We start from the raw sequence: 72,089 nt of genomic DNA, 5'->3' as shown, positions 1-72,089 counted from the left end.
TGGAATTATCTGTTTCTCCCTAAGTAAATTCCTATTGCAGAAGAAATATTTTGACAGCAAAAATCCCCACAGTAGGGATGAATGAGTATCTATGAACATAGAAGCTTGCAAAAATAAATCTGTCAAATTATTCACCAGCTCACACAACAGAGTCAGTAACTGAATATGGTTTTCTTAAATTCCCTATTGGATTTTTAAGGAAAAATATCAGTTCCAGCATATAATGCATATAAGTAGTTGTTCTTAAAGCAATCTGCATAAATTACTTGTAAGGTAGCTAGAGAAAACATAGGACTTCTTTGCAATGCCAAGTTACTTCCAACAAACAACTGCAGTTTGTACCTGCGCAACAAAAACTGCAATAATACACAAAAGTAGTATTTTAACTGCATAGGTTAGATTACTTTAGCAAAATGTTAAGTTCATGCAAATTCCATTTATCACTTTTGAATAGATTCATACTGCCATGGCAAAACATTACAGAAATAAATAGTTATTTAGAAATGTCATGAATTGTAGAGACCAAATAGCAGAATACAATAATAAAAATAGAGTTTAATAGAGGATGATGTGATTTCTATTCAAATTCTAAAGACAGTTCCCATAAGGACTTAATGAACTACTGAAATATTATTGCCATCTTAATGGAGTTTCAGCTACATGCGTGGTCAACAGTGCCAAGGACATGTGTGTGCCTAGAGCTCTTAACACACTGTTGTTCTCTTATCAGCTCAGGGCAGGATTGTAGAGGCCTATATTGTAGATGCTTTCCACTCATCTATTTGAGCATAGAGTCAAGAGCACACAAGTACCAAATGTACATTGCACCCAGTCAGTATCTGTTCCCACCACTGAAGGAGTCAAGAGACTGAGCTGAGATATAGTTGTTTACACCCTGTACATCTAGATTTAAGTAAAATGAGTCCTATGGTATTGTACATCTTCCATGTGTGATTTGCTGGCGAAGGAGGAGACAAGCAATGGCAACAGGCCTGTTCATGGTCCTGCTCCTTACTGCTGGGCTCTCCTCCGTTACTTTTCTTTGGTTGTGTGAAGGAGTCATTGCCCTCAGTGACTTTACCATCAGACCAAGGGGAAAAGACCTCAAAAGCTGAGTACATAAAGTGGATCCTGATTCCATACAGTCACCTAAAAAAAGGTACGATTCTCAGTTATGCTAAGCACCAACAGCTCCATGTGCCTCCAGAAGAGTGCGGAAGTATCCAGCTGTGGAAATTTTGTCCTAAATCCTGCTGGTCTGTGGAATGAAGAAAAAAATATTTTTTTTAGCCTGTTTATAATGTTTAATACACTAATTACATCATCTGTCTTCCAAGAAATAGATAGCTACTTCTCATACTGCCAGTTTTACCTAAAGAAAGCTATTAGCACTATCACTTTAATAAGCTCGTATCTCAGAAAAAAAAAAATCTGCCTTCTTTTTTTTTTTCCAAGTTAAACTGAAGACTGTTAGTTTGCAGTATCCTGCCAGCCTCTGGGCCTTCCTCAGCAGTTCTTATTTATTTTCCCCATTGACTTCAGTGGGAGTTTTGGGCTGTTCTAAATTAACTATAAACATTCAGGAAAAAGACCTAGACAGCATTGTGTGTGGCTCAAATGAAGCCATCTGCTCAATGTGCAGCCGTAAGTTAAACATGAAAATAAAACCACCAACAACAAATCCAGAGTGTTTTAGGAAGTATTAAGAGATGGAACAGAAGACACTTTATAGAAGACATTTATCATATGGTCCTATAAATCAATAGTCACCCTTCAGTTTTGATCTTGCTTACTGTCTGTCAGCACTTCTCACAAAACAAAGCAGAAATACAATAAAGTGAAAGGACTTACAGGCAAGTGATCAGAGGCCAGGAAATAATTCCACGTGTGGAGAGATTAGGTCTGTATATGAGGTAAATGTGTATGACGTGACACGATAGAATCAGAATATCATTATAGCGTAAAGCCTATCAGCCAGTTACTCCTTATTACTAGGTTACAATACAAGATCAAGGAGACACCCTAAGAAATAAAAAGAACACATTTAAGATGGCTGGCAATGTTTCTATATTGTACAGCCATTCTTTGGATGGCCAGGTCAGAAAGTACTGTTGAAGTAAATTCTTTTTAAAAATCAAAGGTGATTTAGAAATGCATATAAACATTAACCCTTCCTACTAATCTGTTACAATAAAAGCTGGGTAAGGAACCAACCAACCCTCACTTTCTAAGGACTCAAACCCTTCGTACCTGCCCACCAGCAGGGTGCCAGGCAGGCATTTGCCATATCCAAAGAACAGGGGATTTTAATTCCTCTTTGAAGAACAGATCTGTCCTAAAAGAGCAATTGGTGCAGTATGATTATTATAATAACCAGCACACATGGGCAGTGAGGACAATTGTCTGGTAGGACTATGTACAGTCTGGCTCTTTTTAAACTGGGTAAGTTCCCCTTCACTCTGGAGAGAAAATCTGTCAGTGAGGTTGGGCATTCTGCTAGATCCAAGCAGGTCTTGAAAACTGTTAAGCATCTTGATTGGACATCCCTAAACTTTACTCTAAACAACCTGTAGTAAGCTTTCCTGCAGTTGAAAAAAATTCTACCAGCATTATCAATGTAAGAGGCGTTCCTCTAAAGGAAGTCCTGTCTAGGCAATGTTTGTACTCCCCCCCATTCAAACATCCTTTCCATCAGAGATTCTATGTCACAGAAACCATTATAGCTTCAGTTAAACCAGCTGAAGGTGACCACTGCTGCTAAGTGGCCTTGTTCTTGCACTAATGCATTTGGAGGTCACCTCAGGAGATTTCCATATCACTAACATACAGGTTGTATTCATGTGGAAAGAGCTTATCGGCAGCTGGACTACATATGTATTTCTGTGTGTGCACGAGCATATCCTGTGAGTAAATGCTGCAAACAGCCTATGGTTGGTTTATGTGCTTCAGGAGGCCTTACTTCTTAATTTGCTTTCTGATGTCTGTATCAGGTAACTAAAATTCAGCCATGACATGATAATATGAGAAATTACTCCCAGAACATATATATTTTTCCTTCTTTTCCTTCTTGAATTATGTTTTTAGTATGCATTTTTCTTCTAAATCTTATTTTAGGAATTAAATAAGGGTATCACATAAAGAAATATACCCACTATATTACGTATGAAGATGTTTTAATTCCATGTTTTGCAGCTCCGTCAGAAAGTGTTCTAAAAGGATTTTTTATTTATTCATTTCTGCATTCCTGCAAATACAGCGGTCTCACTTTCACTGATTCTGTGCAAACATACTTGCTTCATCAGGAGTTAAAAGCTGTCCATATGCCTATTGCCTTGTACCCGAAGTCTGGCTGAGTAGCGAAGTGCACAAGAAAAAAACAATATATTGAAATATCTGTTTCACAGCCATGAACATCTGTCTGCTCTTCAAAAGTAACATAGTGTAATCTGGATATATATTCCCAGAGTGGAACTTTGGTAATTCAGATTAGAAGCAATTCTTGATGTTTTAAGGAGCCTGTTTATTACAAAAACAATTACACAACCCACCAGCACAGTACACAGAAAGGGAGAAGTAGAAGTTTATTTAGCAAGAAGCCTCCTGGCAGATGCCAGCACAACTGGGGCAGCTAAATTGGCTTCTATCAGTAACTCTTTCAGCCAGCTTGTAAAAAAATCTTCTGGGTCTAAGTCCTCTGTATATTCAGGCATACCAACCACCCCGACATTTAATGTGTGGCTTAAGCATACTCGTTCATCCACTTTTTTCCCCAAAGCTTTTTTATCTTTCATGACTGCTCTTCATTATTGCTTTATCTCCTTTATAGGGAGTTTTGAGATTAGAAAATATTTTTAATTTCAGTCCTGTTTCCCATGAAGTTCAGTCACTTTTGAATAATGTATTGAATAATCTTTGTATTCCTTGGGCTAAAATGTTGGGCACCAGCGTCGATGTATATCCAGGTTTATAATATAAGAATTGTGAGTTTAACATTTTTGCATGTGGACAGGAATGCCTTGAGCTTCCTGACTTGGAATAAGGTCTCTAACTTACCTCATACTTCCTTTTGTCCCTTTCTCCATACCCAACAGTGACAGGCACAAATCACTACCTTGTATTCTGGCCTAGTTTCATTCAAATTGGTATATTACCCGTGGATGGTTTATTTCATGCTCATTGTCTGCTAAGCTTCATAGACAGGGAGAAAGCTTTGCTCTAAACTCTTATTTTTTTAACTCCACTGATCCTATTTCTAAGTAAATTTAAGCCATAATATTTACAGAATAATGTAAATGTAGATCAGGTTGCATTTTCACAAACACTGTAAAGTCTAAAGAGCATGCATCTTAAAGGCAGTGCCTTCAAAAGAAGCCCAACTTGCATCAGCAATTAAAAATAAGAATTTTAAGATATCCATTTATTCCCTTATTAATATACATTGTCTGTTTCAATGCTGGTATATCCTCATGAGCAGCCTTTTGATTTAACATTGTTACTAATTAAGCTACTATTAAAAAATACATGAAAACTCAGCTGTTTGACTCAGGTTTTCTTAAACTATCTTTTTTGATTTGCTTAAAGTTAATGACATGATAAATATTTGGCAGTTGGGAAAGTAATAATTTCTTACACAGAATGCCAAAGCTTGCTCAGTTACAATTGCAAACAACCTATTAGTCTTAAGTGCAGTCACAGAGTTGCAACTGAGAAGGGTTTTGAACTGTACATAATTTTCTGCAAGGTAATTTTCCCACTCTTAAGAAGCATGAAATGGCAACTTGTTTACTGAACATTTAAAAAAATGTATTGAATCAAAGTTCTTTTGAATCTGTATTCATCCATAAACTAGCCCTTTATTTTGTAGCCATACTGACCAGATGTGCTTTCAGTCATATCAAATTGGGCGTGGCCATTCACTGTCCTAGACAACCAGACATCTCATTTAGCATGGCTTGTCTTCTCATCATAGGTAAAAACATTGAAAATAATGATTAATACCATTTGATATGTTTAACTTTAAAATTAAGCAGGATAAATTAACTTCTGTTCTTAAGAATTTGCAACTGTAATCTTCTAATGTCTTAATTTTCTTCTGCTTGATGCATTTTTTCAAGATGCCCCTTTCAACCTCAGGTAATCTATATTACAAAAATACTGTTTTACAAACAGTAGGAAAAAACCTATCCCATGAGAGCCCACCCAAGATTAAGGGTCTCACTGAAATCTGTGAATACATTAAATAGTATTTTTCCTATCTCAGTGACCCAAACAAAGCCTATGCCTCAAGGAGGTCACAAAGCTGAGGCTGACAGAGAACACAGGACACAGAAGACACCCAAAGAAGCAATTCATTGGGACTTTTCATCCTTCTTCCCTCTTATGATCAAGGGATGGAGAGGGCTGACCTGCTTCTCACTGCAGTTAATGGGTGGGCTCCTGCGGTCTTTGCCAGCGAAGTGGCTCTACGACAAAAGTGGGAGGAAGTGAAGGAAGACAGTTTGGCTGCCATCGGTACCATGGAAGTGGACACAGCAAAGAAAAAGAGTGAGACAGGGCTGTGTGGGGACAAAGAGATAATATTTAAACAGTCCATAGTAGGTAAAGGGGAGCAAACAACAGCCACAAAAATTAAAAGGAAAAGAGCCTGATTAGGAAAGAAGGAACATAGTAGTTGAAGTAAAGTTGTGCTTATATTTTCAGTGATGTTTAGATGTAATGCAACTCAAACAAAAACAGAAAAGTCTGAGCATGGGTAAACATAGGCAAGTAGAACCAGTCTAAAAATCAAGTAAATAATTACAATTTAAAAACAACCACACAGAAAATGCAATAGCAGAATAAATACAATGCTTTTGGCTATTTTCTCTGAGCAGCACTGCTGATTTATTTTCAGTCAGAATAACTTCAAAAACGGAAACTCTTTCCTCCACAATACAACAATTAGATGTATTTATTTCTTGAGTAAGCAAAGACCTGGTGACTTAGAAAAAATAGCAAAGAAGTAAATGAGACTCCTAAGTACAACCTAACATGCTTAATTTGGCAGAAAGTTTAAATCTGAATCTATCAAGTTTATATTTTATAAATTATCTTTATGCAAGCATTCCACTCCAGGTTGCAGCTCTGTCACAATTTAAATAGAGTTCAACCTGATTATAAAAAAAAAAGGTGATATAGAAAATGGTTCTGGTGATTTAGCAAGTCATTGACTTCCCTTGAAGCCAGCACAAAAGTAAGGCCACAAGTAAATGGAAGGAGGTACTGAGCTCTTCTGTTTTTTCATAGTATAAAGCAAGTAAGCAAGCAACACAGACTTCTGAGACGACAGCCTAGCTTAACACAGGGTCATATTCCTTGCTGGCTTTCATGTAAGTGATAAGAGCTTAATTGCACTTATTGATACAATTATACCTCTAAGCTCAAATGCATGGAAAGTAATTTTGTCACTTCACTGGACTTTGGTCATGCTCATTTTGGCTGAGCTAGGTTCAGTACTACCTCATGAGCAGGTGTCTGCATTATGAATCTGTCTCTCTGGAGATCTTGGCTTTGGTCCTTCTCCAGGTACAAAAACTCAAAAATCCCAGTTTAACTGTAAATAGCACCATATTGTGCTGTAACAGTGTGTAAACATATCTCACTTCATGAGTGCATTTACAACGCAAGTAGTTAGGAGATAAAGCAAACCAGGGATTGCAAAGGCTAAATGGAGTTAAACTGTGCAAAGCCTTGCAAGCAGCAGTTGAAGGCAATGTTTTGATCTATGGGGCATTAATTGGAAAGAGCAACTTGATTTCAAGTCAGCTGAAATTTTAAAATACCCTGAAAGATTAGATCCATTGCCCTAAAAAGAATTTAAAAACAAACAAAGAATACACCAATCAACAGATATTTGCACTGTTGCGGGGTAGAGGTTCTCACTCTGTTTCAGTGGGCCAGTGTCATGGGAGGCTACCTATTAAAACATTTATTTTTCAGGATCTCTGAAAACTTATAATATGAAAGTATGTAAATAAAAACTGTACAGATAATTTCAGTTAGAATAAAGTACACATTTGGAGTTAAATTTCTGTTGGGTTTAGCTCGTTTGCTGTCCTAAAATGTTAATAAAACATCTGCATGACTGCTGTGGGCTCCTGGAGCAGAATGGATAATGGTCAGCTATCTGAAAGGCAAAAAGAATTGCCACTGAAGGAAAACACCACAGATGATACCAGAGACCTCTGCACTGGCAAGTCAAATAATAGCCAAAACCAAAAATAAAATTAAATAAATAAGATTGTGTGTGGTAAGTTTAAGAATATTTGAAGGCAACTATGGTTGAATAGCACAGAGAATATTACAAAACAACAAACACTGCATCTTTTGAAGAGAATGAAAATTAGGTGGGAAAGGAGGACCAGGATCATCAAGGAATAATGAGGACCAAATTATGGTAATTCCTAAAACTACAGATGAAGATTATTAGACAAATAAAATCTGCACTTATCAGTACACTGTCAGAAAAATTGGTAAAGAAGTCATATGAAATAAAAAGAGGCTATGGTCAAAGACAGTTGAAGAGTCTTTTTAAAAAAACGTAAGAGTATGATCCTTTTAGCAAACACAAGCCTCAGTGTTCTAGCCTTAGAGAAAGTCCTAAGTGACTGAGGCATCTATGGTCAAATATTAAATTTTTCTGTATTATTGAAGCTGCCACCACCACCCACACATCCTCCCCCTGCCCCCCCCCCCCAAAAAAAAAAAATAAAAGGAAAAAAAAGAACATCCCTGACTGTTTTTGCCCTTGCAGTGGAAAGAACTGTTTTATTGTAGCACAGGAAATTTGTTTCAGACATATGAAACAGCTGTACAGGCATAAAGCATTTTATAAGGTCCTATGGATACATATCTACGTTGCATACAAATCTATTCAGTGTATATTTTTTAAATACTAAAAACTGACCGATGACTCTTAGTACAGTATCTGTATCCACCTCTAACAGGTTAGGCCCACTCTCATTTTAGAAGTGCTGTGAAGGCTAACAGTGGGACTCAGCATCCTAATTTGGCTACGTGAGGAGGCGTTAGAGAGCTACGCCTAATCACCACTTGGTTCCACACATCCATCTCGCCTCGCAGGCCTCCCCATCTATCTTATCCCGGCAGCCACACAGATGAGAGAGGGAAAAGTCCCTTGACAGCTAAGTTGTCCCTCTTGCACATGCACAGGATTAGCCTCTCTGCCAATTTAGCTATTATCTGTCTAATCCTCCTTTTTGAATAATCTCCTTCATGCCATGTATCTAAGTCCTAACCGAGCCACCTAATCAGGGTAAGGCCATAACTAGTTCACTCAGAAGATCCAGTTGGAAGCTCTGCAACTGGGAATGAATCTTGGTCGAAAAGATACCCAACTTTCCATGGGTTAGCAGATAGCGAGTGGAGCCAAGGGGGTGAGGCGTTCCTTTATAAAGGCAGGTGTTAGGTTTGAGTCCTGTGCCAGGGCTTAGCAGGGATGTGAGGCAACAGGCAAAGTTTAGGGAGACTTGCGGCAGGTAAACACGGAATAGGCAGGAATCAAAAAAGTCTATGGGGAGGTTGAGGAGTGGAAGGCCAGAAAAGCAGGAGGAAGGCAAGAGAGGGGCTTAGACAGTTAACATTCACATTTGCATTGAGTTGTGGTATTAAATCCACAATGAGATTAGTGACTAGACGAAAAAATCTGCCTTTACCTATGTATCATGTGCCTTAGTCTTAAAGTGTTAAAGCATTAGAGTGCATTCAGTGCTGAAAGCAGGTAGTGTTTATGGGTGGTCACCTTGAGGTCCTGATGGGTGCTGCTCTTGGCATTTTTGATCAAAATGCATATACCCAAATGATGTTGAGGCCTTTCACTCTGAAGAAAAATACAAAACCATAGGCTTTACTTCAGTTCAAGCTGCTGAAAAAATCCAGTGACTTTGTAAGACACTTCTATTCCAGCACACCTGCCTCCCCACGAGAACTCAGAAGTACAATAGTTTGCCCCCTCCCCTATCAAGATAGTTTTATCATTAAAATTTCCTCATATCGCGGGACATCTGTGGGACTCCTTATGTTTTCGAGCACAGAAGTTCTTTCTGAAAATGGAGCACAGCCCTTTGCACTCCTTTGACCAAATCCTGACAGCTAAGGTCCAGCAGTGTACATGAACAAGCTACATTTTTGTTACATAAAATAAAGGCTGCCATACTTTTTATTGGACTAGGATATCAGTTAGAGTCCTAAGAGTAGTTACAATAGAATCAAGTTACAATGTCAGTGTGATAAAAGGTATCACATCATTACTCTGTCCTTTTTACCTTATTCACAGATAGAAGTTTCCTGGATTTCTGTCAAAAGAATTAGTCTTTTAAGAATAGAAAAGACCAATGTCATCTTTATACAGTTTGGGAATTCATCTTGAGTAGCCCAGAGATTAACAATATCAGCGATAATTGAGTCAAAGGCGTCTACGGAGTACACTAACAACAAAATAGACCATGGAACAAAAGATGGGTAATTCAACAGCGCACAACTGCTGAATAATCATTTTAACCTTACCAAGGGTCGGGATTGCAAATAAAATAAATAAAAAATGAACGGGTTTAAAGAAAGGAGGAGGGAAAGAATAACAATGTACTCCGAGGAACTAGGTAATTTTGAAGAAAAATGTGTGCAGAACAGAAGTTGTACAGCTGTTAACAGGAAAGAAAAATCAATTTTACACCATATAAAGGGATACATTTACATCATTATGATTATGTTGGGAAGGGATTAGAATTTCACTTTCTTCAAAGCATTCTTGCAATGTGTCATATGACTCTTCCTTATCTGATGATCACGATGATGCATAAAGAATAGCACCTCTCAAGCATCTCTTTATTCAGTTACAGACCACCTTGTCTCCCTGAGCTCCCTGACTGCCAGATCCCATGTCTTTGTTTTCCATAGGTAAACTTAATTAAACCAGCAGAAGTGGGAGTTATAATGGTTCACAGTGGTAGTAACTAAAAGGGAAAAAAAAAGAGTGGGGGAGGAGAGTAGAAAATGCGCGTGTTTCAGGAGCTCAATAGCATTAGATAGGCAGGTCAATCCTAAAATTGGCATAAGCAAGTGATACAGAATAAAGCAAAACCCAGCCAGCTGAATCCAGATGTTGGTGGCATAGGAAGACACAAGTCATCATTGTAGAAAATGCAAGTATTTCAGAAATGGCGTTAAACAATTATTTGCTCTTTCTTGAAATACCGTTTTAAAATCATATTGATTTGAGTGCAGGTACAAAATATGGTTGCACATGTGCAAGAACAGGGCTGTCCAATACCCATAAGTAAATCCATTCTATCTGCCCAGACTGGAACACTTTAATTTCATCCAATTTCAACCTTTTTAATTTCCATCCATGTTTCCCCAGAAGGGAATAGCAGCAGCATGAATCATGCCTCCAAAGCAAACTAATTCAGACCCAGGGAGACACAGAGGTGGCAGGTGTGAGCCTCTCTCCACATCCTAATCCCCACTTCTCAGGTGTGTATATGATGGCTTTAGTACAAAAACTCAGCCACTGCACTTGCTGAGGAAGACTCCACAGGAACAAGTTTGTTGCTTTAGCAATTACAACTGCTATTTTAACTCTATCTGGCACCATATAAAAGCAAACGCAACTACAGGCTCAGTTATAGGCCACTCTGCACGGGAAGAAGGTCTGTGGGAGTGTAAAGCCATACTGTCCACCAACAGCATTTCCTGATTAGTACAAATACTGTCAGAAAGTCAGAAATCAGCCTGGAGGCAGTTAGCTGCAATGAACCATGTATTAAAAGAAATGCCTTCACCTCCTCCCCAAGCGTAGGCAATGTCAACTAATGGGGAATTATATTCCTTACCATTTCTACCTCTTTGCTACCTCAGATCTCCATTACTACTATTTTCTCTATGACAGGTGTTAGCCTTCCTCCTTTCCTTCTTACCCTACCTGATGCAGACACTGGGAGTTGCAGGAGCTCAAAATGGTGCAGAAACAGGCCTTGCGTTCTGGCTGAATTGTACCCTGGCTGAATGAATGAGGAGAGAGAGCATCTGCTAGAGCTGGCGGTGGACTAAGAAAGCTACGGTGTTGTGCACATGCAGAAGGTCACAAGGCTCTGTTTCAACTACAGCTTTGTGGCAGACCTGTGTCGTCCCAACTCTCTTCCCCACCTCAGATTTTAAGCTCAGGAAAGCTAAGTTTTATTTGAATAAAAGCTCACAACATGCTTTTAAATAGGAAAATATCCTTAAAAGAGCTAGAGAAAACAAAATAGAGTGTTGCATTCAATTGTCTCTGCCTATAGCAACCTTGTAGGTGGGTCATTCATTCCAGCCAGTTCACTCACTAACTGAGAAGCAGAAAGCTCTGCTAAGTTTCCCCACACCCCTTTTACATTTTTTCCATTGCCTCTGAGGCATGGCTGTCTGCTTCCCAGTTCTTCCTACAGCCTTTTAGTCTCTTAAAGAAGCAAGCTGAGCACATCTGCAATGACTCTGCTGGACTCCACTGGTCTGCCCGTCCTCAGTCTCTCCCTGAATCTGTTCAGCAACACTTCAAGAATTTCCCCCAGCAGGTCCACCCCGCTTCTTCAAGGAAAATAAAGCCAAATTACAACAAACCCATCAAATACACAGTTTGCCATGGTTACAGCAACAGCTAAGCCTTGCAGTAGGGCTGGAAGGCCATTTTTGTGAGACCAAAACATAGGCAATGGGTCCTGAAGTGCTGCTGATAGTCCTGGATAAGTGCTTTGTTTAGCTGAGATGCACTTTATATCTTCAGAATAAGCCCGTGTAATTTGTTATTGTACTACTGTAACTTGCAATAGGCCAACATTTATAGCAGTCAGTGGAGCAATTAGAGCTTTAAAGTTTGACACTGAGGAAAAACCAGGGCTGATAATTACAAATGAGTGATTTTTCAGAGTGTGAAATACTGAATAAAAGTAACAAGTTGTAAGGTTTGTCTTAAGGCATATAAACAAAATCAAGCAGTTAAAACCAATGAAACCAACCTTCCTTCCTTCCTTCCTTCCTTCCTTCCTTCCTTCCTTCCTTCCTTCCTTCCTTCCTTCCTTCCTTCCTTCCTTCCTTCCTTCCTTCCTTCCTTCCTTCCTTCCTTCCTTCCTTCCTTCCTTCCTTCCTTCCTTCCTTCCTTCCTTCCTTCCTTCCTTCCTTCCTTCCTTCCTTCCTTCCTTCCTTCCTTCCTTCCTTCCTTCCTTCCTTCCTTCCTTCCTTCCTTCCTTCCTTCCTTCCTTCCTTCCTTCCTTCCTTCCTTCCTTCCTTCCTTCCTTCCTTCCTTCCTTCCTTCCTTCCTTCCTTCCTTCCTTCCTTCCTTCCTTCCTTCCTTCCTTCCTTCCTTCCTTCCTTCCTTCCTTCCTTCCTTCCTTCCTTCCTTCCTTCCTTCCTTCCTTCCTTCCTTCCTTCCTTCCTTCCTTCCTTCCTTCCTTCCTTCCTTCCTTCCTTCCTTCCTTCCTTCCTTCCTTCCTTCCTTCCTTCCTTCCTTCCTTCCTTCCTTCCTTCCTTCCTTCCTTCCTTCCTTCCTTCCTTCCTTCCTTCCTTCCTTCCTTCCTTCCTTCCTTCCTTCCTTCCTTCCTTCCTTCCTTCCTTCCTTCCTTCCTTCCTTCCTTCCTTCCTTCCTTCCTTCCTTCCTTCCTTCCTTCCTTCCTTCCTTCCTTCCTTCCTTCCTTCCTTCCTTCCTTCCTTCCTTCCTTCCTTCCTTCCTTCCTTCCTTCCTTCTCTTCTCTTCTCTTCTCTTCTCTTCTCTTCTCTTCTCTTCTCTTCTCTTCTCTTCTTCTGTCTCTTCCCATGCATCCTTCTTGCCTTCTGCTTACTTAATTATGCACTTTATGCTAGTTATTGCCTCCACTTTTGCTATAACTTTAAACAACCTTTTCTGATCATTTTGATAGCAAGGATTTAATAAGCAACTAAAATCTCAGAATCATACTGGGAGAAAAGAATACCCTCAAGGTTCTTGCATATTAATCACAAAAAAACTCCTGGAGGAATATATAATGTGGATACATCACTCCAGGAGAAATATGAACTTCAGACTTGGGCACAAGCTAGTGGGAGTTTGGTTTCAGAGCAGAGGATCACCTATGGAATACAAGGTCATTTTAGTGGCTGTACACCTAGAGGTGTACACTGAAAGGAAAAATGGAGAAGAACCTACTCTGTTCAGCCAAAGGTAAGAATATAAAAGACTACAGTATCTGATGTTTGAACAATTAAAACCAGCAATGTGATGGTGTGTGTTATTTCTCTGAATGCTTTCACTTATGCTACAGCTAGCTATTCAGTAATACATCCTGTGAATAGAAAAGTACAACTTGCCAGGGTACAAAATAACATGGAAAGAAGCTAGTTATTCGAATAACGATAGTAAATGTCAAAAATAAGCTGAGAAAAGCTTATCTCAAGTTAATGAACTGGCATATAGATGAGTTAGAAACAAAACACGAAAAATCCATATCGAAATCACTGGCAGAGCTTCAGCTCTATTGTAACGCTGTAATCATGAAAACAATAGCACATCAGTTTGAAGTGCTCAGGAGAATAGTCGTATCTCTGTCTTGCAGTGGAGCAACAGGGGCTTTTTTCTGTTTTCTGACACCCTGTTAAGGCCTTGCTGTTCTACTGGGTGCTTTGTTCAGCAATCAGGTATGGTGTGGCTCAAGGATCCCAAGCCAGTGGGCAAGTTCTAACCTTTGCAGACCATGAATGGCATGTCAGCACAGATTCCCTAGCTGTGGCATGATTTTGGCAGCTAAAATCTGCTTTTGGTGGTTATTTAATTAGCCAAGGTTTTCCTTTGTGACTCAAGACAACTAAAAAAAAGGCAATTTATTTGAATCATTTGAGTGAAACTTTAACATTCTCCATAAAAATCAATGCTAAGAAATCTGTACCAATATCTCAAGCCTCCAAAGACTCAACCCCAGCAGCAGTCAGGAGGTTTGACTGGCAGTCACCTCCTGAGAAACTGCAGAAGAACGCTTAATGCTCCGGCAGGCAGAATCGCATTGCTATCACAAAAACAGAAGCCTGAAGAGCAGATGACTCTGAGGTATTGGCATAACAATCTTTCAATTCCATATTATTTTAGTGTAGTGTTTTTAGGTTCTGGGTTTTGTTTTCATTTGAATAGTCATTACAATGACTTGAAGTAGGCTTTAAATCTTGAAGGATTTTTCTCTGAAAGGGGAGCAATGTCTTTACATTTTGCAAGATAGGTTCCTCAAGAGGAGATTGCACTTGAAGTGGAAACTGAGAAGAGTGGTCTCACTGGACTACAGGCAGAGCCAAAGAAGATTTCTGGGTATTTTTGCCATGTACTATCCTCTCAAAAGAATATATAGTGGAGGTATATAATTTTAAGAACACGGTAGAATGTTTAGCCCATTTAAAATGCAGCTAATCGACCTTCTTAGAAGAAATATTTAAATGTTTTAACAATGGGAATGAGAAATGCAGACTAAATGCTGAAGCTATTGTAATTCCCAAGGCAAATCTGCCAAATTGTATGCATTTCAGGTTTTGAGAGTGGGGTTTTTTTTAAGTTGTAGTTCTGAATCCAACAGCCTGTGTTCAGGGTAGTGAATTGGTAAATTAAACTGTCTATTGACATTTTTTAGGCAAAAATGGAAGATAAATTGATTTTCTTAGATGCTGGTATTCTGTAAGATTGAATATCCCCAAAGAGTTTTCAAATGGAGCCTGTTGTCTTACTAATTTGCACACCATGCTTTTTTTTTTTCTTGATTAAAACCTTAGTAAGGAACTGCTCAAACCTTGGGAGTTGCTAGGCATAACTGTAGGCCAGCATGTGCCAAATATGCCACAGCACGAAGTCTTTAGCTGTCATCCAGCATACTGTGTGTAAGCAATTGGCAAGCCTCTTCTCCCTCTGCCTCCCAGGACTTCTGTTATTGAACTGCTACATAGTGTATCTTAGCCTAATTGAACTCATTACTTAAGGGACTACTCTGTCTACACAAGTATTCAGGAAATATTATTCCCGAATAACCGTGTGTGTTCTTATGCTGGAACAAGAATGGGCTAGATAACATACCTAGATAAAATAATGAATAAGCAGGTCCTAAAAAATGTTCTGCCAGTTTCACTGAATCTAGAGAAATCCTTTATAATACCTTCAAGGAGTGATTCTCTTGAGACACACGGAAGCCCAGCTTCCCAGGAGCATGAGATGTGAACTATGAACCATGTAAGATGAGTCAAATTCCTAATGGCAAGAGGCAAAGACACTGGAAGGAGTGGTCTGATAAGGAATTTATTCCAATGACTTTAACAGTACAGTTACGCAAATGCGTGATAGAAAATTACTCCACCTAAAAGCACATTTCCCTCCTCAGGACAGAAATGTTTGCCCTCGCAGGCCTTGCCAGTCTCCTTGAACTGATTGGGGTCAGGGCAGGAGGCCAGGGATTGCACTGTCAGCCAGCAACACCTTCACAGGCAGTTTTGGCATGGGCTGAGGGACATGCTCTCATGCAATGCCCAGGCAGGATTTGGTAGCCAAGGGCCAATCCCAATACTCACTTTTGATGTAACTGTCCTTTTTCAAGAGAGTGAAAGGGTTTGAAATGGTATGGATGCAACTTCTGCCAGGCCAGGTGGCCTCTAGAATGGGCTCAGGTCTGTTACATACAGTAGTCTAGATATACCGTGATTATAGCATGTTTACTCCAGTATGTACAGTGACTTGTAACAGAAGACATGCACTTAAAAATTTATGGTTTAATAAAAGAGAAGACAAGTTTCTTGCTCTGGTGAAAAAGGGATGATATAGTGACTATGGCCATTTGATTTTGCTCATACCAGTGTAAATAAGGAATGATTCTGTAGAAATTAGAACAATATCTGTGCTGGGTAAAACAGATTAGAATGAGGCCTTTTATAGCCATGATTAACAGGATGTGCTAAGGGTCATTTTTGTTCTTGTTTTGAAGCCCTGTGATAAGCTTTAGGAATACTAAAATATTCAATTTTTTTCTAAGACCATGGAGTAGGGATAGGCTGGAAATGTGCTTGGGATATTCATCCTCACTAACATTGTCTAGATGATCCTTCTGGTTTCAGGGGTTCCTGCACCTTAACAACTAAACTTGTCAAATCAGAAGAAGCATTTCCTGAGCCGATGAGAAAGTCTAACAGGAAGCTGCACCCAGGGGCACACTGCTTGGCTTCCCCAAGCTGCTCTTATTGACTTCAGAGAAGTGAATCCTTGTGAAAAAAATAAAGCTCATGATTATTAGGGAAATATGTGGTGTTAGTTGTGTAGAAGCACGTGTCTAGTTTTTTATTACGTATATTTTTAAAATCTGGTGCTAATATCTCAAATTCTTATGTTTTCTGTTGTCTTTTTTCTGGTACTGTGCCCGTGTTTGTGCTTAACACTGCTATTGTCATGATACCTATATTGGTTGCTTTTCGTGTGGTATATGATCCTTTTATTTTTCTCCCATTTAGCACTGGAGATATAAAGGCAGAAAGAAAAATCTACTCATTGTACTGACTTGAGCTTTACTTCCGTCTCAGCATTTTCTGTGAGTAGTTCCATTGAAATAACAGTGAAATTTGGTTATTCCTTATTACAATTTGCTTGTTGCATAGAAAACATTAGCCACTAAGTAAATGTAACCTAGATGCAGGTTTTGGGGAAAACTAATATGCTGTTATTTTTTAAAAATGTAGAAAACCAAGATCAGCCTCGTAGAGTCTCTAGGTATAAAGGAACAAAGAGTGGAACTAGTTATACATATAACAGGCACAAAGTTGAAGCTAATAAACTTGAATGCATCAATTTGTGAGTAATCCCACTTGGACAATCATTTTGAAATTCTCCCAAGTTTCAGGGAGCTGGATTTTGCTATATTGTGCAGTGCCTTCTACTCATAGTCCCAACGAGACAAATTAATTGGAATTAGGTGGAGATGTGAGTAGGGACAATATGACCTCGCCCCAAAAATAACAAAGAAATTAATCTCAACATAATACAAGGACAGACATGTGCACTGGGCAAATTTAACACTACCTTAAAAGAAACACGTGAAGAACATGACCACATAAAGGAAGACAATGAAACCAAAGAAATGAGCATAGCAGCACTACTTTGCAGAACAAACACTGGAAAACTGCTTCATGAAGATAGAAGGGGTTGGGGAAGAGGAAATATGTAGGCTGCAGAGGCTACCAGCCTCATTTAATCTACCTTCTATGAGGCTGGAGTTGCAGCTATTGTAACAGGATGCTTGATAACATATTTCAAAAATTTCCTTTCAGTGAGTAATACTGATTGGCACATGTCATTAATTTACTTGAGTAAACTGTGGAGTACTGGGCTGCCTGGTGTAAGGGAAGGTACCACAGTCTGGCCCAGGCTGTTGCCAAATGTTGGAACAGATGTCACATTCTATGACACAAGATACACAGGCAACTGATTGAAGATTTAACCGAATTTTCTCTTAAGCAATTTTCCAAAATGAACAGGGAACTTGATTCTGCTACCCATTGGATGCATTAGCTAATGTCTTAATATAAATCCCATTGGTTTCAGCAAACCTGTTTGGAACGGGATGATGGCAGATTAAAACCTAGGTGAAGGACTATATTCTGACTGTGAAGTGAACCAGAAAGTTTTGTTGGGAAGAGTAATTTAAGAGAAAATGAGTGGAAGAAAAGGCAAGTCCCAATCAAGTTTGACCTACAAAACGCTTACCTGTAAAGGTGCATTCCCCTGTCTGAGGTATCTGTTTATAACTGTTCTAACTAGGAATGCTTAAAAAAGCAAAACCCCAAGCCAAACCTCCTTTATCAGCCACATTATTCAGACTACAAAGTGATAGAAACCAAATGGAAGTGTGCCCACACCTCCCAATGACCGCACCCTTTTATGTGCATATTTTATTTGCTGTACACAACAGGTAATGGTATAGGAATTCCAGCATAGGTGTTCACTTACACCCTCCACGAACAGCCTATCTTAAATACACTATGAACGTTAGTATGCCTATAGGTCCCATATGAAGCGTGCGTTGTAGCAGAACAAGTGCCAAGTGTTTGACAAAATTGACTGAGCTACAACTGTGAATTGTCACACAAGAAAGTCGACACCTAGAGACGTTGGCTGGTAACCAGAATGGGGCAGTGGAGAGACGTCAATAATTCCCAGAGGGAAAAGAAAGAGATTCTTTAGACTAGATTCACCCACCGTTACTCATACCTTTACTCCATGGCATGCCTAAAGTGAAGTCAGTGAGACTACCATCACTAAGGACACCTTAAACAAAGCTAAACTAAAAACCTTCCTTATATTCAAATGAAAAAGACAAGAATATCAATAGAATTAATTGAGCTAATATATTTAGTACATGAACAGTTGCTAAAGAGGTTGCATAACATAGTACTGTAAATCAGATAACTCTTACCTGTAAAAAAATATTAAATATCATTTGCCAATCTGGGAAACAAATTACTTTCTGTTCAACGTCCAAATGATAGCAAGCATTACCTTTATAATTATTTATTTATTTAAACATACTTATATACAGTGAGTGACTCATCCTGATATAATAGTTTGTTTCAACATAATCTAAGTAAAACTTTAATGATTTAGCAAAGGTTTTTAACACATTCGAGACTTAGAAACTTTCCTCGTAAGCCTTCATAAATATAATCATAGTGACAATATGTCTTTTGTTGTCATGATTTCCAGTTTTTGTGTCTTTACTGAGGGCCAACACCATTTAACGATGTTTTAGTTGCATCTAAAATGGGTAATGCTTGAGCAAAGTATGCAACACAGTTTGAAATTAATTCTAAGCAGCTAGAGAAATTTAAAACGTGCATGTTTATAGATACATGTATATTATATATTCGTGTATAATAATATATACACACAAATTTATTTTCATTTTTAGCTTTAATAGCAAAAAGTACAGTAGAATTCCACTGATAGCAAGATTTGATTCTAGATTATCCATAGAAAATCGGTGCACTTTTTCTGAAAATCAATACAGGCTCAAAACAAAATGTGATACCAGATAATTCTCTGCCATGGTCTAAAACCAGTAATCAATTTGAACACCTAAATTATTGAATTAAACCCTACAGTAATCAAACAGATACTTGATAATGAAATATCTCCCTTGGAAAATGTTACTGAGTAAAATTTTGTATCAATCCCAAGCAGGTGAGTGTACAACATTTAGACTAAGGCCGCTCAGTCCTGACTGGAGCCTGTAGGTACTACTGGAGTACAAATAATAAATAATAGCACATGTATTGTAAAGTCTCTAAAATCAGTGATAATACCAAGCATTTTCCATCTTTGAAACACTGTACAAACATAAAACTATTCCTCACAACACCCCTGTGAGGTAGGTACAAAAGTATTACCCCATCTTTACTGATGGGGCAACTCATCCCAATACTACAAGGTGCTAGCTGACTCTGCAAAGGGGAGTTCACTCCCTGATTCTGAGGCCCCAGAAGTACGTAATTCTCAAGCAGAATCAGAGTCTAATTAGCGACTTGCCCACATCCCTAAAATATGTCAGTGGCGCAGCCCGAAGCTGTTGGCTTTCACATTTGTCACTTTGTCAATTGATTGAGACATTCTCCCTTCTGAAAAAATAAAATACTATACATTGGTGCTTCGACATGCACAAACATGTATTTTTCTTTTCATGAACCTGCTGATACCTTTAATATCTGCAAAGGGAAGGCATTTCCCTGTGAGTGCCTACCTTGTGTAGCAGAGCTGTAGCAAGATTCTCACGTTCTACTTTTATGTGTAAAAGTTACAGGTTCTTTTACTCACTTATGTGAAGGACTGATTCTTCATATGATGACACCAAATTCTATGTTAAGGGGCACAGTCATCCTTTTTTTTAGATTCAGCTTTCAGGATCTCCTCTAAAACTGGGATAATCCTGTGGTATGTACTAAAATATATGTATTCTCTTTTCCCTCTTTTTAAAAATAAAGTCCAGAATGCTTTTGCCTAGACATATTTTTAATATACTATATAGCTAGCCATTGTTTTGATGACATGTGAAGTAAAGCAAGACATCTGAACCTGGAAGCACTCCCTCTTGCACTGGTATAAATCTGGAGTATCTCCACTGAAGCCCATGGAGTTTCCAGTGGTGTAAAAGCAGGCGCAGTGAAGTTAGGATCAGGACTTCCATCCTCCTGACCATCTGTGGCTGCCCTATACCGGCAATGCTAACAAACTTCATGCCTTCATCTAGAGGAAAGAGTGAGGGCGACATGTTTGTTAGCAAATCCTGTGAGCTACACACACATACCTGATCACATCACTGATGACTTCATCATTCATTATGTTAGTGTTACACATAGGTGTAAAAAACAGGCAGCTTTTTTGAATTCTGCAGAATTAGAGAAAAGGAAAAAAATAAAACACAGTATCTTCCAAATGACAGATTACATGCAGAGAAGTAAATTAAAGGCAACACAAATCCAGCGCAAATGCAGCTTTAGAAAAAACAAAGTTTTTGCCAAAATAGAAAGGACAAAATAGGTAAAGGAACGAATAATACACTGAGAGCTAATACATAAAAAAAAAAAAAAGGGCAAAAATGTAGTTATGTCAATCATTTGTCATGCATGCTCTCTTTCTAATAACTCATGGAAAAAATATAAGTGAAGCATTTGAAAGCCTTGCTGGAATTGTCACATTGTAAAACAACCCTCCTCTCAAAAAATCATAACTGGCAATTTTTCTGATTATATAGAGTTCCTACTTGGCTCTATTTTTAAACACCTGTAATTCAGCAGACTTTGACCATTTTTATGTGTGTAGCACATTTTATTATTTAATGTCTTCCTATAATAAAAAAAATAACCCATACATATTTAAAAATAGACACCATTCTGCTTTCACCTCTTTTTGGGAGGAGGGGAAGGCAGGTAATTTTCCTCTTGTGTTTTGAACAGAACCATAACTATCACTGCTCCGTTGATTTCCTTCTCCTTTGCATATCGTGTTTTCTCTCAGCAAGGCTCAGGGCTGTGCGTGCAGGAACACAAGCACAAACCTATTGTTGTTGTTGAGTCACCAGAGGAAACTCGTACCTTCTTTGGGTAGGTCTTATAAAACAGAGTATCTTCATAACAAGGCCACTGAAAGATGATTAATATAGCTTTTTCTCTTTTATTTATCTTTTGTCCGTTTTAAATGCAGCAGGCATTCATCACCGGATTATAACAGCTTGAAGGTTACTCAAACATACAGCTTTTTTGCAGGAGATACTTAATCACATGCCTAAGCTTAAGAATGTAAATACTTTCATTTAAATCAATGTGAAAAAATAATTTGGTTAAAGTTAGACATGTTTTGATAAATTAGGGTCTTGGAAAAAAACAAAAGAAAGCAAGCCATGGGTTTAAGCGTACAGGTTATGTCATTTGGAATGAATGGATGCGAGTTGTCAATTTTTTTTCTTTTTTTTTTTTTTTTTCTGTATTTAAGAATTTGAACTGCTCCTGATAAATTTGTTCCCAAATTTTACCATGCAGTGTATTGTGAATATTAGGCAGATGTTTAAACAATATGAAAAGGAGGCTTTTTTGGTAGACAGTACATGATAGGTGTTCAGAAAGCAGTCAATTTGAAACAGTAGTCCTTCGAAAGGCTATTTTCCCCCCTCCAAAATGTCTTTTTTTTGTTCTACTGTCTTGCGAGAAATGCTCTTACGATTTATTTTCATTGGAAAAGAGACTTTAATAATTCTACCCCTTTGCACTGTTAATATATATTAGAATAGCATTTGAATATAAGGTGTCGACCTTATTCCAATTTTCAGAAGTGACGATTAGAAGTCATTGACACCAATCTACCACAAGTGACCTTAGTCTCATATCTTGCTCTGTTATTAGAATAATCAAGGAACGCAATTCAGAAATAATATTACATCCTGCATTTTATTCAATTCCATATGACAAAAATAGTAACCTAGACTAAGACATCCATTTCAATCAGTAGATGTGTCAAGCCAACAAGATTTAATAATAAAAAATATTGGATCTAGGTAACAATTCCCAGCTGGTTCAGGGAGGCTCCTAGCCCTACATGGTATCGCAGTATAAAAATAGTGTCTCTCTTCACCATGCAGAGAGGAATGACCTAACCCTGAATACAAAATGGGGTCAGTCTTACTGTACCATCATCAACCATCTTATTTACAACACTTTACATCTTTTTTCTTTTTTTCCTTTTTCATTTTTTCTTCTCTTTTTTTTTTCCTCTTTTTTTTTTAAGTTATACACATCCTTTAGGGAATAGAGATAACACTACGTGGTACCAAATACTAACAAAAAAAAAGTCACACCAAAAATGACACAGATAAATAAAAACATTCAATTGCTGAAATACAGCAACATTAAGCCACCTCAGTTTTCTTTTTTTTTCAATGCTTGGAAACACCCCTACCCACCCACACACTGTGTCAAAATAAAGATGTTGTACTGTAGAGGTGTTACAGATATATAATTTTGCTTATATATAGATATATATCTATATATCTCTATCTCATCACTGTAGAAAACGGAGCTGTAGAGTTCATTGTTCATTTCCAATAGAAACAAACAGCTAATAAGTCTTTGAACCTCTTTTCACTCCATTACATGATGGCAGAAATAGTCCATCCACTTACAGTAATGGTTTTTGTGGTGTAAGAAAGATTGTCCTATTTTTCAGTCTCAACTGAGAAGACCTCACTGTCTGATTCGCTCTTCAGGGGCATAAAACTCCTTGCGCTGTTACCCAGCTACCCATAATGTCCCTCAAGCAATTCTGCTGGACGGAAGTTCATAGTGTCAACTCCACCATGCTTGTAATGCACAAAAATGAGGTAGTACACAAAACGGTTACTGTTCAAGTTTTGATTAAGCCCCAGTCTCCTCAGCATCCCCAGCCTAGCTTATGAGTGGAACCATTCCCTTCATTTACTCGGTGTAATTTAAACAATGCAATCAACATAAAATTATATTCGATTAATCAGAGTACATTGTGCTTTGGAGCAAACCGAGAAGATAATCAGCAAGAGTTGGAAATAAATACAGAATATTTCTATGTCACTACTGCTCACGCTGCCCAAAAGTTATTCTTTTGTTCCCATGTTATTAGGCAGTCGACATCTTTCTTGTGGGTATGTGTGAAAGAGACAGAAGAGATTACAGTAGAAGTAAACCTACACAATGTCCTCCTTCCTCTATCCTAGGCTTGTATTAATATCACACTCCTAAGATAAATGTATCAGAGTTCTGTTGGGGGTGGTCACGCTTTTAAGTGGGCTTTGTAGAAAAGTTAAATGAATCATTTCCATTTAAGAAATGGCAGGCCCCATATTTCCTAAGGATCTGACAGTTCTCTGCGGCTTTTCTGCTTAGTTAATAGAGATCTCTCATTGTTTGACCTTAAAACAAAACAAGAAACTGCAACAGGGTTCTCCTCCTTATTCCTTAAGTCAAAGTACTATTAATAAAATAGTTTACATCTTTGTTCAGTTTCAAATTATAGACAAACCTCCCTAATACAAAATACTAAAAGTGCAATAGTATAAATTAAGAGTTTGCAACCACATTATACAAACATTACCTTTTTATTGTACAGCTTTGATAACATGGAGTATTTACTCACAACTGTTTATAATGTTGTGAATAATTTATGGTGCTAAGGTTTGTCTGTAACTTGTTTTCCAATCATTGAGCTAAAGTCCACACTACATTTTTTTTTTCATTTAATAGAACAACTGTCCACATAGCAGCTACAAATATTTAAATTAAAAAAGGTTTGTTACTGACAGGTACTTGCACATGAAAAGCATGCTATCTTTCCCAATAAAACTTCACAATTTTGCCTGCATTGAAATAAACCACTTATTTATAGTAAAACAAAACTTGCTTTAAAAAAAAAAAAAAAGAAAAATCACATAGCCAGATGTATTTTGCAGTACAAAAGCTTCATTTAAGTTTGGGGCTAGTATATTGTCTGTTACCCGCATAATCTTAACATTATAAATACTACAGACAAGGATACTGTAATAATACACAGCATTGGGGTACTAAATCACTTATTTAAGATTAAGATTCCTAAAAACATAGTCCAAGTTGCTAACTAATTTGAACAAAACCATCAAATAAGTGTGACAGAATGCCGTAATGAAGCCCCCCTTTCACAGGTGATAGTAAGTTTTGTAAGAAGCAAAGTGGACGTAGACTAGCCTCTTTCTGTTTCTAATGAAGTTATCCCATGATTTGTTTGTTTGCTTGTTTTCTGTTAAATTAAAAGGTTTCAGAGTTCTCAGTAACAGTCAAACTCACTGTTGAAAGAAGTACCATGCAGATCTTGCAAGACAACTTTTCAGCAGCCACAAAGTTATGTATTTCTGCTATGGGTAAAACCTTAAAGGGAACCTATGCATTTAGGTCAGGAAACTAATGCTTAGCTTCAAAAGCTGTACATGGAACAGGACAAGTGTTGTGTCGAGTAGCGGTCCAACAGTTATTCGGAATGAATGCTTTTAATTTATGCCAATCTCTTTATTATCCTCAATAAACCTGGTGAATGGACGACTGGCTCCCGTTTCGGAACTTGCTTTGTCCAGACCGACAATGGGAGGACTGCTGCCCGTGCGAGCTTTGTCCATGCCACCGGTAAGGTTACTTAGAGGCGGGATGGCGCCTCCGCCTAGACTTACTGGGAGCTGGGGAATGCCTCCGTTCTGTATGACAGAAATCTCATTGTTCTTCATAGCAAGTCCATTAGTGATAGCTGCAGCGTATTGGTTCCAAAAATTGGGGTCAACGTTCATGGCCCGAGCTGCCAAATCCTTCTGGAACATCTCAGAGAACTTGAGCGCGTCGCCACCAAGCAGAGCCATGGGGTTTTCAACGGAAAGGCGGCGGCCGCGGCGTGCGGGGGCATTATTCCACATGTGAGTTCCCATGTGAACCTGCGGAGCAAAGAGGGACAAGAAGCACCCCCACGTTAGCGCGCTCTGGTGAGGCAGCTGGTCTGAAATTCTGTTACTTACAGTATCACTTGCTTTTTTAAAAAAAAGCCTTACAATTCGCATTGAAAACAAATCAGTTCCAGTTAAGACACAGTTCTAAGGCCTGATCAACCTATACAAAGAAAACTCAGCTCCATAGTAATTTTTCGTGTGCATTTGATTCTTCTAAGTGAAAACAAATGCAGTGCCACGAGAATAAAGAGCCCATATCCTCTTAGGTTAGACAATTTTACGCGCAAGCTGGAAGTCCTCACAGGCTGAAGATTACCAAGGGCGTTACTTGTACTAGGAGATGGGTGTTTTCTCCTGCCCTTCCCCTTTTTATATCTTGTTTATTTTCATAGTATTTTATCTCATGTCAGAGGCATTGATTATTTCGCTAAATTTAGTATTTTAAAAAGGGACATTTAAAAATGTATTCCCCAGGCTGTGTCCTGATGGTTAACCAGACTGCGGGAATAAGAGGTGTCAGTCCTGCAGTAACCCGCTGTAAATCAGTGGGAAACAGCTTTCTAGTCTTTAATGGCTGCAAAACAGAACAGAAAATGGAAATTTGAGAGGCACTCAAGGAGCTGAGCAAGCTCTGCGTTTCTGGTTTATGGTGAGGTTATTTTGCACCGATGGTCCACAAGAACTGCCAGAACACATCCAAGAGCTGACTGCACGTGCCATCATGTCTGTCAGGAGAACTACAATGTGCATGCACGTACACCTGGAACCAGTTTTAAAGTTCGCATCATTGCACAGCCGCTTTCCATTCCCTATCTTCAACACAGTGGAAGCGTAACAACCACCACTATACAGCAAGCTCCCTTCTCTCCTGTCTTTGGGACAAACACTTAGCACTAGGACCTGCTGAGTTCAAGCACAGTGCCTTAAACCCCTCCCCGAGACTTTACAGTTTTATTTGTCATCTTACCTTAAGATTCCCCTTTGTGGTAAAAGCTCTACCACAGATTGTGCAACCAAATGGTTTTTCACCAGTATGGGTGCGCTCGTGTATCTGCAGTGCACTTGCTGAGGAGAAGGTCTTCCCGCACGACTGACAGTTGTGCTGCTTGGGAGTCCGGCGAGGGGGGGGTGCCAGCATAGGGGTGATCCCCGGACTCATCACTGTCTGTGGTGCAGCAGGAACCTGGATTCCAGCTGGAAGCGAGGGAACCTCACCCAAAGAGATCGGCTTGCTGTGACCATTCACTTCCATTTTGATCATGGTAGGCGCTGTACTGGTGACCAGGCTAGGAGTACTTTGGCTGGGACCTAGAGTAAAGTTGGGTTCAAATAACTGAGAAGGCAGCTCTTTTAATTTGTGCGTCAGTAAGTGCTGTTTTAAATTACCCATAGTGGAACACCCACGACTGCAGACTGTACAAACAAATGGACGTTCTTTAGTATGGCTGCGGTAGTGAATTTCCAATGCACTCTTACAAGCAAAAGGCTTGCCACAGATATTACAAACAGTACTTTTAAACTTACCACGTTCTCTGTTCAGGAACAGCAGGCTAAAAGGAGCCTCCTCTTTGATGACCGGCCTTCCTGGGTTGGTGGATGTCAGATCTAATGCGCCTCCATTTTCAGTTGCAGGTGGTGGACTGTCTGGTTTTTCTGTCTTTAATTGTATTTCTTGTGGCTCTTCCTGGTTACTGAGACCTGGGGACTTTGATCTGAAACTTTCACTATTGCTATTTACAGGAGACAAAGCTTGCATGGAGGAAGAAGACTCTGACATTGCAGGGCTGCCTGCACTCTGGCTTTCGAGATCACCAACAGCTGATGAAGAGTCATTGCTCAAATGGTCACTTTCCCCTGATCCATTTTCTATGGATTTTAAACTGGTCAGCTGCTGACAGTTCATGACAGAATCAATCATTTTCATTTGATTCTCCAAAGCAGCAATACTGGAGATCACAGAAGGTGGCGAAGAAGGACATGACCCAGAGTAAGAGATAAGGGGTTTGGATGAGTCACTCGCTGTGTCCTTTAGCTCCGGGTCCTCTTCCATGGAATTTTCATCAATGTCATCGTCGAAGTTGCTCAGCGTGTCGACATTCTTCTCATCGTAGGAAAGCTCTGAGTCCATGGCATCCTGGAAGCCCTCTGGTAGCGGAGTGTTTGGAATTTGCCCGCCCATATGCATACGAATGTGCTGCTGAAGAACAACCGCATTTGTAAATTTCTTCTGACAAATGGGACACGAGTGCTGTACTCTAAGTGGTGGCTTCGCTCGATGAACTCCAAAATGTGTTTTTAGATTGCCTTTCGTAGTAAAGGCACGTCCACAAATTTTGCATTTAAATGGTCTTTCTCCTGTATGCGTTCTGTAATGCATCTTGAGAGCGCTCTGACAACTAAGCACACGGTGACAAATGACGCATTGATTTGGATCTGTCATCTTCTTATCAATGTTCTCCACTAGCTGTTGTAGTTTTGAGGTTTCTGATGTTTGCATAGAGTCTAGCAGACCACCGAATGGAAACTTTGCCTTAAACTGGTCAGACACTGCTGGAAGCACAGGGTTTGGGAGGCTTGTTGCAACACTGCTGTCTGTAACAGCAGTAGGAATTGAAGACGTGGAAGCTGTGGAAACTTGCCCACCTGCAGAAAGGTCCCCGAGCCGCGTGCTCGTGGGAGGCAGAGTGACAGCTTCTGCCTTGGTTAGAGATGGGCCACTCTGAATGGGCTGCGGGGATTCAGCAGACACTGGAACGCCCGACTCAGAAGTGTTGAGGCTCGGGGACAGAGAAGTGCATTCGCTGGAGGCAGGAGAAGGCCTCTGGGGTGACCTGCTCATAGGAGTGATACTTGGAGAATCTCCATAACTGTTCACACCAGGTATAGTGGGGGGCAGCTGGAGCCCGATGGAAGTCGGGACGGTCGGTAAAACAGGTTTGCTGTCTAACCACGTTGTGACCGGCTTTTCAGGGGGCAGCGACATCCCATATGGGATTCCAGAGCAGGTGGGCACATTATCGAGGTATTCTGGAACAGGATAAGGGTTCATCTGAATATGAGGGTATTTCTCTTTATGCCTCTGAAAATGAACTTTCAGGTTGCCCTTTGTGGAAAAGCGGTTTCCGCATATGTTACATTTAAAAGGTCTTTCGCCTGTATGCGAGCGGAGGTGAATTTGTAAAGCACTGTCACTTCCAAAGACCTTGGCACAAAATCGGCATTTATGCTTAAAAAATGGATCCTCAGAGCTTGACTTGGGTTCAAACACTGACACATTTGGTGGCTTTCCTTTGCGGTGCTTCATAAGGGCAGACAGAGGATCTAGCGCGTTAGCCGTTGCAGCGATGCTAACCAGCGGATTGGGGAAGATCACACTATTTGATGAAGTCTGAGGTAGAAGTGGGTTTGGCAGGCTGGACACTGAGGTGAGGCTTCCATGTCCTATTGAAGGTGGAGTCGAAGCATTCTGGGGCTGTGAAGCACTGTTAGGAGCATTTGACACGGAAACGGGAGTTATGGACGTAATCGTGTTTGAGGAGGAAGGTACACTTGATTCAGGTGGGGCAGAAGAGCCACCGCTGGATATATTGGGCGTACTTGCTCCAGATGTAGGTCTTGAGATGTGCTGAGAGCCATCGAAGGCAGCGGCCTGACCACTAGTGGCCTGCCCCACGATGGCGGGAGGAATGACTGCGGTGAGCTGGACGGCAGCGCTGGTGGCAAACCCCTGCAGCTGGTTAGATGCCTGCCCAGGACCACCCTGGGCAGCCACAACCGGGTTGAGGGATGGCCGTAGTGGCTGGCGGTTCATCATTGCTACTTGACTGCGGATCTGCTCGATTAGCTGGAGCTGGTGAATCTGCTGCTGCTGCAAGGCCATGAGCTGTTCCAGGATCATGGGGATGGCCACGGCCGTCACCCCGCTGCTGATGCTCGCGGAGGCAGTGGTCCGTGCGCTCTGTGAGAACTGAGCGACTGCCACTTTAGTGCTTAGCAGAGTCTCTAGCGTGACATTGGTGTTTGGCATGTTATAGGTTGTCATGGAAGATGGTTCAGGGATCTGAGGTAGAGGAGTAGCTGTGTTTGAGGTGCCTTGATTCTGGAAACTTTTCTCTGCAGAAGTTTCTACCTCCATTGGCTCTTCTTCCTTTTCCGTGGTTTTTATCTCAGAGCTGTCATTGTTTTCTGCCTGGACGCCTTCTTCAGCAGCTTCACTCTCTGCCTGGTCACTGGGAGAGCTAGCGGGCGAGGGCTCGGGGAACTCCTCAGCGGGGGGTGGAGCTGCTTCATCTTCATTCACGATCAGCACCAGGGGGTTTTTAGTGCAGCTCTTCTTGTGCTCCAGGAAATCCGTCCACTTGAAGAACTCAGCGCAGCATTTCTCACAAACGTTGGTTTCTTCGCTTCCACTCCGGCTCTCGTTCCCGCTGTCACCATCATCTGCTCCTTCTCCTGGGACTGCTAGAAAATCAAAAGATTGTATCAGCCAATGACTTGCAAGACAACTCTCCCTACATTTAAAAATTTTGCACATAAGTAAAATCAATATTTTTTATTTTGTACAAATTGCCCCACTTCAACATTTCTGAGGTCCCAGCGTGTGTATTCTATGACTCTTTCTACCTAGCTAATCATTTTCTTAGCACAATCCATCAAATTATGAGGTGCTATCAATTGTGGATACTGCTTCTTAATGAAATTCCATAGAAGCCATTGATTTCCAATATTTTCATACAATTCACAGCACCTTGTCTGTTGGGTACAAAGCAAGCTTTCGATGGACTCATTAGGATTCCCCTTTACCATCAAGCTTCCTCATTTCCAGCAAAATTAGAGATGCCTTTGCCAGTTCACTTAACATTGCTGAACTAATCTGTAACCTTTCAAACTCAAATCAGCACCTGACAGGACAAACTGGGCCTCTGTTACTCAAGTGTGGTCCTGGACTACCTAGATTTATTATCTTTATACAGTGTTGAGACACCATGAATTTAATGTAATTCTATATAACCTTTTAAATCAATAAGCATTTATTTAACTTAAGAATTTTCAATGAAATGAATTCATTTATAAAAGTAAGAAGAGTGTGTAAGCACTTCTAGCATTTTGACTCAGAAAAGGAAAGTCTTCCTATCCCAAAGGTAGGCGCATAAACTAGCATTACATCTTTTTGTACTTTGCTTAGAAATGTTGTTAAACGCCGCTGAAATTAGCTGTTCTGTGATATATAAACTGGATGTCTTATATCCTAGCCATAAAATTAATATTGTTAATACTTTTTGCAATTAATTGCCTCTGTCAGATGCAATATTTCTCCAGAAAAAAACCCCACATTAAATTACATGTTATCGCTTTTAGCCAATAGAGTTCATTTTAGCCAAAAGAGAGGTCTGTTAACAAACTAGAAATTATATATTTAAAATTCATTTACATTGACATGTTTAACATGAGAATGTTGTAGTCAGGCACACTTTTTGTACCTATTTTCATCTATTCTCACAGAAAGACTCAGCAAATTATATGCTTGTGCCATAGTGGAAAACCCACTAATTGGTTACACATGTTTAATTACTGTTGTAGGCAGCTACTTCCTCTGACTCGCGTTACCCTCTTGTGCCGAATAACAAGCATGTTTAATGAACAGAATTCTAATTCACACCTGATCAAATAAATAGCTGCGCAGGAATAAGAAATCAACATACAATAACATTTTTAGGTTTTTATTTTGTCATGTGGGTGAGAAGGAATGTAGGTAATTACTCAGGTTCCATTTGCTGCTCTGGACATAACTGCTTTTCGTCAGTCCACAGATCGAGTGACAACAGCAAATCAGTTCAGCAGAAGAGAATGACAGCTGTAAATCAGTTTTTGTTACATTCATTTGAGTACGTGAGAAAAGCAGCTCCGACTCTTCTTGCCATATCAATAATTTATTGTTTTGGGACTGAAAGAGAACATACTAAGATGTCTATTACTTTATTTTCTTTTATACCCAGGAAGAATGCTCAGCAAAAACCCTGTGCTAGGGTTTCAATTAAATAGCCATATTCTATTTCTCTAAGAAAAGAGATGTGGTCTCTTAATTGAAACAGAAAACAAAAAGAATATTTTCTGCAATCATGATATCCCAAGCTGCACTCTTATTTTATTTTCCTGGATCCTAATTTTTTTTTTTTAATTAGCATCATAATTCAACATAATGCAAAAATTGCAGAACTAAAAAAATAAAAATAAAATAGCTGACCATTAACAAGTTCTTCTACTAAATTCTGCCTTGATATTAGAATGCTGTTAGTCTAAGTATCCCGTCAGAGCAAGGAATGTAATATGTATCTGTAATGAGGTTGAGCATAGCTAGAAGCAAAGACATAGCTGATTTGTATTGAAGATAGGCATAGTAAGCAAATAAAGCATCCAATCCTGTTTCTGCTAAAATGAATGGCAAAACTTCCATTGACATTGATGGAGCAGGATTGGGCCAATACCCTCAATATTCTAGTTTAGTATGAAAAAAGCTTCATGTAGCTGTGAATATACCTGGCAATATTACCGAATGCCTAAGAAAAAGATTGCCAAGAAATTCAGAACTTATAATTACAACAGGAACAGTTAAGAAAAAAGGTAGTAGTGTAAAATAAAAGGAAAGTGTAATCTTGAGACGTTCTGGTTACTTTTAAAAAAGAGGTTTTTACAGAACATTAACTATAAAAATCACTTTTGACAAAATTACATGTCAGTTCTTTCAGTCGTTGCTGAGCTAAAACTCCCTACAGATTTCAGCGGGGAGTTTTGTCTGGTAAAGGTGATAAATCTATGCCCTGAATACTATTTCCTAGCCTTCTAGAGCATCTCAAACTTACTATTTCCCTGTACCTTCCAAAACTGTACCTTCAAAAAACTGTTAAGGTGGCCCAATATATTTATATATTTATATATTTATACATCCAGTGCTTGCCACTAAATAAAATAGACACGCATTTTCTGTTGAGAATTGATCACTGACTTTTGTCTTCTAATTTTAAATATTATTTACACGAAATTCTCCTGTACTTACTAGCTAAAAGGAAAACTTATTTGATTATTACTGGATTTTTTCCCCATTCAGGAGGGAGGAATAAAGTGCAATTGAAAACAGTCAAATATGATTTAAGACTTCTGCACAGAGCTGTTACACTGCTTATGTACATATATATATAGCTGTTGCTAGACAATACTTAATCCTTAAGGTAAATGCTTCTGTAGAAACTTAACTATCACATTGTGCTACAAAAATATCACAGAAGATAACACGATTTACCACAGAAAAAGAGCATACTGGCCACAGGTATCCTAAAGCGTATATTGAAAAGCCTAAAGCCTCTCAAAATGAGTAAGTGAAAAAGCAGGCTTCCAAACCACATTTTCAGTGCGTACTTCAGCTTTCGCAAAGTGAAAGCACGCAGAGCGCAGACCAGCGAGGCACCCAACACACTCGCCTCTCTCCAGAGTCTTTCTGAACTAAGACAACTCAAACAAATCCTTATTTACACTACAGATTTACATTTTTACAGTCAGGGGACCTGATCCTCTGGTCCTTATTCAGAATCTACTGAGTTCCCTGGCTGGTAGTACTGACCACGCATGGAGGAACCACGTCTCTCCTAAGGCTTTCACTGAGAAGATTTTCCAGTGCTTATTTCCAAATCTTGGCAAGCTGGGTAGGAGTTGCCTATTATTATGATGATTATTTATATTATTATTACTGCTACTACCACCACCACCACCACTACAACTACTGCTGCTACTACTACTATTAAAGCATACAGGTTAAGATGGAGGATTGATTCTAAAAGAAGTTGCAAATTGTGTGGCTCCTCTTCCAGCTTTTTATCTATATATCACTATTCTTTTGTTTAAGGAGAGCTTTCTCTATAAACAAACCTTGAACAAAAGGTTTAAGTAATTAGTGATGGATTCAGGCAATGCAGCCATTCAAATATGGCTGTCCTCTGATCTAGAACGAGCTGATCAAACACCAGTAAGCTAATTACTTCACACACTGTATAGTAATCACCAAGCCCAAATGTGAACATTTAAAATCAAAACAGCTATTATTTTCTGTACTAGGAGACAGTCTCATGATCTATATATGTCAAAACTAATACGTACAATGCATAAGCTTCCAACAGAAGCATAAACTACCGATGCCCACAGCCTGGAGGAATCAATATGAACCTGTTCAGCATTTCAAGATAATAACCAGTCTAGTGTACTAATCTGTAAACTCTAAGAAGCAGAAGTTTGCATTTGAAATATAATTTGTGAAAAAGTACAACTGGAATACAGCAGTATAGGTGTTTCTCAGATGATCAGTGCTCAGCTCTGTTCTCAGTGAAATAAATGGCTAGTTTTGTGCTATCGCAGGGGGACCAGCCTTGCACCCGTACTAACTGGGGATCTACAGCTCTGTTTTGTATTTCTCCTTCCCTCAACGCGCAAGCCTTTAAAATAGTGAGAATACTTCTCAGGTGACCAATACAAGCACATTCATCTCATCATCTGTCTTGAAATATTCAAGGACTGCTTCTGAAAAATATTTTAGAGGATAATGCTAGAGACTTGTTAGGGTCGTGTCCCTCCCCATCGTCCCCCCAAACCTGACTTCAAAGTAGACATACAAAGAACCTCACCACAGTATTTTCCATTTAGGATAAATTATTTTGGCATTTCCTAAGAAATCAAACAAGTTAAATCTCTCTCAAAGCTTCACTTTCTTGGCCTGGTAAGCAAGCAGGTGACACAGATGGCACCGAAGTAAATGCTACTTTGCCATAGATGACGGCGCATTCCCTGCAAAGCACACTGAGGCTCCTAAGACACTTCACAGAACAACAGACTATGGGCTCAATCCAACAACTCCTACTTATATGAGTAGCCTTTACTTGCATTAGAAACACCGCTGAAATTAATAGGACTGAAAGAGTACGAACTAGTCGTGCAAACAGCAGTCTTTGTGGTCTTGCCCCAAACAAGCACTCAGGGGGAAAAAGCAGCAAGACTGAAAATAACTATTGATAAATATTTTTAATATCTATAGGTGTACTGCAGAAATGGACGTTGCCCCAGTATTTCACAAATGAGGTTTTTAACATCCCTTTCAGTAGTACTTATTAATATGGAAGTACCAAGGTACTGTATTTATTGTTGCTGTTGAAGTGTAAGTCCTCACCGACTTCTACAGAGAAAAATGCTTAAAAGCATATGCCTCCACATAAAAGGATATTTTCGTTGTTTTTGTTAAAACTCAATCACTTTATCAATGACAGAAAGCAATACCAAAATTTTATCATTACTCCAGGTTAATAAAAAATTTAAATGTTAAAATTGTAAGCTAAAAATTAATTTCTGTTTTTAGTTACAGCATACACCTGTTACAGGAAAACACAGCATTTTTCCATGTTTCCTTATGTTTTATAGCTTGCTTTCATTTTCTGATATCACTTAAGTGATTAAATCCCCTAAGTACCGAAGAATTTAATCTTTTTTTCTTTTATTTTTCCTGAAGCGAAGCAATCATTTTTATTATTACAGTGAAGATGTGGTGCAGTAAAAATTTTCACGGACTTTAGGGGAATTAATCAAGCACTTGCTTAATCTTATGGACATGGGCTGAATTTTGCAGTTCTTAGTTACACAAAAGGTGTTGAATGGGAGTTTTGTCAAGCAGTCAGGATCTCAGCCACTAATAACCTCTCAGTTATTTTCTTTTTCTCATTAGCAGTCTAACAGCTAACAGACTAATCTGAAGCTGCTACAGGATGCAAGATGAATTACAGCACATAAAGCTTACCCTATGAAAACAGGTGAAAAATTGCAGGCAACATCTCTCAAACGGTACCCGGGGCGAGCTCCGGTGGCTCCAGCAGAGTGCTGTCAGGGACTGGCCCTAAAATTAGCCCACAGAAATTCAAACGGAGGTATTTTGAGAAAGTCACTTTGGGATGGTGATACCTGAAGCCGCTCAGGTGTTCTGCTGACTCAATGAGCGGGGTGCAAGGGGTTGACACCGGGAGGCTTTGCTCTTCCACCCTCACTGAGCATACCCACCAAATGCTTTTCAAGCTGTATCAATGCATAGGCTGCAGGGAGGATGGTGTTGGCCTGCATTCTCGCCATCGAGAGGAAAGGAGAGGGCTGAAAGGGTGCTGTGGGTCCTTCAGTCACCGTCAGGAAATGTGTAGGGTTGAGAAAAAAAATTGCCACAGCTTCTGCCTATACGCTTGTGGGATTTGTAAACCTAGCTTTACTAGTTCTGGATTTTTACCACAAGCATATGTCTCTCCGCTCTGTGTGAGAGGAAAGCCTCTTGCATCATGTGCAAGGGAAAACATAACGAACGGATGCATCAAAAATGCTATCATCTACTTTTGTGAAACAGACTGAAATTAAACATTGCATTTGCATCAGGTTAATTCTGAAAATGTATGCTGTTTATTAAATGCCCCCTTTCTAAGGACTAACAGCTTCCAGTCTGGAAAAAGCCCCAACTGACTCCACCGTGTTTCATCTTTGCCACAGAATCTTTTCGTTTTGTCTCAACTTAAATCACTTCTAGTTCTGTACATGTAAATGACCTGAGAAGCACCTTTTCAATTATATTAAGAAAAGACTATTACAATCAAATGCTCTCTGGCAAATCAGTATTTTGCTATATTTGGTTACTCTGTATTGTAGAATCCTCAAATTATGTATGATTAATAAGACACTTGGGTAAAATCAGGTAAGAGAATCAACGTTTTCTAGGCTTTCATCTATTTCAAATTGCTGATACCTTCCTGAAGCATTCAGCCAAAAGTGTCTTGTAAAGGAATCCAACAAATGTGCGAGTAAAATATTTTCTGAAGCTTCTTTTTAGATTATATGCAATAATACAAATGAAAGCATGGAGAAGTGTGGTATGAATTGCTATTATTTCTACATTCAGAGCTGCCTAATCGAGACTTAATATTTTCTAAATGTAGGAATTTCTTTCATGAAGAAAAAAAAACCACTGATCTTTCACTGAGAAGCAGTGTACGAACTGTGAAGAAGTTTCAGAAAAAACCTCCATTTGTTAACAACAGCTAAAGATAAAATGTCTGCTAACTGTGAAGACAGATGTATAAAATGCTCTCACATGCAAATCCAATAATCATTTCAAAGTGCAGCTCACAGCATTTTTGTGTAAACGAGCAATATTATAAATAAAACTCTGAGCATAGCAACAATTATTTACTACTCTTATCACCAGAATACACAAACATATTTTTCCCCAAGCGCAATTGAAATAAGGTAAAAGAATGCATTACAAAAACCCCATACTTTTGTTTTCAAAAATTATATTCATTTGGAAACAATAGCCTTGTAACAACGTATTGATCCTTGAGAAGAACAGTATTACTTTTTCCTTAGCTTTATCATCTCTTACAATTGATGGAGCTTTTAAAGAAAGTTTTCTTAAATTGTTAGAACACGTTTATTTTCTTGCAAATTAATTCTTTTTAACTCTTTATGATAGCTTTGAATCCCATAAAGAAAGATGAATTATCACATACTGAGCCCAAGCTGTGAAACAGGAGGAGACAAATAGAGACCCCTACTGTGTTTAACAATGTAGAAGAAATTCCAGACTCAATAGAAAAATTTTCTGTCCTTTTTCTCAGACCACAAAAGCTGTTAGTATGGATTTGAACAGTGGAGGGCACTCTTGCTATGCAAAACCCGGTACTGACCTGGCACACTCGGTTTGATCTATTCAGTAGCCTAAATCTCAGAATTTGTTAAGTAACAGCCACCTGTGGCACAGGCACTAACTGTATTCTGTTCAAAACATTTGCAGTTTCTAATCTGTGCAGTGAAGCACTTCGTTATCTCAAACACTGGCACCTTTCTACGTGTACGCAGATGTGGAACAGATGCAAGCTTCACAAATTGTTTGGAATATTTGTGCAAGATATTGTATTAAATGAGACCTGCGCTATGTTTTTCAAAATCGTATAAACAGCTATTCGGCTGGCTGTTACGGCACGGGTACGTTAGTTCCAGGTTGTCTAGAATTTGTGTACAAACATGCTGATGTTTGTAGGAGCTATGTTTATTTGGAACACATCAGGTTTTATTTGGAATCCTAAAAGAAATCGAGGTCAATACTCCTCACAGAGCTGACATGAAAAAGACATTGAAAAAAACCAAAACCAAATAAACTAGATGAAAGAAGCAGAACACCAGATTCTGCATATCTTTCCTATTTTGAAAAGTATATAATTAACCACATCTTAAACTACATAACTCTTAACACCCTGCAGAATGAAGCCAGCCACTCTCTGAACGACCACAGAAACCCTGACAAATTTGTGTTTGGAGGCTCACGACAAGAGAAACCCACGTGAGGGCCCAATCCTGCATCTCCTGGGCATCTCAAAACTGAACTTACAAGTACTGGACTCAATGGCACTACTCCTTTGAGGAAAATTATTCACATGCAGGAGTGCTTGAAAGAGCAAACCCAGAGCGATTCAACGCCGGTTGTGCAGCTCAGTCATTTTGCTCATTTACCATCCCGTACACTGCGGTATTGCACAGGATAGCAAAGCGCATAAAGATCTAAACAAATTCGTTAGCTTTCCCATTTCCAGCTTTGGGGACGTTACGACATCAGCAAAATAATAAAATAAAATTATCAAAGGGCACCAGTAGAAGGGATCGCCTGAAACACTGAACAGCGGGTCAGTTTTGATTAACTGAAACAAAAATACTGCGGCACCTGCAGGGTTAATTAAGCAGCTCAAGATGCTGGGCTTTACAAAAGGAAACCCTTTTCCTTCTTTAAGAACTGTAAACACTTGTGCTGAACTAGATGGGCATTTGATAAGCTGTACAGCATGTAGCAAACTCAGAGGGATCTCTAGTTAACACTCAAATTCAGTGTTAACACTTAACAGAACAGTGGTAAGCCGTGCTGCCAAGGTCAACTGCACAGATGTACTAATTGTATTATGAGCTTGACATCTAGTGGCCACCCCTGGCAGGGCAAAGCAGGCAAAGGTTAAATCAGCAAGCCTTGTCAAAGCACTTCTAACTACCCACCCTCAGGGAGAGTCCCGGGGAAGCTGTCTGGCACGCTGCAATCCCACCTTCTCCCCGGCTGCGCTCCCGCAGCAGCCCCCTGCGCGACTGCACAGGGCAGCACCCACCCGGGCAGCACCCACCTGCGCCTCCCGCGCCCACGCACCCACCGGGGCCGGCCGGCCGGCGGCTCCTGGAGGAGGTCCACAGCCTTCCCAAACATTTCCGCGTGCCTCGCTCTCTGTGTCAAAACTTTGGAAATGTTCTGGTGTTTCTTTTTCAACCACTGCTAGGGTCCAGATTTTGGGGGGGAGTGGTGGAAGGGGGAGGGGGGGAACCAGTATTAGAGATTGGCAATCAGAGTTTCAGAAGGGCTCTTCTTAAAGGTTTAGCTTTCCCCATAATAAATGTTGTTCAAGTGGGCTCACTTTGTGTGCCCTAACTACAGCAAGGAAATACTAAAGACCCTGCTCTTTGGGCCAACGTCTTTTCACTTTTCAAGTTTAAAGAAACACATTTCTAAAATGTGTTTCATTATGGTTTTCCTTCACCCTTTTAAACAATTATTTTTCTGGCTTTCCCAGTTTTGAAGGGGTTGTCCTTGATAAGAAGAAATGCACTCTATGTCCAACAGCACTACAACTCAACCAGCTCCTAAAAGTATATTTTGGCCTAAATTCCCTCTTTTTTTATTAATGGAAAACCTTCACTGTATTTAGTGGGAAATTTTAAGAGGGTAAAGGAAACAGGATTTCGGCCCTTTACATTGAAATGTACCATTCAATAAAAAATTACTGCTGGAACTAGATTTACTCATGCTTCCTCTGAAAAAAAAAAATATAGCAAATTACTCTCATTTTAGAAATGCAATACTGTGAAAGAAATTATTTTTACATGTTTTATTTTGGAAAATGTGTCAGCACTTAACTATTTTAATGTCATGCCAGACCTGGTTTATTATCAGCAGAAGTGATTGACTCATGCCCTGACTGATGGATAGTCAACAGAAATGCTTGTCCTGGCTTGGCAGTCAACAAATCAAATGAAGGAAAGCTATCCAGAAAATCTTCCCAAGATTCAAACTATTTTTCAGAAATGGCACTAATAGTCATTCTTAATTTGTTTATTTTTACTCTTTTTAAAAATGCCACCCATTTTTTGAATTGTAGCTTTTCCTCTTTCTTAGGCAAGGAGAAGTAATTTTCCACCGCTAAATGTATGCATATTAATAGCTTAATTACACAGAATTCAGACCAACACCTTTCAAAATTTCCTCCCTCCCACTCGGAAAAAAAGAGCCCTAATGTCTGCCTCAGGAGATGGTAAGACTTCCTCAAGATCAGCACCACCAGATAAAATCTGACCCAGTTTTGTCTACTTTCATTGTTACACATACAGCAAATTGGTTGATTGTTGTAGTTTCCTTATTATTCCAAATATTTTCCTACTGCTAACACAGTTCAAAACAGAATATTTTTTAAATTATACAAATACAGATGTTACTTAGTTTGAATGTTAAGTCTCTACCGTAAGAGCAGAACTATTTATACAAAGTTTCAATCACCGTTTCTCATCAAAGGGACAATTTATAGCAGCACTTATTTGGCCTTTATTTTTCAAAACAAAAAGCCTTCTCTTAGAGTTGCCTCAGAACAAACATTTGCAAAAATCACCTAAGTTTTATGTGTACTGACAGCTGCTTGTGACTTCTCAATTTTTAAAGGCAATAGCGTCTAACCAATGAGGAATAACCTCTGTTTCGTACGTAGGAATGTCCCTCCAAAATGTGGTTTTACCCTCTGTATATGCAGATAGAGTGAACGCACTCAGATGAAGCTGGCTGCTCCACAGCAAACTGTGTCGTTGCTGGAGCGGAGCATGTGTGTCTGTGTACATACTCCAGAAGAATACCGAGTGCAGTCAAAACTGCTCAAAACTGCACAGCCCAGTCCCACTTTACCAGGATGAAAAAGATCCATTAGTTTAGACTACGTTGCATGTATGGAAGAGTGGGGGGAAAACCAGGTCCAATATTTTAAAAAACGATTGCAAAAGGCCCATTAGAAAACTGTCATTACACAGTGCACTACAAGGTATCCCTTCTGCCTCAGACTAAACAATGATACATCTTTGCCAGAAACTTCGCACGAAAAAGTCCAAAGCATCATTTGTCATCACCCTTACCAGAACCTCACTTGCACACTCTAAGAATCACTTTTCAGCATTACAAGAACCCCCTTATCCCCTGCTTCAGAAATACGGAAGCTATAACCATGGTTTAATACAAAAATTAATCAGAGTTGAAGCATGTGCATTGTATCTATAATTCTGATTCGTTTGTAATCTGTTGAATTAGGGAAGTGTATTAGAAATGTAATTCCAGCTATTACAATGCTTTACATTTACTGAGCAACTGAGATTACTGTATTCTACAGGCAGTCATTTGAGTCCTTCTGCTGCTGTTTTTAAATGTTTTCCATCATATATTCTAATTTAGTAACCCCAAAGTGGTTTTTTAATAGGTATCTTTTGTTCACTCTTCTACCATGCAATTATTCAAGTAATATATCATCACCAGCCGTTTGCTAACACTTCCTTTCAAAATTATTAAAAAATATATTTTTAGCATTTCACTTTCGACAAATAATTTTAAACGATTTTGAGTGTAAATCTGTAGTTGATGACATTGCTAATTATCTTCAGATCTCCAACAGTTTCTCACCATTATGACACTGCCCTGTTTGAATGCAGTTGTGTTATGCTGTAGCCCAAGCTGGCTATAAAATGATTTATTCTGATTCTAAAACTTCTGTGGTAATGTTAGCACGAAAGTTGTGGTGAGACCAGTCAACTTAAAATCCGGCCTAATGTTTATCTTCTGTTCTGCTCCCCAAACTGCCAGGCTTCTCTCTGCTACTACGAATGTCCCTTCACTCCAAAGATTACATTTATGGGACATTCATTTTTAAATGCTTGACTTAAAATCTATTTTGAGGGGATATTAAACACGATTTCATTAAATAAATAATAAGCTTCAATTGCTTAATCTTGTGTTAACAACAACTTCCACCTTTGAAGATAAACAGCCAAATCAGTGGAAAGGCTACATGTATCAAATAATACCCCTTAAACAGTTTGCTTGCTAAAACTGACAAATATTCTCGCACTGTGCAAACTATTTTTGGCCTGTTGCAAAATACACTCAGGAACTGTAGCAATATCTTGATTACAGCTGTGAACAGAAAGGAAGAACACTGACTTGACAAAAAGTGTTTTAATTCACGAGATTTGGAGCGCTCATTATATCTGGCCTATAAAACTGCTTTCGGTACAGCAATCGTTAGGCTTCCTAATATAACGTGTAAATGATTTACATTACACTAACGTGCACTAGATAGCCCTCTGCTCGTGTATCCTGCCTCCACCTTGTTCACATTTCTCAAATGAAAGTGCAAAACCAACAGCACTACTTTAGCTTGTTAACTGTTAACTATAAAGGCTTTCACTCTATCAATTAAAATATGTTTTAATAAAAGGAAACATAGCGCATTTTGATAACAGCCTTCTAAGGCTGAAAAGTATTTACGTTGTTGCATTTTAGGGCTGCTGTGAAAGCCGATTTTGTGCTATTCAGGGACCACAATAATAACGCTTTAAAATTCCTCACTGGGATGCAATGTAGTCCTTTTGATGGAAAGACTGTCTTTCTCATTCGCCAGAAATAAATCCATTCATTTGATCATGTAGTCATTGAGGGCAATACAAAACAAACCAAGTGTGAGAAATTCTATGTGATGAAGTAAACAAAACAAAACCCCCCAAAAAAGGGGGAAAAAAAAAAACATTTCCATGACAAAAAGATTCTTTGTCCTTAATCTACCCACCATATGCAAGCGTTTCTTTTTAGCATATCTCTTGTTCTAATCTCGGGTGACATGGCTACATAGATAAGATTCACAAAACAAAACAAAAACCTAGTTTAACAATTTTTTTCAATTTATTAACTCGACAGGAGTGTCATAATGAAGTAGTGGGGTTTCATTTTTCTGTACTGAAATGGATTCAGAGCCTGTAAAACTTTATAAGGCTAGCGATAAATGCTTAGTCCTAGAACCCACCCCAACAAATCTTGTTTACGTAACAAAATACTAATTCTCATCTGTTTGGCTATATTAATTTATTTTACACGACCACTGTTTCCTAAGGAAAAAAAAATAAATTTTGAAAATGCACTGCTTTGCTCCTCTGCTGTGACAGAAGGAAGCGTTTCTCTGTGTGTCTGTTATTGTCAACACCCAAGTGGGTTTTCCTGGAGCAGCGGCAGCAGCCCCGGCCAGTGTGGGACCCACTCTCTGGCTCCCCAAATACCCTGGGAAGGAGCAGGAGGCTTAACGATTTGCCAGTCTGACAGATGTTTTAACCTGATGAAGTGGATTCACGCTGCCTTAAGCTTCAGGGCTGTAAAGTTCAGATACAATAGTCAAAATCCTCCTCAGGCTTCAACTTTGCTGCCTTTCTCTCCCCACAGATGCAACTTAAAAGTCATTATAGTTTCGAAGCAGGAGAACGACTTTTTTTTTCTTTTCAAAAGGAGGGAGGGGGGGGATAAAACAGTGGAGCAAGGGGCCTACACAGAAGGCAGAAAAGATTGGGGCTCCCACTTGGTTATACGAGAAACTATGAAAGCAGCGGGCTCTGTGCAAAGAGGAAAAGAAAAACTTTCAAGTGGAAGCTCTCAACTTAGCCCAGGAAAAGTGAGTATGGGCTGTTGCGTCCCTTTGCACGCTGCAATGCCAAGGACTACTAGGGAAATTAAAACTAGGAAAAAAAAAGGAAGGGAAAAAAACCCCTGCAGCCCTCTTCTAGAAAAAAAAAAAAATTACAGCAAAGTGGAAATAAGGAGTGATTACGGCCCAAATCTTTCCAGCTTTGGACACTTGTTCACTAGCAGCCCGGGCAGCCCAGATGCATAAAAGCAAGTGTGCGTGTGCCTGCGTGTGGGGAGGGAGCGAAGAATGGCGGATGGGCAAGAAAATAACCCTTCCCCACTGCCTGCAGCCGGCGCGACGGGGGCTGGTGGCGGTGGTGGCATTCTGCGTCACCTACCACTGGTAATAATTACAGTCCCGGCAGAACCAGGAGGCGAAGGGGGAAAGGCAGCACCGGGGGGGGGGGGAGGCTGGGCGAGGGGGCGGGAAGGCGAAAAGCTGCTGCTCAACCTTCTCGAAAATGATCAGCTCCGCTGGCCCCCGCACCCGAGCCCGCTCCCACCGGGGTCCTCCGCCACGCCGCCGCCCCCCGCTCCGGGAGGGGGGGACGGGACAGCGGCCGGGGCAGCCCCAAACCCAAGGGGGCGCCTCCCCTCCCAGGCTGCGGCCGGGGGAGCCGCCGGCATCCGCCGCGGCGGGTCAGTCCCGGGGGCGCGACCCGAGGCCCGGCAGCCCCCCGGTCCCGTCCCCCCCGGAGCCCGCAGCCCCGGGAAGGGCACTTCGGCCCCGGGCGCCCCAACTTTCCTGCCGGCGGGGCGAAGGGAACATGGCTCCTGCCCGCTCCGACCCTCCGCCGAGGGGAGCGGGGCGGGGGTGGGGGGGAAAGGGTACCCGGAAAAACAGAGAGAGGGAGCGCAGCGGAGAGGAGGAGAAGGAGGAGGAGGAGGAGGCGGCAGGCGCTGCTCCGGGGTGCCCGCTCATGCAGCTGCCCGAGCCCGGGTGAGCGGAGAGGGAGGGCCGAGCCCGCCGCCGAGCCCGGCCGCGATAAAAGCGCTGGGGAGGCCGGGAGGGGGCTGCTGGGAGGGCTGGTTAGTCAGGGGGTGGGCTGCAGAAACTTGGCTAAACTGCGAACTTCTCAGTTCCGCTGCCTCTTCCCCCAGCTGCTCTAATTCCCATTCTCCCGCTGCAGAGTAATTGCGCTCCCATGTTCACCATCACCATAAATCCACCTATCTCCATCCGAAACACATTCACAAAAGGAGAGAGAGAAGGAGAAAGAGGCGCCGGGAGCTCTTACCGTGCTCAGAAACTACCTCCGCTTGCAGCTCTTCGTCCGATTTGAGATGCTGGGGTTTCGCTTGCTTTCGACGAGACATGCTGCTAACTGAGCCGTCTTGACTCTGCTTTTTGCAGAGGCATCAGCGACGTGGAGGTGGAAAGGGGGGAGGAATTGGGAACAGAGGGAAGGGGTGGGGGGTGGGGGCTGGAAATAATTGTTCGCTAATAAAAGTCGAGTTGCAAAACAAACCAAACAACAACAGAAAAGGCAACCAACCAACCCAAAAAAAAAAAAAAAAAAAAAAAAAAAAGCGAGGCTAACCAGCCAACCAACCAAACTGGGAGTGAGTGAGTGAGCGGGTGAGTGGGTGAGCGAGCGGGGGATTAGCCGGGCGGGGTGTGCGCGGTGCGGCGGGGTGTGCGCGGCGGGCTGGGGCGGCTGCGCGGAGCGCGCATGGGGCTCTGTAATTATGATTGTGAATAATGCATGGCGATTAATGGTGCTGGGGGCGAGCGCGGATTGGCGCGGCTCCAGCGGACTCAGGCTGCATATGTAAATGAAGGACGGGGCTCCGCAATTAGCCGCTTCGCTCCGCCAAACGATGCGTCTCCCCGGCACCGGCAGCGCCGCCTGCGAGAGGCACCGACCGCGGCGGCGGCGGCGGCGGCGGCGGCAGCAGCGGCGGCGGCGGCGGCAGCGAAACACACACGCACCACGCAGGAGGGCTCTGTTTTGCACACACTTTACACAACATATGTGCAAGGTTCACTTGTTGGGGGAGGTCACGATCTTCGCTTTCCCGTCTGTCTTTCTTTCTTTCTCTCCTTCTTCCCCCCCCTCCTCCCGGCTCTCAGTTTCTTTTGCTCTGCTTTCTTCTGCTCTTTGCTTTCTTTCTTTCCTTTTTTCCCCCCCTTCTTTCTTTCTTTCTTTTTCTTCACATCAGTCTGCGTCCTTTTCTCTCTTGGTCTCTCTTTTCCTAGAAGTTGATCTGCAAGTCATCTGATTCCTGGGTGCGTGTGAGTAATTTCTTCCCAGCAGGAAAAGAAACTTTTGTGTATGCTTTTTCCCTTTCTTTTCGGTGCGCGTGTGTGTTGCTCCGCTCTTCTTTCCCCTTGATCTTCACATGCCTGTCTTTAGCTCTTCCTCCATCCTGCCTCCTTTTCCGTCGCTCTTTCTCCGTCTCCCCTTCCCGGCTGACTTTTGTTCTCTCCTCTCTGGAAAGCGCACGCACGCACACGCAGAAGACCTTGGGCAGTTTTGTCTTTCACCTCTCCTTCCCTCTTCTTTGTCTTGCAGCTTCTTTCTCCAAGCAGAGACTCCCCGTTGGTGGTGGTGGTCACTTCCTGTTGTCCATTGGTAGGAAGTTTTTTTTTTCCTTTCTCCCTCTCTCTCTCTCTGTCAGGTTGGAATGACTTTTTGTGACACTCCTCGCCCTCCCCCCCCTCCCCCGGCTCAGGCGTGTGTCCTGTTAGCTAATGACAGCGGTCTCGCGTGTGCGCCGATGAGCAAGTCCTCGGTCTCCAGCAAATAGTAGCGATCCTCTCCCCGATTTGGGGGGTGGGGGTGGCCGTTGTTGGTGTCGCAGGAGCGATCCCCCCCCTGCCCTCCCCTGCCCGGCCCGGCTGGCGGCGGCGGCGGCGACAGCCGCTCCCTGCGCGGCGGCTCCCCCGCTCGATGCCTCCGCTCCGTGCCGAGGAGCGCTGGGCGCACCGCGGCCGCTCTTGATTTCGGGCAGATAAACTTTCAAGTTTGGGAGCGGTGCGGGTCACACGGCAGCTCCTCCTACTCTCCTCCTCCTCCTCCTTCTCCGCCTCCCGTGCCGCGCTGCCGGGGCTGCCGCCGGGGCTGCCCCCAGCCCCGCAGCCCGATCAGCTCCCCGCCGCCGCCGAGCCTCCCTCTCCGCACGCACTTTCCCAACAGCGGCTTTTCTCCCAGGCCCCCCCTTTTTTTTGTAAAAGTGGGGGGTGGGTGGGGTGGGGAAGAGGCTCCCCCGCACCCCCCCGCTCTTTCCCCTCCATCGCATTACCAGTTGCCGGGGAGCCGGGCCGAGCCTCCCCCGCCCCGTCCCGCCGCCTGCCGTCCCCTCCCGCCCCGTCCGTCCCCCGGGGAGGCGGGCGGCCCCGCCGCCGCCCCAGCCGCAGCCCCAGCCCCAGCAGCAGCAGCAGCTCCAGCGCCCCGGCCGCCGCCACAAGTTGCCGCTACCCCTCGCCGTCCCCGCCCGCCTCCCCCCTCCGCCGGGGCGGGCGGTGGAGGGCGGCCAGCCCGGCTCCCATGGCGGGGACCCGCCGCTAGGATGTACCCCACCGTCGCCGATCGCCGCCGCGCCGCGCAGGGGCCCGCCAGGCGCCCGCTGCCCGGCCGCGCCGCTCCGCGCCCGCGGGTCTGGGGCTCCTCCAGCGGCCCCCCCCCCAACGCTGTTCTGTGGGCTCTTTCGGGGGTTTTCCCTTCCTTTTGTTTTTTTTTTATTTTATTTTATTTTATTTTTCGTAACTGTTGGTTGCAGACGGGTCGCTGGGCGCTGCTAGCCCCGTCGCCCCCGCTCGGCGGAGCGGCCGCGGTCCCGCGTGGGGAGCAGAGGCACATCCCACCTTGCGCGGGGGCGGGAGGGCGGCGGGCAGCTCCGCATAGGGGGCCGGGGATGAGTGAAAGGGATTTCCTCCTAATACCCCCACCCCAGCCCCTGTAATCCAGCCCTAGTCCTTAAAACACACTAACCCCGGCTTCTTCGGGAGACTCCTCTGTGTAAACTTTCCCTGCTGATAGCTCGCTTTATCTCCTGCGTTGTGATACCCTGTCTCTGGGCTTTCGGTTTATTCCCCGCTTTTATGTCTCTAGGCAAACCAAATAAAGTTCGAGGCGACGGTTTAGGCCACTCCGGATAGTTTGGTGTCACGCACACCGCCAGCGATTTCTGCCGTGCAGGTATTCGTTGGGAACGGGCGCGACCCTTAAGGGAAACAGCACCCAGACGCCGAATCAGTGCCTTTTAGATACTAGACGAGTATACTTTTCTGTCCTTCGTTTTGCGAGAGGTGTACACGAGACCCCTCCCTCGAAATGATTGCTCGCTTTCTAATTAAAAAAAAAACTTGTGTCCTTTCCATAAATTCTGACGCATCTTCTCTCCGCGCATCCGTCCTTGCTGAAAGTTTGGTCGCACTGAGAGTGTCTCATTTAAAATATCTGGAGACGATAGTGATGGCTGAAATCTGATGTAATTTTCTAATATGAAGTGGGAGGGGACGAGCCCATTAAATGAGCGTGGGTTTTTTGGTTGGGTTTTTGTTTTGTCTTTTTCGGTCAGAAGTGGGGTTTTATTGCAGGCGGCGCACAGGGATAGCCCGTTGCGCCTGTGCGTGTATCCGCTGCGTTACACCGCGGGCAGAGTGCAGGTGAAAGCCAGCGTCCGCGGGCTTTCACGTAACCCTCAGCACCGCAGCCGCGAGTGGGGAGCTGGAGTTAGGGCTTCTCCTTCAAAAGCAGAGGTACATGGCTCCCACTTTAGGTGAAGGAGCTCAGCCGCCCCCCGTGACCGAAACATTTGCCTGGGATGAGCGAGGACGCACTTTCCCTCGCCCAGGCATATATTTTTTTCTTTTTTTCCCGATTACGGTAGTACCAGAAATGTGTCAATTTTTATCCAGTCGTCTTCTGAAAGGATTTGTTGCTGTTGCTCGGGCAACATTTTTTTTTTCCCCTAAACTTTGTAGTTGTCTGTTGCTCTGCGCCTGGGAGTTCCCCCAGCAGCAGGCGATTTCTTGAAGAGCGTTTTAGAAGTGCCTTTCTTATAGCGCGACTGGGGGGACGGGGGCGGGGGGGGGACGGGGAGGGGGGGGAAGAAAAAAAGGCGGCTCGTTGACGAAAGCATTAGACCAGCAAAACTTTGTCCTTTGTAAAAAGTAAGAAGATTGAAAATTAATATGATTTCGCGGAACATGAGAGAATCTTTAAGTGGAAAATTAAATAATCCCGTCTTTAATGTTTAATGAACAATGGAGAACACAACAGGCAAGAAAGGCACAATTACCAGATTTGTATCTCTTGACATTAACATATTCTAGGGTTACAAGCGATACATTTTAGGGTTTCCTTTTCCCTTGCGCCGCTCTCCTTCCCGCTTCTCTTGGAGGAAATAAAAAATACAACCCCGCCGCGCTGCGCGGGGGTCACGGGGCAAGTTGCGGGGCGGCGGGGCCGCTGCCGCCCCGCTCCCCGACCGATCCTTCCCCCCCGCCCCCGCCCCCGCAGGGGGAGCCCCGCCGGGACGTACCGCCGGGACAGACGCGAATCGCCGGGGGAAACTTTCTACCCGAGCTGCGTGGAAAACCCTGACAGTGCAGAGCGCTCGGGTGGCGAGTGGAAAGTTATGAAGCGATACGCGGCTCCTCCGGCCCCTGCCTCCCCCCCATCCCACCCCCCCCCGGCTCCCCGTTACACCGCGAATTTTTCCAGGGACCTTTTAATTAATCGTCCTGACTCGAGGGCTTAAAAAAAAAAAACCAAAAAAAACCCCCAGATGCATTCTCTGAAGTTGGGCTGCGAAAAGCGGGGCGGGGGGGGACGGTTTAGCCGCGTAAATCTCCGCGCACCCGTAGAGGTCGGTGCGCGCAGCCGAGCGGGGGGCGGGGGGGTGATGAGACGGCACCGCCCGCGTGTGCGCGGCAGCGGCGGGGCCCCGGCGGTCACGCGTGTCCCGGCGCAAAGCGCGCCCGCTCACCTCCCCCTCGCCCGGACTGATGGGTCCGCTAAAACAGTTTATGAGGGATGGGAAGCCAAACTTGTTTTTCACTCCGTATTTAAATCTGGTTTGTTAATTGCCGTCTGCTTTTGCGATGTTGCTTTCATCGTCAGAAGCGGCACGTTTTTATAATTTACCAACTAGCACTTTATTTTTTACATTATTGGGACCCCTAGTTACACGTTTGCTTTAACTTTTATCCTTATTCAGGGTTACTAAAAACCTTCAGCAAGCTTATCTACAGACTGACTCTACAAAGAGCTTATAAGTAGTTCTGGCTACACGTTTGCTTTTTACAGGGATGTTGTTCTTAAACCCACCAAAGTTACCAACGTGCGGCTAAGATGGATCTGAGGTTTCATGCAATCCATCTACTGTCCTTTATAGTTATTATTTTGCTCAGCAACTTCATTCGAAGGGGCGTGCAATTATTTGGGCTTTATTTTCTATCATCTCCTGCTCCTCCTGGCAAGCTGAAGTAGCATCTTCCCACCCCCCTTCTGCTCCACAACTTTTGTTTGAGGACCCTGGGGTTAAACCCAGCGCAATTTTGCCTGTTTAAAGCTGCAACAACTGACCGCTAATTCGTTCTCACATGAGCAAAGATATTACCATACTAATATTATTATTGGTAAGAAGAGGTAATTGATAACACCACCTGCCACTCTGCAGCAATCACGATGATAAATGTTTCCATCAGAGGGAAATCTGTGCTTGGTCTACCACAGCCTAACCCAAACAGCATGTCAAACGTCAATTATAAAGATGTTTCTTTTCTATTACAATTTTTTTTTTTTTTTTTTTGTGGAAAGCAGCTAGCCTCACCACGAGATTTATAGAACCGGTCTTCAGCACAACCGTGCCTAAACGTTTTGCTTTAAACATTTAAGTTACCTTTCCTTTTATTTAATATCGTGCCGCCCCTGGATCTAAATAAACATCGTTTCATATACACAAAAGCTCATGTTCACACTTAGCAAACTCCAATTACCATCCACTTCCGTTCTTTAACCTTACAGATGATACATTAATTTAACCAGCAATTTCAAATACTTCGTGGAGTATTTGCAATGCACATAGTCGCGGCCATGTTATCGAGGCAACGTACATTTAAGCTCGTACGTGCATGTCACGCACACACAGAGATGCATAGGTGCTGTGTATATTAAACCATGTATTTGTGTTGCAACGCATGTCCGTCAGCACATACTCCGGGACGTACGTGTCGTGCTTGTCGGATCAGCGCTTTTTTAGCCCCTTTGCAAAAACCTCTACGCTTCCAGAAATGACAAGTGAGATGACTATTAAAATGTATATGTATATGCATACCACACACCCAAACGGTGTAACACTGTTCGCTACCTCTAGCTGTACAAATAGCGCCGTCAGGTATAAAAACTTTCATCCCCTTGGCTACAAATATGTTCAGAAGATTATTATTAGTTTGTATTAATAGATGCAGGCCTCAAAAGACGAAATCAGCTATTGATAATTGCAAGAAGTATACAGCAGCTACTGTATCGATCGGCTTGTCCCTTATTCCCCTGGTATAGGAGAGATAAGAAGACACACTCTTTAGTGCAATATAATTTCTTTTGACCTATCTGCTTGCTACAGACTTATGATGAATAGCCGGAGTGGTTAAAGTCCTTTATCACGAAAGTTACCCCTTGATATAATATTGATTCTTTATAACTAGCTCCAAACACAAAAATCAAACTGTCCACTTGACCATCATCATCATCAATATCATCACAAAGGCTCTGGAATAAAGATCAGCACAGGACTGAAAACGCTTTCTATAATCTGCCCACCTAATCTTTATTTGCTGATGATGAAAAGAAAAGGGGTGTGAGTGTGTGTGTGAGAGCGTGTGTGTGAGTGTGTGTGTGTGCTCGCCGCGGGGGCGGGGGCGAGCGGAGCAGGGAATGTCATCTGAGCAAATTAAAAAAAAAAAAAAAGATTAGGTTAAGAAAAAGACCGTTCAGCCTCCTTCAAAAGAAACCAAATGATGATCACCGAAGTTAATGATCACTCTTCGAAGCCCCGCTCTCCTGAAGGAGGGGAATGAAGTACCGAGAAGGCCCGACGTGATATTATACTCGCATCCCCCCCCGCCCCAAGCGAAGCGGTCTGCGGTGAATACAGAGAGTTCTGTAAGAAGCAATCACGGCAGGAGTGATATCAGGCAGCATTTTCCTTGGTTAGAGCCAGGACTAAAAAGTCGTCTTCACACTTTCCTTTTGCCGGTCCACGAAGCGATCCATCATTTATTTCCAGATCACCTGGTGATCCGTTAAAATAAAAAATAATTAAAAAAAAACAACCCACGGGAGAAAAGGGAGACTAGGAAACGAGCCGCTGATGTTTGGGTTGATGCCTAACGTGCAATATCTATAGGGTGGTGTAGAAAAGCAAGAGCATAATCCACATGTGTATTGCCTTAAATTAACGGTATTTCCTTCGCCTTCCCTCTCCATAGTACCAGCATGCTTTTGCTCAGGGTTGCATTAGCACAATCACCAGTAATTACAAGCGTGTGTACACTGGGAGAATGAAGATTGGGAAGGTGGGAGGTAGGACGTGATTCCCCTTTGGAGCAATCAGGGCTGGGAAAGGTTTCATTCCATGCAAACGGTACGTTGATCGTATTTAATGGGCTGCTTAGACCCGCGTTCAAGCCGAGGGACCGTTTCAGCGCAAGTTTGCGCTTTTCAGGCGAGGAGGGGAGGCGGGGGGAGGGAATGGGAAGGATGAAAGCGGCCGCGGCAGCTGGAGTTGCATTTACTCCGTCCCGCGCCCCGAGGGAGGAAGGCTCCGGAGGGGAAGACGCTGGCTGCCAGGGGCACCCTCCTTTGGGGAAAACGGGGGCGGGGGGGTGGGGGGCAGCGCCGGGCAGAGCCCCGCAAGGGGACGGGGCGAGCCGCGCCGCGCCGGACCTGCCCACGTGGGGCCGGCTGCGTGGGCCCCGCCGCGGGGATCCGGGCCGGGCCGTGGGGAGCCGTGCCAGCTCGGCCCGTGGCGGGACCCGCCGCCCCCGAAGCGCGGGCGCTCCCCAGACGCGCCGAAGCGAGCCGGCGGCTGCAGCCGCCCGCCCGTCGCAGACATGCGTGGGGGAGTGGGGGGTGGCGGCCCCTGCCTGGCCACACGCTTCTCCGGGAGCCCCCGGTGCCGCCCGGGGGCCGCCGGTGCTGTGACACTCCCCCTCCCCCACCGCGGGGCCCCGCTCCGCCGCCGCCAACTTCGCCCGACTTGGGGGATTTCGCCCTGCATCCCCTCGGCTGCTGCCCCCCCCCGCGGCCTCGGCCCGGGCACCCGCGGGGCCGCCGCGCCCCCACGGCCGCTCTTCGCCGGGACGCCGGGGGAGCGGGTGGCTGCCGTGCGGGGGGGCGGTGGAGCTCCCACCCGCGGCGGTGGCGCGGGAAGGGTCACGGGGGTGGCAGCGGTGACACCCGGCGGCTTCGACGCTGGAAGTCGCGATGGGGAGCCTGCCCTTGCCCCGGGCCCCCCTCCGCCCGCGGTATGGGGCCAGAGACCCCACCCGGGAGGCAGCGGCGACAACAATTACTGTCATGGCACTCCCGTCCCTTCTCACAGGGGAGGCTTCCCTCGCCCTGTGAGCGGCCCAGAATTACATACTTTAAAAGCCTTCCTCAGCACCCCCCACCACCCCTCCCGCTCCTCCTCCCCACTGAAATAACCTACTGGGTCATCGAAAAAAAAAAAAAGGCGGGGGGGGGGGGAAAGGATGTGAGAAATATCGAGATGCACTGAGGCCTCAGTCGCCCCTCCTCATCAGGTCACGCAGACACACACCCCTTCTGAGGAGCCCCCCATCCTTAGCAGGTATCTCAGAATTGTTCACTGACCTTTGCAGTAGATATTGTTAGAGGATGAAATCAGTCAATCAAAAAAAAAAGGGAAGAGAAAAGACAACCTTTTGTCTGGGTTATGACACACGACTTGAAATTGATTATAAAACAGGCATCTCAAGTGCACACAGGGGAACAGAGGGCATTCTTAAGATTTCAATGCTTTGGGGATAGTAAGAGGCAAGGTTTCTCAGCAGATGCAGTCTAACACGCGGTGGTCTCTTCCTAAAACCAGATGATGACAGCAGGGAAAAAAATGAAGTGGAAGTGGGCAAGAAAATCATGCTGGCTGGTGGGAGAGGGGTGGAAGGGTGCTTTCACCCTTAAACTAGTGGTACATAGAAAAAGTTGATCAAATGATCATGGTTGTTGGGGTTTTCTTGCTCGATGATATGTATCTTTACTCTGACCTAATGATATGTGTGCTATTGAACTTCACAAAATGCATTCATGCTTCTCTTGGCAGGTCTAGGTGTAAGAGTTGATGACTAACAAAAGTAATATAGATTAGAATCAACTCCCCTTATCTGGTGACAAAAAATAACATCGTGTCAGCACTGTGTACATCCTATCATCAAATGACACAATATAATTTGATTAGTTGAATAAATAATCTGGTATGTCCAGACATATAGGTCACCTACTTGCAAATTAGATTACCTTGCTTGGGTATAGGCAGCACCTGATTAGGAAACAGCTTCTCTCTGTGTCACTCTAGCTTCCCTTTCGAGACAATGTCTGATAATTTCAAATGCAAAGGTTTTTGAAAAAGCTTATATATTTTGCAAATCCTGGATGTGTTTTCATGCTTGCGTGTAACATTTATGCAGTCTGTGCTAGAGAGACCACCCTTACTACCAAAGCTAGCTGAGTTGTCCCCATTCCTCTGAGTATTTGTGAGTTTTAAATGATAGCCCATGTGCTGTGATCTGAAATAAGGATAGCTGAAATACAATCTTTCTGAAAACTAAGCAGCATACATTTCCATAAATGATTTTGGCTAACCCACTCTGACTGCACACCCATATAAATAACAGGAATGTGAGAAAGAATAAAGTGTTAGATAAGGGAGCATGGAAACATTTAAATTCTGAAGTCCACACTGAGGAAGGTCGTCAAATCTCAAGATAAGTATGTTGGCCTTTCAATGTAAACCTTTGTGTCGCAAGCTGCAGAAACAGGAGAAAGCAAAGGCTCCTGATGGTTGGGGTTTCTGCGGGGTTTGAGTCTTTTTGAAAGGCACTATTGGCCAGAGCAATCTGTGAAAAACTTTCTTGGCATTTTAGTTTTTCCATAACTCATGAATTTTCACAAATTAAGTATGCAACATACTCTAATATGTTTTGCTATGAGACAATGTGTGTTAGTTCATATGGTGTAGCCTGGGTTAGAATCACTCCGAGAGGTGTAGAGAAGCTGGAGAAAGGACAGAAAGCACAGCCTATAATGAATACTTGGTGAAGAAGCGCTATTAAAAGGAACAAAAAGAGCAGTTTGTGAAAATAGATAGGAGACTCTGAGCCACTTGAGTAGTGAGAGAATGGTGGTAAGGGCAAAGAGGTGAAACAGAGATGATGGGAAGGGAGATTACATGGACAGAGAGGGGAGGCCAGTGTGTGACTGTGTGGGGAGAAAAGAAGTGTTTTGGAAACGTTTGCACTGAGTTCACACAAGTTAGTAAATGAAAAATGACAGTCTTTATTTTACATGAAGAGTTATGCAAGGTAGGATTCTTAAAAAAGCTTTAGACTTTAAGTAATAGAAAAAGATTCTGGAGAATTTAGGTATATCAAACCTGTGGATACTATTTAAAAGTTTTCTTCCTCGAAGGCAGAATGAAACATCAGCTTATTTGAAACTTTTTAGGCATAAACTGACACAAAGGCTAATATCCGAAAGGGCAGTGTTACTCTCTTTGGACATGCCATTAATAAAATGAAAGGAAAAAGAAGAATTCTACCCTGACACTTTGCTTTGCTTTCTAAGATCTCCAGCAGCTGATAGTGAGTCATATTATTATCTTCTGCATATATATACTTTTATAAAAGGCACACCTTTTAGTTTGAACTGCTCATGATGTGACCATACAGTAGCACGCCTTTTCAAGTATATGCATTTGATTCCTTTGCTGATGTCACCTGACAGCACTTTCATTCAAAGTAAACCAAAATGGAAGTGGTAGTATCAACTTTCTGGGTTTTTTCTTCACCACTGAAAGGTATAAAAGGTGGTAATGGCGATAGGTGGAGGGACTCAGATAAAATTTGTAAAGTATCACCTTTGGGTTGCAAACATTTACTTAAAGAGTGCAACAATGCTCCCAGCTCATGATTTTGGCCATTATAGCAAAATCTCTGCCATCACTGTGATCAAAATCAACTGATCAGTCAATCACACTGCCTGCTCTGTCTGCTAACAGGAATGATACTGCAGAATTGTTTCCTGCCCCACTTTGTGAGAATAAAGGAAGAGTTTTATTTCTCAGTCTGGAATCCGTTTCCTGAATGCACCAGCTTTTGTATGGGTGCATGCGTGTGCATGCATGTATATATATATATATGTATATTTAATACTTGTATACAGAGCTGTACAGGTATATACATACAGATCTGAAAAGTATATGTGCACACCTCTATTACCGCTCATGCACACAGGACTTGATTTCAAAGTAGCATCCAGACAGGTACACCACTTTGCAAAAATTATTATCTTAAGAATCTAAGCAGTCGGTTGCAACATCTATCCATGACAGTAGCTATGCTGTGTTTTCCTCTGTCAGGTGCAGAGGCATATCTGTGGTTGAAAGAGCCTCCTTTCCCCACAGTGGGAGATTTCTGCCTCAAGTATGTTTATTTTTGTGTGCTCTCAAAGAAAATAGATGCATCTGTATCGTGTGTCACAAGCACAATTTCCAAATGCAGAATCTGACCCTCAGAGACACTGTATAAATTAATGAAGACTATGAATTCAATCCATTAGGTAGGTTTCTGACAAATTTACAAATACTTAACATATTATAGTCACAGTTAGGCTACAGAGGAAGAGAGACATACACAAACACAGGGGAGGTGAACCGGAAGGTTGTAGCCCAACCACTGATTGCTTATGATTAGAAAACAATTCCATGATGGGCAGGTAATTTTACAGTCAACGTCAGCAGTGTTTCTGACATGCCTCTAAGGCACCTGGTACAGGCCAATGCCACAGACCGATAACAAATAAGGCAGACAACTGTCCTGTGCCAGCATGACAATTTGTATGTCCTTCTGTTCCCTGGACAAGTGTGGATTACATCTGTATATCTCTGGTGCTTTCTCTCATCTGCTTCCCTGTCTCTGCTTCCATGAGAGAGTAATATCAACAATATTTTCACTTAATAGATCAGCCCCATATACCCCAGTGCAAGTTACTCTCTTTGAAATAACCTTCATTTTATTTAACAGTGGAGGAAACTAGAAGAGGGAGAGGGAAGCTGCACAGGGGAAGGAGGGACTGCTGCGATGACAGTGCTGTCCTGCAAGTCTTTCTTTCTATGTGTCAAATCCTGCCCACAACATGAGGCTGATCACTTAACTGCAACACAAGGCTGGCTGCTGAGCTTCATGGTTTCCCAGAGCTCTGGGTGGGGCTAACACTCTCCTACCTTGCAGGTACTGGGCGTTAATTCGTGCTGCAAGGTGGACGTTGCCTGAGTATGGACGGTACTGGGCTGTGAACCCAGGCACTCCGTCAGGAACGTGAGAGCTTGTCTGCTCCATTCTCCCCTGCACTGAGCACTAGCAGCAGTCCTCTTAGTTTGTCACCAAAGAGCTGATTTATGCAAAGGGTTTGTGTTCGAGGAAGAAAAAAACCCTCTTGTAAGCCTTGCTGTGAGATATCGACACACACGCAAGTTAGGTAGTCTTGTTGTGTTATTTTCATGTACTTGAGATCCATATAATTTATTTTAACGGTCAAAAATAGCATAGGCGAGGTGGTGCCGCATACGTGTGCTGCATTGCCTGTTTCATTAGCTGAGTTGTTTGGACCCTGCTGTTTTCAGAGAAAGATTTTGTATTTGACACATCATGCTAATATCAGTCATTAGGCACAACTGCATGTGATTGGTGCTCTATAAATACCTATGCACAAGTGGTTTGCAATTGTTGCTGTATAAATACCTACCAGAGATAGCTCTGCAGTGGCCAGGAAATAAATGAATCACATTGTCCTACAAGAAATGCATGGAAGTAGGTAGTGAGAGAACACTGTACTAGCATCTTTTGTAGACACAATGACATCGGTTTCAGGGAGCGGTGGCCTCACATCCAGGACCCAGGCATCTTTCAGGTGCCACTGCTAGTGTCAAAGACTCCTATAGCTTTGCCTGGCTTCCAGGTAACGCCACATCAATGGACATGCACAGTGTGGTTTCTCCATTGGCTTCTGCCTAGGGGGGACCAGACCATGAAAGAGGGTCTGTTGGAAAGCTTGGTGTTACATGGCTGAAATAACTACTTGGAGGACTTCTGCAATGGCTGATCACTGAAATATGGATTCTGCCCATCCTTAGCCTCATCACTGAAGTCCTGGTGTCACTGTTTGACAGTTTGTCCCATACCCTTTAGCATCTTTCCAAAGTATCTTCAAACCCACATGAAAAGCCTTTAGACACAGACTGGCTGGCCTGTGTAGGGGAGTGATTAGAAACCATGTTCAGATTGTCTTTGTGGTGGGATTTTCCAGTTTTGCATCGACCATGTAAGCTAAACCAACTCACATTGTCAGCTCTTCCTATAATTCGAGGGAGAGATACATTCTTCACCTTAATGCAGGAGCCATGGGTTGTACCTCTAGGTGAATGGAGGTAAGGAAAAAAAAAAACAAGTGGGAAAAAGGTTTTGACTTTGTTGGCACAGCTTTGCTGAGAAAACTTTCAGTCCAGGCCAGGTGAAGATAGGAGCTCAGTCTGGGGCTGGCTGGCTAGTGAAGACAGGCTCTGAACTGCTCCTGTGCAAACTGGACCTTCGGCACTGGTGGTGTGTTAGTCCAGCCAGGAAACTGTTCTTGGGGTTGGCCAATCAGGCACTTGGGAAAGCTGTCTTGAAGTCAGTTGCTGAATGTGAAATGTAGTCTTAGACATGTGTTGGAGGTTAAGAAGTCCAGGTGTTTTGTATGTATGAAGAACAGCAACTTCTTCAACATCACTAAGGAAAGGAAAGAGTAGATTGTACAAAAAACAATGACCATGATAAGGTAAAACATACCAGCACCCATGTAATTTGCCACAGTGTTTGCACAGGGCCAAACGTATTCTTGCTGACAGAATTCAGTGGTCTTGACATCTCTAATTATTTGGACCTGCTAATTTAAATGGGAATTGCATCCTGATATAACATAGAATCAAATTTGGCTGTTATATCAGATTGGTGTAAGTTACAGTCATTTTGAACATCTGTTGAATCACAATTAAGTATGATTATGTACTTCACCCCCTATAGTCATTTCCTTACCTAATTATATCCAACCACTTCGTATGCCACTATTGAATTTGCCCAGGTATATTTCTGAGTCAGTACTCCTGTAGCTCTGCAAATGCTATGATGTTGAGACAAGAAAGTACTTTTTAAAATTAAGAGCAATTTACAATATGTTACACTTTCAACATTCAATTAAATAATAAAGATATGAGAATAAAATCCTTTTGCAACTCCAGGGAGCCACTGATGGAATAATCTGCAAATAAGATTAAAAGATTTCAGTACAACTAAGATTGCCTTTCATGACCTTAAATGTCATCCACATCAGATTTAATTCCAAACACTGAATTTTTCCTTTTTCATTAGTCAGTCCAGGAGAGAGATCATAATGCTTTATCATGATGTAGAAGATGGGTATTAGTGTGTGAATAATAGAAATACATACTGCTTGATTTATATTTCCATTTCAACAGTAAAATCTTTGCTGTATAATGTATGTAAAGCTCCCACCTGCAAACATGATTATTCTGCGCTGTTGACATCACATTATTATGCAATCAATACTTTGTCATGACTTGCATATTTTTTAGTTCCTCTGGAAATTTGCTATTTTATAATTCTTACTGCATAAAGAAATCTTTCCCACTATCCAAGTGCATTTTTGATTAGTAATTAGACATTTACACATGAAGAGCAAACCGGATGACAGAACTATCCCCTCCCCTCCATATATCACCAAGATGATTTAGGCTAAGTGAAACTTCAGTTGTGCATGAGACAGACTGAGGGGGGGAAGGAGGAGAAAGAATTACTTTTTCACTTGGTATTAAAGCAACCATTTAATATGAATTAATTTCATAGATGACCTAATTTTGGGCTGTGCATTGCTGAGCATATTGTCTGAAGCAATTCAACACAGCCTCCTAGAGTAATATTGGACTTTGGGCTGAAGAGCTGATACCAGTTTCCAGGTAGACCACCTGACAAAATTGTATTAGGAGATAGCCATGAACCATAAGAACATTTAATCAGGTTCTTTTCAAGAAAAGATTCAGAAATCCGTTAGAGTCACGAGCAAAACTGATTACCTTGGGTGGGGTATGGGTTTGTATTCTTTCACATTCTACAAAAATATGCACACTTAGTGCAGCATTATGTATTTCCTGCTTGCTTAAGGCAGATTCCAGCTGGCAGCATCAAACCACCCAACAGAAAAAGCAGCAAGTTTCAAAACTCCCCTGCAAGGTATCAGTTACAGAGACCTCCATTTCTAGTAGAACAATAGTAAGGCAAAGACATGAAAGCTCTTCAGACCTGTCTGTTTAGAAGTCAGGCAGTATGGGACCCAAGGCTGCCTGGTGGGACTAGAAATCCTGTCCCTGCCCTTGGAAGCCTAGGATATCTGGATTTCTAGGGGGATTTTTCCTGGCAGGTAACTCTCCATCAGAACCGTACCAGTGACTTAATTAGGATGTATCAAACCAGATATATTTTCACAAAAATGATTTTGCTTTGAAAAATGGGTGTTTTCTGACAAGGCTTGGTACTGTCAGAGCATTCTTTACCAGTGTTGATGACCTCAGTTATTGTACCCCTGTTACAAGGAGCTGTGATACTACCTGCTTTGTATTCGGATGCCATAACTTTCATACATTCCAAGCATCAAGAAAGGTTCTTGCCTATGTTGGATGACAAATATAGAGACAACATTTCTGCCTGATGTGGTTTGTGTATCAGCCAGATGCATGAAAGTTCCAAAATGCACTAACTGGCATGAACTTAAACAGATATGGCAGTAATGAAGTCTGAGTTAGGACCTGAGCTTTCTAGCTGTCTTCTGCAGGTGTCCTCTAATGCCAGTGCCTATGTTTGTGTACTACAGCTTTACCGATACTTTCTTTGATGGATCATAACAATCCAAGTGACACTGTGATCACAGAATCACAGAATCACAGGTTGGAAGGGACCTCAGGGATCATCTAGTCCAACCTTTCTAGGAAGAGCGCAGCCTGGACAAGATGGCCCAGCACCCTGTCCAGACGACTCTTGAAGGTGTGATGCTCCTAAATCTCCTCATCTAGTATTCAAGCAAGAACCAATATGAAGCATACTGACCTGATTTGTTTGAAGTAGAATATGTACCTCTAAATCAGCATTCAAAGACAGATCTGCAGCTGGTGAGAATCTGTGAATGATACATATTTGCAAATATTATTTTACCAGTTACTGAACTGAACTTTATGACAGCTCTGTAAAGTACTTTACCGTTATTCTCCCCATTGCACTTCAGATGAGACTGAGGCCATATGTTAAGACCATTTCTTTCCAATGAGAATTGGTGAGCACAATCTGTGGGACATTCTTTCAGAGGTGCTGAGGACTCAGATCCCTTCCTTGTACTAAGGCAGACACCATTAGAAGTTGTGTCTCCTGAAGTTCAGACTATTGTCACCAAACGACCACCCTCTTGACAGCAACCTGTTCCATTTTGCTCTACCCTAAAGGACCATCCAGAAGCGAAAGTCAGATGGAGACGTTTGGCACCATCTACTAGCTAGATTAGTACAATAGCAGTTTAAATTTGTGCTCTCTGAATTTGCTTTCACATGCAATTCCAGATATTCTCAATAACTTGTAAATCCTCATGTTTTGGAACCTCTCTTTGTCTTGCACTGTTTGGTACGTGGTGCTTACTCCAGCAGCTGAAGTTATATGGGAAGTGTGATCTGAATGGAGGAACAGGACATTCTCTGTGGAGGGTGCCCAGCTGTGAAAATGTCAAAATTTTTTTCATCAGAACTTTTGTGTGTTGTTTTCTTCCTCTTCTCCTTGAGTATATGTAGAGCAGAAATATGTGACTGGTTTTCAGTGACACACTGAAATATGTGATAAATGAAATTTTTAAAAAGTTAAGAGCAGTTCACTTGTAAGAGCAAGCGATCAGAGCTGTTACACATGTTAGTACGGAAGGTTGCCATAATACATCATGGCAATGGGAGAGGGAAAAATATTGGTTCTATATAGGACCCAGCTACAGTCACCATGATTGAAATACAAGCCATATGTGGAGAATATACATCAATTTTCTTAATGAGGACAGAAATGATGCACCATTGCATGGAACAAAAAGCAAATGAACAAAATTACAAACAATAGAAAATTCCTCTTTCACAGGAAATTTCAGGATTTCAAGATTTATTTTCCTTCTGAAGCAGAATAAAACCAAATCACTTTAAGTGACATTTTCAAAACAATTTCATTTTAAGCACCAGTCTTTAATCTCAATTTAAAATATAACACAATCTGAAGGAGTAATTTCAAAATGAAAAATGGAGTCACTGTTCTGAAAAGGTTAATGCAGGGTATTTTAACCTTACTGAAGGAGTTGTAATTGTTTTTCAGATTTTGTTGAAGTTGACACTTTCATAGAAGAGCTTTGTTTTCAATCAAACAGCAGTTTTCCATTGAAAAAACTTTTGGTTGGAAAAGTTCCACTCAAGCTAGCTGAAGCATGGGAGGTTTGTAGATAAGGAGAATATAATTAGCTACAATAGAAATTTTGTCAGAAGGCTGAGGCTAAGAGCTCTCACACATGCGATAAATACCGCTGCACTCCTGAAAAGAGGGCAAGCAAATAGGGCTGTTATTTTGCTTTTCTTCTGAAAGGTTGCTGCTACTGTACTACATCAGTGTCCTCCCTGACTAATCACACTGGTTCGACACTGACACAGTAGGGATGAGGAAAGATGACTGCTTACTGAGGATGTATTTTGGAGAGAGGATGTAATCACATGCTCCATTTTTGGTGCGTTAGCAGCTGTGCTGGGGCCCATGGGATGGCTCTCACAGCAGGAGCTGGGAGACAGCAGCCACACTGCTGAACTGCCCATGTTCTGCTCTCTTGGACATCTCCTTACCAAGATGTGATCTCCCAAGATCATGAGGATGGCGGGATTACAAAGCATGGATTTCTGCAGTAACAGGCTTTCTTTTTCTGCTGACCAACAAAAGAGAAAAATAAAAACATATCTGCTAGAAATATTACACACATTTGCCCCCAGTTTTGAAGAGATTGTTATTCAGTTTTTCATCCTTGTATTTAATAGGTGACAGGAAGTAATGATACGCAGCTCTGCAGTACATTTTGCTAAGGCAGGAATCACTGCCTTAAGGCAAACTTCTTAATCTTGTTGATTTTACAAGCGCACGCACTCATTCCTGGAATGTGAGAAGGATCTTCCTTTGCAATAAAGTAAAACATGCCAAGAAGCACCAGAAAGGAGCTGGGGTAGAAGGCAAATAATTTCCTCTACTAAGAGAAGCAGCATAGTGGAGACTAATTGGCCCAAATATTACTGCTCAATTTCTCACTCAAACTCATTTAGCTAACAAGGGTCAAAGCCCATTTTCATATTGAAAGGGTATGATGAGTTTTTATTAAGGCAAGTATGGCTCTGCTTGTTTTATCATTATTTCTACCAAAACAAAATCTTCGTGCTGAAGATTACTGTATTCCAATTAACATCACACTTTGCAAGGAAAGCACCCAACCATTGTGAGAAAATTGTGTTTCTGCATTAAACTAGCTGACTGTGGGGGTCTGGTGTTCATTTTGCTTTGTTGTTTAGTGCTGGCATAAAATGCGTGCCAAAAATTTACATAGTTTACCCAGGCACAGTTAGTACAGAAAAAAAAAATCACCAAGGGCTATTAAACATGAAACGTGTGACCCAGGCTGTTTAGAGCAGAGGCTGTTGGAAGATGTGTTAATATGTTAAGAAAACATAACAAAATGTTTGCTCAGCCCTCTTCCCTAGACATCCTTTCTCTCCAGAGAAGACTGAAATTAGGGGGTTAAAGCTGCATCTTAAGAGACAAAATATGTTTTAGTGCGGCAGTCCCAAGAAATCTGAAGGTTCCTAGCTTAGGCAGCCACCGAACTGTTGCTACATCTTTAGCAATGTGTTTTTATGCTGGTGAGGTGCACATGCAAGCAACAACAGGTTGTTGCTTCTTGCCTGCAAAATAGCAGTTGATTGAATACTTGCTGCAAGTATGTAGCAGTGCAAAGTAAAAAAAAAAAAAAGAACAAAAACCCAAACAACCACCAAGTTCCTGAAAATGAACTTTCCTAAAAAATGAATTTCCTCATGAATCAAACCTGAGCGGGGCAGAGGAGCAGTCTGTCTGAGCTGGGGCAGCACTAAATTATTAAATCATGCTAACAGGACTGAAGCAACCCATCACTCTCCTCAGCTATAACATAGGAAAAATGTCATAGTGAAGCTCAATTAATTGGAGCTGATTTCTGGCACCCTTTCTCTGAGTGGTAGGACTTTGCATCTCATTCAATTGACTGAAGCTGATGTACTCAAAGTGTTGTGTCTGGGTGGTCTTGGTTTCCTTGGCTTTCTAGGATTAAAAATGCCTGTAAATTAATGCCCTAAATTAAAAATGTCCTTAAAATATTCTAATTTTGGACTGTGTAAGGAGTGTTTCTAGGACTAGGACTTCCAGACTGGCCTTGCAGTCTCTCAGACAGAAGTGAGCTGATCTATCTTCATTTTACCTGGATGAATGCACACAAGTGGCACTTGTGGTCCGATCCCATAGTCTTTTTCTTCCTGCTGAAAAAAGAATCACACAGCTTCTCTCATCCTCACTGATGCATTAGGTATATCACAAGGTGTCGGTGGAGTCTGAATGCAAAAGCAATCCAAAGAAATAGTCTTTCCTCCTTCCCTATGCAGAGTGATGACTGGAACCAATGGAAAATTAACTGCAGGTGGCTCAAAACCAGTGACACTTTATTGCCTGCTGATTTCTCATTGGAGCACCTCAGTCGCCTTTCATTTACACACATTTCCTCTTTTCCAATGGAAGGGGCACTTAGGAGCAAATAACTTTTCTGTAAATTGGGCCATATGTCTAGTCCCCAAGGGGCCCACATTTTCAGCCCTCATCTAGAAATTTCAGAATAAATCAGAATACGACAAAGCCTACACTAGAAGTACTTTATTGTGTATGTGAGAGCTTTACCCTACAAATGGGCTGACTACTTGAATTTGAAATCCTCTGCTCATCTAGAAAGTCTCTGATCCAGTATCTGACAGGAGAAATGTCTCTCCTACGCCAATCTCAAAAGACTTTCTTACTAGATCTTTTCCTGGAAAGCATGTCCAGCAGAGTGTTACAAGCCATCATTTTTCAGTCTAGCCAACAGTCACCCTTTACATTAACTTTCAGTAGATACTGTTTTAAGTGAATGTGAAGCCCTCCTGTGATAGCAAAAAGTGCAGATGTAATAATATACATTGCAATATATTTTCAACCCACCAGAGTCATTTCCTCCTCTTTTGTTTCCTTTTATGACCCTGATGTCATTTGGAATAAACTTTAATTGGGTCATTTTGTCATCCGCTGAGCAGCCTCCATTAACAAACCTTTACAGCAGTAAGTGCTAGTAGCGGGATCTCTGTCACAGGCAGTTGCCACTTAGTGAAGTTTCACAAACATATCTTCATTATTTATGCATGCTGTGCTTTATTACCGACACCAGGTGTGAGCCAGGAACACTTCACTACACACAAGCAGCTGAAGAGGTCAGATGTCAGCGTTAAAGTAACAACGATAAAAAACTGAACAAGGGAGGTGTGTTCTCACGTCACTGTCGGTTGTCCTGTGCCTCGCAAGGCACTGCAGTCATACTCGTGTTTTATAGTAATGTCTTAAGTGACCGATTCATCACGGCATTACTGGGAGAACACAAACATCCCCGGTTTCTGATGAACACAAAAGCAGTATCTTGACCCTAAGGCTTGCCATGTTTTACCAGCAAGGCAGTAAGGCAGTATGTATATTATGCAGAAACAAAAGTATGTGCATTATCCAGAGAGTGAGGACATACACTTAAGCAGTTTGATTTTAAACCATTTCTGGTGTAAATGTGTACATAGCAGTGGATTTATTTCTGGTTTACATTACTGTGAGAGTGATTGCATCAGGTTCTCTGTACATGTATGCATATATATGTAATGATATAAAATGTGACCAAAAAAAAGTGTGTAAGCTGTAGAAAATACTACATAGAGAATTACTTTATCAATCCAGATTGATTCTGCTGAAACCAAAGAAATGATGACAGATTTAGAAAAATGTATGTAAATGAATTATGACCTTGAGTTCCACAGGTGTCATTCTGGTTTTTTTAATGTTGATGGGAAAAACGTAAATATATTCCTGCAGACTTTGACAGGGGCAAGGTCCAGCCTCAGACTTGAAAACTTAGCCCAGTTTGTATGTCAGAAATGCACACAGGAGTTTTGAATTAGCTGTTACATTTCTTCTGCGTTGTCATATCGTAGCTGTAATAAATGAAAGAATTACAAAATTTAATTAGGGAATGGTTCTTAGGTCATAGCAAAATTGGCACACTAAACACACAATAAATGTCTACTTTACTTTTAATTAAACAGCTTCCCCTTGAAGGTTTTTAATCACTAGTTTAGATAAGTGGGATTTGTAATGATTGTTAAGGAACTGTGGAGAGTGGCTGAAAACATGCACCTGCATGCAGTTAGAAGGGGGTATTATGGAAAATGTTATTGAGACTGTAGGAAAGGTTTCCTTTATGTTTGATGTGTTGTTGGAATGACGAATAATGTCATAATTCTCACTAAAACTGGAAAATCCTTTTACAGTAGCCTGTTAAAAGCCTTCTTGATGTTATGCTTTAAAAAAGTCCTCCATCATTAATGCAGTCCATACTGGGGAAAGTGTGCTCACCAAAAAGGAGTGCAATGAATAGTATTCCAGCTCCACCAAGTGACAAAAAAGCAAATATTAAAGAAATATAACATGAAAGAAGACAGGAACTTGAAAATTATATTTTAAACTTTCAAACTTTGGGCTTTTCCTATGTATTTTTTTTTTCTTTAAAGGCCCTGGTTATACATGTATCACATCTCTTTCTATTTAGTTGCTGGGTTACTGCTGAAGAAGCTTAATTACAACTGCTAGGTCACATATTTATCTGGTAGTTCTGACTTTTCTTTGGCCACACGTTCTATTTACAGAGAGATGAGATTTAAAAATCTTATGGGATACCAATTTCAAGAAAGCTTCAAGCATCTCAACTCATGCCCATCTCTCTTGCACTTCACCTCTTCTCATCCAGGCAGTATTTTGTATAGTGTTTTTTCCACAGATGTATATCCTGCCATTTAACACAATATGAAATAATGTGGAAAAACCCTCTGACAGGAAATTAAGAGTGACATGTTTAAGATAAAGGGGTGCAGCCACTGAAACAGCATCTGATGAAGATTTAGAGTGATGGCTGAACCACGTGAATTGTTTATCCATTCTGCCACGCTATTGCTGCAAGCCAAGAGAGGTGTAATAATTTATTTGGAAAACCACAGTTTAGTACAGTGAGAAAAAGTAATCTACCACTGCTCTGACAGGCCAGGCAGATAGATATGAAAAAGAGAAACAGATCTATTTCTTGAGATGTAGGCAACAATTATGAAGGAATAGACAGCCACCTTAATATACGAGTTGCCATCTCTCAGCTGCTTCAGCAGATGGCCTACTTTGTGTGCTCTGCTCCAAGTTACTCATTCGAAGGTTTGATATTTCTGAATACAACGCATCACAAGACTTTTTACAGATCAGTACATGTGTATTAACTGTCTCCTTGACTGTGGCAAGTCTGTTTCTCCAATGAGGACGGTTGCTTTCACTGTAAAAATGTTGGGAGGTTGAAGCTATTTAGCTACCACAATAACATAACATTATTTTGACTGCCAGCATCTACTGCTGAATTTGTCATTCCTCTGCTGTCTCCTTTCTCCTCTTCAGTTCCTGTATTTTCCATCAAGTGGTCCAGCAGCTTTCAAGTACCTGCCTCCACACCCCGGGTGCTGGTGCCATCCTGCAGCTGTCCAAGGGAGGCTGCAGCCAGCGCAGCCTGAACACATTGCTGCTGCTACAGCACTCTGCTGGCTGGATCTTTCTCATGTCCATTAAAAATGAGAAGTGGGCTGAAATGCCAATTAGATAATGTTGACATTTGGCAAACAGAGCTGTCTGCCAGTTTACAGGCAGCCTGGGCAGTGTCACAATGAATCCGTCAAGAGGTATAGAATCTCCCCATGGGATTCAAAGTCCAGCTGTCACTCAAAGCTACAGTATCTGGGATTTGGGTGTTAAGGTAGGTGGGGGAGGGGGTTGATTTCCCTATGGAAAGTGGGTGAAATGCCTTTCCTAGATTTCTATGGCATCCAGTCAACATCCACCAGCATGGGACCTGAAGTTACTTCAAGAAGGAAAAGGTACAATGCATCTCCATGTGAAACTTTCTAGAAGTGCTCCTACAAGATGCAAACACAAACATTTGTAAAGTGATAATGAGCTTGGGTTTTCTGACTACTTCAGGTATACAGTTCTGAAAAACTGCAGCATATACCAAATTCCAAGGCTTTGTAATTTGCTCACGTGAGGTGTGGAAACTGTTGTACCAAGATAGAAGAGAATAGAGTGAAGAGCCCTCCTGGAAAGGACATGTGCATCAATTCTCACCTCTTCTCTTGATAACTGAAAAACTAACTACCAAAGTAGCAAAGCACATGCTGACAAGTACATGACTTCATTAAAAAATGCAAATCTCTATGATGTAAAAAAAAAATTTTTTTCAAACAAAACATCAACTGCATTTTGCCATTTTTGCTATTTGTTTTCATTAAAGCGTTTATACAAATTTGCAGAATTGTCTAGTAGATTCCTCAGAGGAGAGGGGGAGAAAGGTAATATTTAGCAAGTGCTTGGAGTTGTTCCTGTAAATCTTGAATAATTCTGCTCCTCTGTCTCAGAAAAGGAAAGGACTAAAACCATACTGATGAGTCTTAATCTTATTAGAGATCCATGTCTCCGCTGATCTTGTAATACTACAGACTGACTGCCATGAGTGACACTAGCTTGGGGATTAGGGCGTCAGAGGACCCAAGTGAGAAGCGACATCCAGAATACAAGAAAGTACATGTTGGCCAGGGAAAACCCAGAATATTCAAATGTAATGGAGCATTTATTAGTCACCCTGTGCAATCAGCCAAAGCCTGCTTGAAGATGACTTCATGTCCTGGTACTCTTGACAGCTGGGAGATGCACTGATGTCTTCTGCAAGCACAGAAATGCTTTGTGGCTGACTTTTCATAACCTTGCAGCAGTGTCCCCACATTGAAGTTTTTCACTCACTTAGACTTGGGATAAATTTTCATATTGAGTTTACACAGAAGCTAGTGAGGTAAAAAGAAGGAAATGCACTGGGCATGTTGATAAAAAGCATCATTTTTTAATGAAGCTCACGTAGAAGTTCTCTGTCTTTAAAACCACATAGGTAAGATTGCCATTCCAGACAGGTGGGTGTTCTGGCACCATTCTCCTGGCAGGAAAGATGTGACTCTCTGAAAGAGAAAACTAGTATTTGTTAAACATGAAAAAACTATATGAATGTTAAACACACAGTGCTTTAACATAGGTGTCAACGTAGTAATTAAAACCATAATGTATGCTGCAAAAATCTTTTTTTTTTTTTTTAATTTTTTTTTCTTTTGAAATTCAGCATTCACTGAGGGCTAAGATTTTAATTTCCCTCAGCAGGTTATGTAAACAAGGAGAGATTGTGCTAGCAGACTCCTGAAGTATCAAGGGCCTGTTCTGCACACAAAGCTACAGAGTCAGCGGCAATGCTCTGGCTAATACTCAAGATAAGACAGAGTGGTCCCTGGGCCTGTGGTGGGAAAGTGCCCTTACGACACTCAAGCCTGATGAGCTACATGAATTAATGCAAAATGGAGTTTTGAAAATGCACACTTAGGAAAAAAAGCAACCACTTTCTCTTCCCAAAAGTCTACTAGACAGTAATCTGAAAGTCTTCACACCTTAACTTTGTAGTGGCCAAGGAAAGAATTTCCTTGTGAAGAAAAGCAGAAATTGGTTCCTTGTAGTGTGATGCTGGAGAACGGTACTTGGAAGAAGGAAGAGTCAGAAGAGAGGAGGCTTCAAAATAATTTGGGGGGGCAACTTCCTTAGAGGGAGGTGGGGGAAGAAGAAGAGTAATTTTGAGCCTGTTGAAGCAGGCTCACAGGCATTGTGTGGTGTGAGAAGGGGGAAGGTCAGCATGGAAAGCTTGGCATGATAACTGGAGAATTACACTGAGAGGCACGTTAGACAGGTTCTGTTGGCCTGAAACCGCTTGCTCTGAAGCACACTCACTTCTCAGATGACTTGTAGCCATGTAATTTACACAGGGTCTACTTTCTACAGCTTCTTGCTAGAAATGACCTAAAATATTGCATGACTGTAGAAGGATATCATAGAATCATAGAATCGTAGAATGGTTTAGATTGAAAGGGCCCTTTAGAGGTCATCCAGTCCAACCCCCCTGCAGTGAGCAGGGACATCAGGTTGCTCAGAGACATGCCCAACCTGACCTTGAATATTTCTAGGGATGGGGCATCTACCACCTTTCTGGGCAACCTGTTCCAGTTTCTCACCACCCTCACAGTAAAAAATTTTTATGTGCGCTAGCAAGATGTAGAGGAGTCATTCATACTTGTCATGCTGCTGCCTATCCCCAGAAGCTTTCCCCTCTACATCTCTAAAGGTTAAGGGATGCTTCAGTGTCTAACCCTTCCCCAGACATACTGCAGAGAGCACCCAGGGTAAAAAAAGAGCACTGCAATGACTTACTTCCCCATTTGTTCACTAATGTTGCTGCATCTTTTCTCCCACACAGGACTTCCCTGGCTACTTCTTAACATTTCTGCATGCTGTTGTACTTATATAATGCAAAATTTGATATGAAAGCAAGTGTCCCATACCCATCCTACGTGCAGGATTTCCACCCCCACCTTTCATGTGACATTTGTGTGCCACGTAGGGCAACAGTTTTGGATGATAAGCTTAGCTATCTCAGAGGCCTGTTAAACAATATGGAAATCCCTAGGGCTGTGTAAATGTAAACAATAACTGCAAACTCTTGCCTGGAGGTTTTTGTTACCCAGCTAGTTATCTCCATATTTTTAGCATCTCTATCACAGACTTGGGATGTGAGGGAAGATTGCCATATTGTTTGTTCCTGTATTAGTCACATCTGAAATAATCTGAAAAGGAGGTTGGTTTTATTGGTTTGGTTGATTTTTTTTTTTTAATATTTACATAATCACATGATAAGTTTTTTATACTTATGTGTAAAATTTGTAGCAATTGCCCTGGTGGATAAAGTTACTCCCACATGTAACTGCTTGTTGAACTAGATCCCCAGTTTGGACTTCCTTAAGGTGGAAAGCTGCGAGCAGTCTGCTGTAATGCAGCAATGCATCTGTCTTCCCTGCAGAAGCTATTTAGCCAGTGATTAGTCCATAGTGCAGTGTAATCACTGTTATTATTTGGGGAGGGGTAAGGGAAGAAATGTAAGCAGCAATTTACTTTTGTGGTGTCAGTGTTTTATCATATACTTAGTGCTTTACCTTATGTCCAATAGATGAAAACAGGGAAGAAAACAAACCCAACAGTTCCCCACCAAATTCACTCTGCTTTAATTTCACATAAGCAGTCTAGACTGTTTGCCTGTAGACTTGGTTAATGCAAGAAGAGATGTTACCTATTGCTCTGAACTCTGCAATTCCTAGGCAAAACAAAGTCCAATTTAGAGAAGCACTTTATCAATAGATGAGCAGTCTTACAAGAGATAATTTTTAAAAGATAATAATATTTCAAAAATCACCTTTATGTCTACATATATGCCACAGTTAAAAGCAACACCTGACACACACTGAACTAATAGAAAGAGGTCTGAGTGCATGTGAGTGGGGGAGAATATATAATTTGTATATTTAATCTGCACTTTTGATGCCACTTTCTGTACGATTAGTGGCACTATATCCCCTGACTATTCAGGTAAACAGTTTCCCTTGTTGTGTGCTCAGGGTTAAACACTAGGCATCACTGGAGAGGGGAAAATTAATTCCTTAGAAATGGGGAAAAGGTGGTTGTAGAAACTCTGTCAGGAGAGTCATGTTGAGACATAAAATCTGAAACAAATTTTAACTGTATAACTGTATTTTGAAAAGCATGGTGTGGTAGATTTAAGCCCTCCATTTTGCACTGCTTACAGAACATTTTGGTGGTGGTCCATGTAGTTCTTTGTGTTCCCTGGTTCTTACAATACTGAAGGTTTATTATCAACCTCCAGTATTGTTTTTTCTTTATAAAGTTCTTCACCACAATCAACAGGAAACAAAGAGCGTATAAAACTGAACACCATGGTTAAGTATTTTCCTGTAATGTTTTAAATCTTGTGTTTAAATGTTTTAAGGTTAATTGGTAAGCACATTTAAAAATTATTACACTAGTGAAGAGCACAAGCAATTATCACATTCTATCAGTCACTCAAATAAAGGGATTAATCTATGTTAGGAAAAGATTAATTTCCTATATCACAGAAATGAAATTTTTTTCAGCAGTTATCAATAGTATCAGGTGAGCCTTTTCCATTACATTTTAAGGAGAAATCTTTATATTAGCAGGAAATTGTGATTATGGAAGACAGGCACGATTATGTCACTGTTACTGCTGAATGAATAGATGCAGATATTCTACAATATTTGGGTTTTTTTAGTCATAATGATGCCACCATCCTGTACTTGGTAATATCAGTATTTATAACTGTAGCACAAATACAAAGAAATCTGTTGAAAGGGTAAGTCCTTGAGAGCACGGGCTCTGTCCTTCTCTGTGTTTTGCTGAGTTCAGTGCAATGAAAGCACTTAATAAATAACGGTTAATCCAAGATAGCTGCTAACCATTTCAGAGTTTTGATATTTGTATCCATTACTTA

The 72,089-nt window shown here is 41.8% G+C and overlaps 1 protein-coding gene across 1 annotated transcript; it reads right to left on the bottom strand.

The window, feature by feature from the left end:
• Positions 1 to 18,443: 18,443 nt before the first annotated feature.
• Positions 18,444 to 45,921, bottom strand: SALL3 (spalt like transcription factor 3). Its single transcript, XM_064443727.1, has 4 exons — positions 44,139 to 45,921; positions 26,574 to 29,510; positions 26,017 to 26,357; positions 18,444 to 25,037 (listed from the first exon to the last, which is right to left on the bottom strand). The coding sequence occupies exons 1-4, from the start codon at positions 44,215 to 44,217 to the stop codon at positions 24,606 to 24,608; spliced, it is 3,789 nt and encodes a 1,262-aa protein (XP_064299797.1). The 5' UTR covers positions 44,218 to 45,921; the 3' UTR covers positions 18,444 to 24,605.
• Between the last annotated feature and the right edge of the window lie 26,168 nt (positions 45,922 to 72,089).

Source organism: Phalacrocorax carbo, chromosome 2, assembly GCF_963921805.1.
Source record: "Phalacrocorax carbo chromosome 2, bPhaCar2.1, whole genome shotgun sequence".
Lineage (NCBI taxonomy): Eukaryota > Metazoa > Chordata > Aves > Suliformes > Phalacrocoracidae > Phalacrocorax > Phalacrocorax carbo.
The sequence above is the reverse complement of the archived record's forward strand: the minus strand, read 5'-3'. Positions and strand labels throughout refer to the sequence as shown.

What these genes read in the sequence shown, in the direction of transcription:
- SALL3 (XM_064443727.1), bottom strand. Translation starts at nt 44,217, where the DNA reads ATGTCTCGTCGAAAGCAAGCGAAACCCCAGCATCTCAAATCGGACGAA. An exon ending in GGAGGTAGTTTCTGAGCACG is followed by an intron (nt 29,511 to 44,138) that starts GTAAGAGCTCCC and finishes TTGATTTTCTAG; the next exon opens with CAGTCCCAGGAGAAGGAGCA. An exon ending in CCACAAAGGGGAATCTTAAG is followed by an intron (nt 25,038 to 26,016) that starts GTAAGATGACAA and finishes TTTGCTCCGCAG; the next exon opens with GTTCACATGGGAACTCACAT.